This window comes from Neodiprion fabricii, chromosome 3 (genome assembly GCF_021155785.1).
Source record: "Neodiprion fabricii isolate iyNeoFabr1 chromosome 3, iyNeoFabr1.1, whole genome shotgun sequence".
Lineage (NCBI taxonomy): Eukaryota > Metazoa > Arthropoda > Insecta > Hymenoptera > Diprionidae > Neodiprion > Neodiprion fabricii.
This window is the reverse complement of record NC_060241.1, coordinates 32,580,002-32,639,550: the sequence shown is the minus strand read 5'-3', so window position 1 is coordinate 32,639,550 and position 59,549 is coordinate 32,580,002. Positions and strand designations below refer to the sequence as shown.

At 40.2% G+C, this 59,549-nt stretch overlaps 3 protein-coding genes and 2 long non-coding RNA genes across 13 annotated transcripts; 2 read left to right on the top strand and 3 right to left on the bottom strand.

The window, feature by feature from the left end:
- The first annotated feature begins 5,364 nt into the window (after nt 1-5,364).
- On the top strand, nt 5,365-45,097 carry LOC124178211 (aquaporin AQPAe.a). Of its 2 annotated transcripts, XM_046561446.1 has the most exons (5): nt 5,365-6,207; nt 7,936-8,062; nt 29,127-29,320; nt 40,754-40,897; nt 42,317-45,097. In XM_046561446.1, exons 1-5 carry the CDS (start codon nt 6,091-6,093, stop codon nt 42,716-42,718), a joined length of 984 nt encoding a protein of 327 aa, XP_046417402.1. In that variant the 5' UTR covers nt 5,365-6,090; the 3' UTR covers nt 42,719-45,097. The 2 variants fall into 2 exon arrangements, with proteins under 2 accessions (XP_046417402.1, XP_046417403.1); XM_046561447.1 differs by lacking the exons at nt 5,365-6,207; nt 7,936-8,062 and adding an exon at nt 25,941-26,072.
- LOC124178215 lies at nt 10,176-14,732 on the bottom strand. Of its 2 annotated transcripts, XR_006869766.1 has the most exons (4): nt 14,501-14,721; nt 13,934-14,050; nt 11,384-11,532; nt 10,176-11,196 (listed from the first exon to the last, which is right to left on the bottom strand). It is a non-coding gene; the product is annotated as an uncharacterized LOC124178215 (long non-coding RNA). The 2 variants fall into 2 exon arrangements; XR_006869765.1 differs by having other exon boundaries at nt 10,176-11,532; nt 14,501-14,732.
- Nucleotides 25,866-44,064, bottom strand: LOC124178216. 2 transcript variants are annotated; one of them, XR_006869768.1, is made up of 4 exons: nt 36,588-36,599; nt 35,349-35,354; nt 27,307-27,311; nt 25,866-25,954 (listed from the first exon to the last, which is right to left on the bottom strand). It is a non-coding gene; the product is annotated as an uncharacterized LOC124178216 (long non-coding RNA). The 2 variants fall into 2 exon arrangements; XR_006869767.1 differs by lacking the exons at nt 27,307-27,311; nt 35,349-35,354; nt 36,588-36,599 and adding exons at nt 30,156-30,161; nt 43,840-44,064.
- Nucleotides 45,098-45,238: 141 nt separating the features above from the next.
- LOC124178210 (SET and MYND domain-containing protein 4-like) lies at nt 45,239-51,012 on the top strand. The gene is made up of 8 exons (XM_046561445.1): nt 45,239-45,406; nt 45,811-46,134; nt 47,351-47,882; nt 48,267-48,565; nt 48,677-48,885; nt 49,020-49,144; nt 49,219-49,428; nt 49,572-51,012. The coding sequence occupies exons 2-8, from the start codon at nt 45,825-45,827 to the stop codon at nt 49,891-49,893; spliced, it is 2,007 nt and encodes a 668-aa protein (XP_046417401.1). The 5' UTR covers nt 45,239-45,406; nt 45,811-45,824; the 3' UTR covers nt 49,894-51,012.
- Nucleotides 50,456-57,292, bottom strand: LOC124178213 (RNA-binding protein 1). Of its 6 annotated transcripts, XR_006869763.1 has the most exons (8): nt 56,215-56,470; nt 55,497-55,714; nt 55,271-55,363; nt 54,315-54,362; nt 54,167-54,214; nt 52,199-52,755; nt 51,165-51,251; nt 50,456-50,558 (listed from the first exon to the last, which is right to left on the bottom strand). XR_006869763.1 is itself a non-coding variant. In XM_046561453.1 (7 exons), exons 2-7 carry the CDS (start codon nt 55,703-55,705, stop codon nt 50,555-50,557), a joined length of 489 nt encoding a protein of 162 aa, XP_046417409.1. In that variant the 5' UTR covers nt 55,706-55,714; nt 57,140-57,292; the 3' UTR covers nt 50,456-50,554. The 6 variants fall into 6 exon arrangements, 4 of the variants coding, with proteins under 4 accessions (XP_046417409.1, XP_046417406.1, XP_046417407.1 ...); XM_046561453.1 differs by lacking the exons at nt 52,199-52,755; nt 56,215-56,470 and adding an exon at nt 57,140-57,292; XM_046561450.1 differs by lacking the exon at nt 52,199-52,755 and having other exon boundaries at nt 56,215-56,399.
- Between the last annotated feature and the right edge of the window lie 2,257 nt (nt 57,293-59,549).

Sequence of the window (59,549 nt, the reverse complement as noted above, 5' to 3'; positions counted from 1 at the left end):
ATGATATTCTAGTTTTTCATCTTGTAATTATCTCTGCATTATCTACGTTTGTATACACATATGTTACAACGCATAAAGCGAGAAGCGGTGCGACCACCGAGTGTCCTTGCTGTTTGTAATTCTATTTCAATGTAACATCAAAAATTCGACGTACGTCTTCGCTGTGACTGATCGTCGTCGAGGAGGCCGGAAAAATTGCAGCCTAGACTTTCGCACCGCGTATCGACTGTAGAGTTGTAACGTAACGAGATGCGGTACGACAAGCAATAAAGTCCTTGAATTACCGGCTTCGCGTTTTATCCGTCCATGTCCACGTCATCAATATTATTTGCGAGAAATAGAGAGAAGAATGAAAAAAAAAAAAAAGAAATGAAATACACGCGCGCAGACAGCGACTTACGTAAGGCGACGCTGCAGATGATGTGACTCGACTGAAATTGATCTTATAACGAACAGTATTATGTAGCTGCGTGCAACTTGAGGACTGTAGATTTTTCCAACCGTTGTTCAAATTTCCCTACCAGCGTAATTAACGATGCGTATCGGATTTCTCCCATCCCGCCGATTAAATTCATTCTACGCTATTTAATTCTGAATATCTAACACACATTGTGTCACTCCGCTGTGCCACTTGTCAATTACAAATGACTTTCTCGATTGAAATATCGCTTCCGCGATTCCGTAATGATATACTTTATACTGATATATCGCCGCCTAACTGCCGAACAATATACAGGCATGTGTACGTGTAGCGAATGAATGAATCGATGATCGATTGAATTCTCGTAATCCTTCGTGGTGTAACATCGTCATCGAGTTTCGGATCGGTGGAGAGTTTTGGGTAACCGTTGGATGCTTTAGAAAGTGGTAATAATTCGGCGGAGGGAAATTTCGATGATTCGCCTAGTGCTGAGCACGTGCTCGGTTGTACGAGTAGTTTTAACGACGGAAAAGATTTCCGCAGATAAAATAAACAGACTTTATTTTGAAACCGATATTTATTTACTCATTGATAAACGCCCCTATCGGGACACGTCGACTAGGCAGCTACTTTCACGCATCATTGTGCACACGTAATTGATAACGGCCCGTTTCGATACTTGAGAATTTATTTTCTAGTCGATATATCCCGGTATGATTATAGTTTACTTGCTTAAGATTTTTATTGACTACATTTTATTCGTCAGATTGTTACAGACTCGTTCGAAGCGGTAGAATTATTGTATCACCGTTTTAAATAACGCTTTAAACTACGACAGAGTTTTTTTTTCCAATGGTTCATAGATTACTGCGTACGGCTACGAAAATAGAGAAAATTACGATGACTAAGGGGTGGAAATTGCCACTGTCGACGATTACCGCGAAGACCAAATGCATTTTCCAGCACGTTACTATCTCTGCTACAGTTCACATTCCAGCCAGAGATAACGCCGAATTGACATCCGGTCAAATTCCTAGACGTGATTCATCACCGACGGAAATTCAGCCACACTTAGCCCCACCATATCTTGGGTACCTACCTACTTGGAAAGCGATAGTGGCTTATTATCGTAGATATAACACGCGGTGTACTATTTGTCGCGAAAAACTCAACGTTCAAAAATAAACAATTTACACGCTTGACTATCTGACTTGTGCGTAACTGCTTACAGATCACTCGAGTGAACGGAAAATTTGAAAACTATGCGTAATAAAAGTATTAATCATGTTACCAGCGGATACTTGTATTGAATTTAAGATAATTTTCACACAAGAGTTCGGTTGTTTTTTAGAGCTTGCGAGTTTCGTGTAAATGTTTCGGTTTTGATTGTTACTCTTTTTTTTTCTTTTTTTTTTTTCAAATAGTTTTTGTGAACCGTCTGTGAAATCTCCTCGCGTGTTACAATGTCCTTGATAACGTTCGACGGATTCTCTCGAAATTGAATAAAGCTTGGTGCGAATTGCATGTAAATAAAATAATTTTCAGACGAATTAATTTAAACAGGTTACAGCTACGCGAATCAACGAAGCCCGTTCCTCGTATGGAAGATATAATTGTAAATATCTCGCAGTTCGGGAAAAAAAGTTTAAATGTACCGGTTCTTTCGAAGCGCCTGTAAAGAATGATACGAATGACGTCATATCGCGGCAGCCAATGATGCGAAACAACCGACAGCGATTCTCATTTCCGCGCACCTTGAAATAACGAAATAACGAAATAACGTTCTTTACATTTTCTTTTTTTCTTTCTTTATAAACTAGCCAACCCACCGTATATTCGTTTTAAAAATACACGCTTGAAAAGTTTGTAATTACGCTATTATCGGTTATTATACGCGATTCAAGTCCAACCTCTGCAGCCACGAGGTTTGAAAAAAGACACACGTTTGTTGATCGCCTGCGGAGCAAAAAAAAAGAAAAGACGGTAAGGTACAAAAGTTGAAGGCAAAAAAAAAAAAAAAAATTGCCTGACATTCACCGTATAAATGTGGTTCATGGAAAGACCTTGGCATTGCGAGTCCGGAACAAAAACGCGTGTCTCCTGTCGAGTAATAGCTCCGACAGCTTCGCAGCCCCGGGGGGGGGGGCAAATATCCGATCGGGCGTAAAAGACTTTTTGCAAAACCATGAAATCGCGAAAACAGCGCCACTCCTCCAAGTCCCTCTCACAAGTTTTGAATTTCCCGGGCGTCCAGCTGCGTCGTCGCTCTTGGAAATGGTCATTTTGAAGAACGATACTGTATTCCAGGCGTGCAAAACATTCTCTAAGTCTTCGGTGTCGTTCCACAGGTCGATTCACAGTCCTCGGCGATCCGGGGGAGGTGGGATCCGGTTTTTAGCGCGAAGGAGCGTAAAAGGAGCCATTTGTCAAGACGAATTGGACAGTGACGCATGTGCGATTTCAGAATGGCCACGCACCTCTCAGTTCTACCAGCGTGACCTCAATTTCGTTATTCGTTTGCCATGGGTAAATCGGTGTCCGCAGGATCGTCATGGAAATTCCCGCAGCATCCTAATTCATAGTTATAACGCGAATTGAACCTGGCGCTAAAAGCGGGAGCAAAAAATTCCCGATTTCGAAAAAATATCGACATAATTTTACCGCACTGTAAACGCGACGTGTTGTAAGCCGTTATTCTAAAGGCGCTTGTTACAGTACTTGGATAATCAAGGTTGATCGTCATAAATAAGGATGTTTGTTTTTATCCAACGGAATAATTGTTGCTACATCTACGTCGTATTGGCAAGTGCTGCACTCTCGCTTCAAAGCGTAATCCTCCGCTCCCCCACGCAAATCTCGCCATCAACGAATATAATTTTTTCAAATAGCTTATCCAGCTGGTGACGCGTTCCAGGACTGAAAGTTGGCCGGTGTTTGGTCATTCGTATAAATGGAACAAATTAGCGATCCTGCATAGTCCGATTGTAAGCGATCCTCGGTAAGAGTTACGAGCTTGCGTGGGCTTGACTGAAATTCAAAATTCTCCTTCTGCTGGTCCCCGAAATCGCTTGTGCTTGAAAAGAGAGAGAGAGACAGAAAAATGGTTTACTGAATTATAACGTGCTATAATCGAATGTCAATATTTATCCGCTAATCCTCGTTGTAATAGTTTTTTATTTTTAACATACATTACTCTCTTTGCGCTCCGTTAACATACCTGCTTTGATATGCTTTATATCCTGCGGATTATACACAAATCGTAAAGTGAAGAATCTTTATTACCTGCAGTTGTAGTTTATACGTACACGAAAATAATATACCTATGTATTATCGCACCGCGGATGGTTAATAATATATTGCTGCCTGCCGATGAACAGCAAATTATGTAACCTGGTCTCGAGTAACAAAAGGAAAACACTCGTCCACAGATTATGTCGAACCACAAACGGTGTTGGATGACGAGGCAATAATGTCGCACGGTAGCGACAGACAGGCCATCTTTATACGCCATTGTAAATATCGTAAGCTATATACCGAGTTACCCGAGATACGCCACCACCGCATTGTCCAAGCATAAGGAAAGTGAATTCCTCTTTATGTACTCCCATTTTCCCATTTACGGGCACGACGCTGTCTCTGAAAATTCAATGTAGCCGTACAACGAGCGAAGAGGAAAAAGCTCGCACGGCAATTAGGAATTCATTCAACTTCAAAGTGGATGGCACAATTCCGACGTGTATAATTGGAAATCGCGCAGATGGTCCGAGGCTGCAGAACGAACACGACTCAGACACTTGGACCGTGCGTGGAACATTTACACAGCTGCATGTAAACGCGATAATCAAGTGGCTTAAGTGACTTAACTGTGGCAAAGAGTAACCGCGATTCCGTATCAAAGCTGTAGTCATAGGTACGCGAACACGCGTACGCGGAGCGTTGCTTTGGTACGGTGTAATAACGGAAAGTAAACCAGATGTTGAGGCCCTTGAAGAGAGGAACAAGCCCGACTAATCACCGACAGAGAATAGAAAAACCCGTGCGTCTTGCAATTAGTTTCGAGTAGATTATTTTCGAGTTTCTTTGATTTACCGCGCTATCGCGCAAGTACTTGGGTGTTATCACAACGTCGTACGCTTCGCGTTCAATACGGTTGAATCCTGTCACAAAGTAACTGTGTCATGGAAAGAACCTTATCTCGGTTCGAGATCAAGAATGATATGCTTCACGTATAAGATCGGGAGTAGAAATGAAATGAAAAAAGAAACGTGAACATTCTGAAAAGTCATCTATTCTTTTGAAATCATGCCAATTGCGCGAATCGCTTAAAGAATATTCTAAGAACGTGCGACGACGGTTCATTTTTTCAATAAAAACTACGCTGCTGATGGTAGGTATCTTTTCTTCCAACATTGAGTTTGCTCTTTGCGTACGAATGAAATGCGAGAAGAAGAAGGTGGGACAAAGCGTGACGAAAACCCGTTGACCAATTTCCGGTTCCAAATTCTTCTTCGTTTCTCGAAGCTGCCCTGCGCTATCCAAAAGTAGTTCAGTAACCAACAACGACGGCAGAGAGCGGTCAACGCATCTGGTTTCACCTCTGGACGAAGGAGCCGTTAGAGTTCTATTAAAAAAATACCGTACACACGTAATACACTGGTACTGCAGGCATGCGCGTATTCATATTATACCGTGCAAACAGTAACGGAAGAAAGCAATTTGTCAGTTTAACAATGCGTGTCGGAAATCCCGCAGACGAATAAGTCGTTCGTTCGCAGTGGTGGAAATTATGTCCATTTATTCGCGGACGGAATCTCACCAGGAATTTCGAAAATCCATGAGGAGTAAACCACTCGCTGACTGGATTCGCGTCGATGACGGAAAAGAAAGAGGAAAAAAAAAAAAAAAATAGAAAAAAGAAAAAAAAACGTTGCGAATAACGACATACCCGCGAAAATCGATGGTCATGAAAAATGCAGGCCTGTCCCGATACAGGGATTCCTATACCGCACAACACCGAGCAGAGTCATCGGAGGAGTCTAGCGACTGACCTCACATATGCTAATTGTCCCATTGCTATCTGCACGCGACGCCACCATTGGCGTATTATCCCGTAATCACTACTCGACTGGCCCTGAATCGAAAGCAGCTCGGATGGTTTGATAAAATGAGCGAGGATCCGACGAGAAGCCTTACTTAAAAACATCGCAACCTGAAACTTTCCGAAGGCTTTCGGAAAGATCCGTCAATTTTTTCGACAATTCCTGACGGACTGGATAGCAACGATCGGATCTGTGCTGGAGGGAGGATTCCTCCCCCCCACCCCCTCCTTCCGTGCGATAACGACGAGCGTCGATGCATTTTTACGACACGCGAACGTGACGTCATCGGGCCAATATCAAGGACTCGGCAAAGCAGGGTTGACTCTTCACTCCCGATCACGTCTCGACGCAACGCGTCGACATTCGACGACCTTTGTCACGCCAGAGAACACCCGGAGCTTTAAGGAAAGAGGACATTTTCGAGGGCTTGACCGAGGGCTCTGATTAGAGGCTCGATAATATCCTGGTGAATTACAGCGGTTGGTGATGAAGTACCGTGCGAAGGGGAAAACTGTCGCGGAATCCGGTGTAGTTTCTCCACTCTCGCCGAGTTATTTTAACTGCCGGTGAATGATGCAGCGCAGAACCAACCCTCGTCGTCGTTATCTTCACCTTTGGCGAGAGTTCGCCGCCTTCCACGTTCGCGAACCATCCGCAACGCGGTTCTGGTTTGCGCGCACGTCCCAGGTAACAGTGCGAGTGAGCGAGGGTGAATGAGGGAGTGAGTGAGTGAGGGAGTCCGACGCTTGGAAGGGATCGCTCCTGATATCCGAGGACACCTTAAATCTTTATGCAAAACTGCCCCAGTGGCCGAGAACGTCGCAGTAACGGGGCCAAAGTTGACCGATCGAGACGCTCCTGCTACCCTCGCAGTTTGATAGAAATTTGCTCGTTTCACCCTTGGAAGCGCTTTTTTTTTCTTCAATTCGTTACCGTGGCGTTTCAGTGGTAAAAATTAATCTTCGTGTGATTTGTATCGATCGTTATTCAAGGATTATTGGGATCCACAGTCCGAATCAATAGTTGCGAGAGGAGAAAGACTTTGTTAGTCGCGCTAACGATAGTGAAGGCACATGAAACAACATCCCAACAGATTTTTGATGGAAAGAAAACCTTCCAAACACGCCAGTCTCAAATTTTTGTTATCTTAGCTTGGGTTGTTCGAATTTGCTTGGATTCGCTTCTATTACATGGTGTTTCATTCGTCTTCACTAACGGCGTGAATTACATTGCTCGAGAATTCTTCTATTTTGTTAACTTTTTAATCAAACTGTGGGTCTCATTAATCTTTAATCGTAACGATTTGAATTGTCTCTTATAATTTGATAACGTTTGATCAAAGTATGGCACAAAAATTGGAAAGCCAAAAATTATATCACACGTAAAACCTCGGTTGTAGAGTCGAAAAAGTATTGCAAATTTCCGCAAAATTACACACTGTAAAATTTTTCAATCGAGATAATAATACCTATATTAATATTTTGTGGGCTTAATCGCTTGCGAATTGTTTGAGTCGAGTCGATAAAATCTCGTATACTTTAAATACATGTATTTGCAATATATATACACATATCGTTTGTTTCGCGATGTTGATGCAATCGCAAATTGGCATCAAAATTCGGGTATAAACAACCAAATTGTCGTCGGAGACCCGAGTCGAGGTTCTCGACTCTGCGATCGTGAATCGAGAACCGGAATCTACTGCGCAACCCATTTTGCTTTGTTGCTCCGATTTTAATCGAGTTTCGAGAAGATATACGCGTTACACAGATCTTATTCCCAATAGGTATGCAACACTTACACATTTTCACGCATTGTCAGTTGATGAATATTAGTATTCCGCCCGACGAGTTGCTGCGTTTCGCGATACGTTCATGCCTACACGCGTTAAATTCCGACGCGTTTCAAAGGCAGAATATCTGTTTTGCATTGCAATGCGTTTAGAAGTGTAGCAAAGGAAGACGGAACAGAGAAATAAAAAGAAGTAGACTCGTAAATCAACGATGAAGTGGAAATCGACAGTGCAATTTGTTAATTACTAAACTGTTTTTTTTTTTTTTTTTTTTTTTTTTCATCTAAACAAATTGTAACAGTTGAAAATCTCTTTTTTCAAATCGTTCACCTGAAGTACCGATTGAGATTAAAATTGTACAACGTGCTCCAGGCGCCGTCAATTTTTCGAAGCCGGTATTATGGTAGTATCATAGATCATACACAGATCCAGATTTGATCTTGTGAAGTGTCGTTATCGAATGATTGCCTGCGATTCCCCGCGATAACAGGAACGTGCCGTTTGTTCCCGTTTTTAGTTTACGGCTTCTGCAACAGCGGGATTTCAATCGTCGTCGACGCGTAATAATTAGTGCCACGACCAACTTGGACAGCTCTGGGATTACAGTTTGTTCACTTTTCAAGCTGTGTCGAGAGGCCAGAGAGAAAGACTCGGACATGTACGACGCCACGGTTCATCCTGAGGAAAATCCAAGATCGTTTCGAGACCCGATTTCAGATATCGACAAAGGCAGCGAGCGCCGTTTGAGCGGTAAGTTAATTAACCCCAGATAAGGGTGTTCGGTTGTATTTTGTAATAGAAGAAGTCACGTGGTATTGGGACAAATTTTGACACGCTCTTGGGCCAAAAGTGGAGATCCGTGTTTCAGCGTTTCATTGAGTGGGCATTTGTTGGTCTGAAAAATGTATTGAAAATTTGTAAAAAAAAAAAAAAAAACCTGATAATTTTTATTCAGATATCGCGTATTTTCAAATATTTTATAGAGATTTGTTGGCCCAGAAGTGTGTCAATTTTATTTCATTCTTTTTTTTGTTGAGATCGATTTGTGATCCTGCATAACTGCGCAACTTCTCGTCGTTAAAATAGCCCACTGATCCTTGATCAGTCCTTTGGAGTTCACTTCACGCCAGTGTAACGTTGAAACACATAGATATTTATCAAGATTGCACGTTGAAGGATAAAAGTGCGGGAGTGACGTGTTGGGGAAGCAGGACAACCCGCGTTGTCTCGATTCTACATCTTTACAACTGTCTGTACAATTTCCTTTACACGCGTGTTATTTTTAATCGTTTAAAAAATGGACAAGTAAAACGCAGCACATCGTGACAGCGTGTATGCGTGTCGAAGAGGGAAGGTCATGGTTTGCACTCCGTAGTTGTAAAGTACAAAGTGGATCTGTTGAATATAATATTTCGTTACGGGCCGCTATAAAAGCTGAATGAAAATCATTTGGACACAGGCGACTGCATGGAATCCTGAAAAATATTTCTGCACTCTTTGTTTCGTAACGCTTGCAAACCTTCTTCGGAACCTTCGCGATGCATGTTACGATCATGGGGGCGGGGTTGAAGTTAGGAATTTGAAAAGTTCCGAAAGCGGTCAATTCCGAATTATTTGGTGGCGAAACTTGAAGTAAAGAAATCTAACTTTGAAGAAACAATAAAGTTTCAAATGGTCGGAAACACGACGGCTCAAAGTTCAGAAATGCAAGATTCCCAAAGTTCAAGTTACGTTGGAGCAAAGTTCCGAAAAGTAAAGTTTTGATAGAGCGAAATTCCGATAAATAAAGTTTCGATAGAATAAAAATCAGAAAAACCGAAAATCAGAGTGACCAGGATTACGAACGTAAAAGTATCGAAACTTCAAAACAAAGAAAGATCAAAGTGTCAAAATTTCGCCAAGCCGGAAATTCACAGAACTGAAGATCTTCGATCATTGGTGATTTCGATGTTTCAGATTTTAAAATTTTCTCATTTTCGCCATTTCGGAAATTTGAGCGGCGTGTTTTAGACCATTCGAAACTTTCATGGTTCGTGAAAGTTCGATTTCTTTACACTAAGTTTCATCGGGACAAAACTCGGAATTTGGCGCCTTTGAAACTTCTCAAATTTGGAATTTCAACCCCGCTCCTGGGCCATGAAAATAATATCGAGATTGTTCAGGCACCGACCACGTTACGTTCAACAAGCTCGCAGTCTTCGTTTCGCTACGGCAACTTTAAATTGATCCGTCCTCTCGGTACATGCATATGGTATAATAACACACGATTGACAGTGGTTAAGTACCACAGATTAGTCAGAAGTGATGCAGTCAGAGATTGAATGAAAGAGAGAAGGTATACGGTACAAGTAACGTGTGCAGGAACGGAGTTGTACGAAACGATTTTCAAATCCACCCACGTTGTCTAGTAAAGGTGCGAACAAAAAATTGCCACATGTACTTACAGTCCGATGAAAACAATCTTCTCAACGACTGATACGCGTCTCTTTCAAATGTTACTCTGACAACGGGCATTGTCTCTTTTTGAGTAATCATTACAGCTGCTGTTATTATACACTTACCAAAAACCACTAGAAAAGTATTTCGCAGTTTTACACACTGATCGATTTTTATCATCCGTACTCAAATACGATCTACCGTGTAATTTGAGCGTTTCTTATTCGCGCGTGCAGCGACTATTCCATACATTACTTACGGCTAATTACTAGGTGTTCCCACTGACTGTTGTATCCATTTACTGCACGTTACGACGAACGAAAATCACCTTCGTAATGATTGCATAAAACGTAATTACGCATGCACGAGTTCTCGGTAAAGGTACAGGATCGTGGGTTTTTGTTTTAGAAATTTTGAGGGTTTTTTTTTATAGCATTTTATTGGAAAATTTTCAATTCTTACTCTCTATTTGTATAATGCTTGATCAATAATTATATTATTCATCTTGAACGTGCTCCAATCAGAACCGCGGTTGTTGTTTGAAGTATGAAGAAAATGAAAACTACATATTATTGTGAACGTAGAGCGTGATTCCACGCAATGCATATTGTTGACTCAGAATCTAATTACACGGTCGCTGGAATCGCGACCGCATCGCAAGATAAAAAAAAGTAAAGTACGAACTAGATAAAAAAGAAAAAAAAAGAAAAATCACAAGCCGCAACAATATCGGTATCTCGTTGATCTTCTGGTACCTGGAATAAATACGAACAAGGTGTTACGTAAAGTATAATTATGGTTAAATTAACAGTTTTTACCGCAGGTTATATCTGTTCAACTTATTAACGCGGTCGTTGAATTAGTGACTGAACTAAAAATTAACGACCTGACGTCGAATGACTGAGATAAATTCAAGTTTGCCGTATACAAAAGAGGGGACCGTCTTTATAGATCGGTGGGTGGAACGTTTGCACTGTTGAAATTTGTAATTCAAATCTCCCACAAAACGTAAAATCACGAACGTTTTTTTAGCGAGTTGATTTAGCATCGTTGCTTTAGATTTCCACTCGGCTAAAATCAATGACAGTTATACACAGGTACATACGCCCTACATACCTACATATGTATTATATGCATAGATGAGATGCACAAGCGACGACTGGTTGTCCGACTTGTGGATGAGGCGAGAAAAAATGAGTCTAGAAAAACACCGGGTTACTGTTATAACTGACAATGAACTTGAAAAGAGACGTAATAGCATTGTTGCAACGAAACTATAATTATAATTACGTGGGAACGAAACGAGAGTTAATTTCGAAGGGAACGATACGTGCATGTGAGTTCTCGAGAAATTTTTACCTTTCCTTTTTTAACACATCTTTGCAATCCCGATACGTTCACCGATATTTTTTTCCTTCTCGTTCACTGTTTAGCGTAAGAAACATCGTCTGTGTGTGAAAATAGTACGTTACGTTTATTTTTTTTCCGAATTACATTTTTTTAAGCGAGATCAGAGGATGTGAGGTGAAGGATTTGAGACGGAAGTCAGGCTGATTCGTATCTGGCAAGGCGATAAGACTTGTTGTTTTATACGTGGAATTGTTAGAAATAAATTTGTTGCATGAGTTTACTCACCGTGAATGCGAATAGCGACTGGCCGCTCGGACATGCAGGTAACTGAACGGCGTGGCAAAAGGCTCGACAGGTGCTGCCTCGCGCCAAATAATCGCAAAGCATGCTGGACTATCGAATATTCCCCCCCTTAGATTGATTTCCATTTGCGCCTGAAAGTGGGAAGTTAATTAAATTATCCTGTAGAAAATGATCGGCGAATATGATATGCCGAAAAACATGTATCGATCTGATTTCGAAGACTGGTAACTGTAGTCGAATTCACTGTTTTTGTTTTTTTCGGAGGGGAATGAGCAGTCAATTTTTAGGCTTCGTCAGGTCGAGGAAAATTTTGAAAATGTTATCACGATCGACTACCAAAAGCAACAAACCGATTTAGAGAAGCCGTAAATAAGTGTTTGGATTATTTTTAGTTTTTTGAAAAAAATAAACACACGGCAAAGGAATTGACAGTCAAAATAATAAAATACAAAACACCAACGAATGGCGTAAGAATAAGCAAAAACCGTTCGGTACGTTTCCAATAAATTTTGGATCGGGAAGAACTTGCCGTGAGATTGGGCGATTAGCTTTCGTAACATCGCGTAAAAGGTTAGACTAAAACAGCGTGCCTACGTAAACTGACCGAAAGTGGCAATTAAAAATGTTTGATCGAAGCTGAATACTCGTATTTACCTGCCTGTATTTCAAGGTATCTCATCGCGAACTTCGGCTCTTAATTTTTTATTCAACTTGAATTGGAATGAATATTTTCACGCACATGCTACGTAACGAGCATCTCGTCTAATAAGAAACGTGACTGAACAAAGCAAACGGCCGGTAGATTTTCTCAAGAATTAATCCCGACCCACATACCGGAATTGCATGGTAATTATCATTATACATTAGATAGGGAAATGAAAGTGTAATAAAAATTCTACGCTAGAATTATTTCCATGCAAGCTTGTAAAATTACCGAAGGATACGAAGCTCGAGTCGACGTGCAGCAGCATCGCCTTTCGCACGGACGACGACTAATCGACAAATTTGCCGTGGTTATCAACGCGGTGAAATAACCACTAAAATTAACAGCAAACAAAACATTCTCGAGCTGTATAACACACAAGCGGATTATCGCGGGAGAATTTGTTTACAGGTTTGTTAATATACGAGAATGACACGTGTAGCTTTATAAGCCTGTGTAATTTGTATACGGTAATCATTGATTCAAATTAGACAAGTTGTACAGTAATTCATACGAGAGAAGAACATGTCTGACCTTTTCTCACTGCGTTGCATGATGACGGAAATTATGAAAATATTTATAGACGATCGGATGTTTACTCGTATGTAAATTTTCTATTCGTTAACAAAGTAGGTATAAATCCTGTTTTACAGTAACCTTCGGCAAATTATTCGGAAAGAGCTTCTTCACTTTCATTTCATTAAAATGTCACCGTTTTTCCGTTAAATGACGCGGTGGTGATTTGAGTTTTACACCCGACAACTATTCTCATGAGTTTTTCCGATTTGTACTTTCACCACTTGTCAAAGTCTATTCATAATGGCTCCCATCAGCAGTTTGGTTATACTCAACACGATTATCGGAATGTATAAAAATGATAATTTGCCTAACGCGTAGTCAAAAAAAATCATGATTCGATAGTATTTTATCATGCTGTATTACAAGGCGACCACCGGTATACGCAATATCAGTGATAAACATTTTGTTTATAGCCTGCTCGTTCCTTAAAGAGTTTTCAAGAATAATTGCTATTAGGAATAGTATCGAAAACAATAGACGCTCCATTTTCTTATCTTATAACAATTCGATACGCACAATTTTTCGGATTCAACTTATAATTAAGGATGTTGTTTGCTCAAATATCGATACTTCCCTTGTTAGTTTTACTACGAGACAATCGTACATTCAGGATTTATCAAATTGTTATCTTAGTAAAGTACGTGAATATAATCTAATAATCTAATCTTTGGAAATATAAACGTTGAAAATACTAGAATTCTAATTTAAATAAAAGCTTAAATATCGATGCTCTATTTTAAACCGCTTCAAAAAGATTGAAAACCATCTAGATTCGTTCCATTTCTCTCTACATTGGCTGATTTTATTCAGAAGACTATATTTTCTACAAAGTTACTGAACAAATTGTTCTTTTTTTCAGTTAAAGTCGATTCAGCATTGCCATCTGTTGATCATAATCAAAATCGCTTCATCATTGTAAAGTTAAATGCTTAACGATTCCAATATGATGAAAATAAGATTGCCAATGAATTAAATATTTGAAAATAGTTTTTTTAGTAAAATGATCCATTGCAGAGTGAGATTGAACAAATCAACCAGGTTTTCAACGATTCTGTAATCATTTGAAACTAAGTATCTACACCTAAACTTTTGTTTATAATTCCTTAGTGTTGTCTCGTTTCTTTTTCTCTTAAATCCATCGAGATTTTCGTAGCTCGCGAATAAGAATATAATTTGACAAATATAAGGGACGCACGACTACCTCGTAATAAAATTGAATGAATGGCATCGGTTTTTAGCCAACTAACTACCTTGAGAAGTTTCCAGGCTGCTGAAATTTTTTGTTCTCCTTAAATTGAAGAAAAAACGTGGATTTGGGCTGACCATGATCCAGCCTGTGAACTTTTCGTCTTCATACTCGTTACAACCTGTAATAGTAATAATATGCATAATAATAATACTAATTTCATCATTTCATTCGAACTTTGGAAGCTCAGTGTCAAATTCGTGATCAGCAACCGAAAAAATCTTCAAGTACCGATTTTCATCGAAATGCAAATGTCTTTAATTTTAAATTTAAATTCTGGAAATCTGAGCTTAGATTCGTGATCAGCAATCCAAAAAACCATATGGTACGAATTTTGATTCGAATCCGTTCATCCATTCGCACGACGTCGACATTTCTATTTTATTTCTTGTAATTCTGTTATTCAAATAATTCGGAAAGTACTAAACCGGTCAAAGGTAAGGTCTAAAAAAATCGCTTCCAAGTTTGTAAAAGACGCGTCGACTGGGAGAAAAATCATAAAAATCCGATGGCTCGATCTCGAGATATCGTTGAACAAAAGAATTAATCACACACGTACACGCATACATACACACACGGGCGTCCATCTGAAAATAATTGGCGGTGATTCTCTAATAGGCCTTGAAACGTCGAGATCTGGTGAAAATTCAACTTTTCACTCTCGGGGTGGTCACAATAAATTCCTATTTTCTCTGAAAACACGGGAAAGGGAAATTAAAAATGCGACGGACTTGAAAGAAGCGCGTATGGAAATCACGCTCGCGTCTCGCTCGCCTAACACTCTGGAAACCGTGTAGTTTACATGCAACTCCGAACTTAACCATTACCATTCCACAGGCTGCAGTGGACCTTGACTTTGATCGCATACGCCTTGCGTGATACACCTAATACACGCGTGTAACAAAGTAACGATTTTCTATGTATGCACGCACCTCAACACTTCCGCAGGATCCCACCTTCCGTTTACGTAATAATCCGCGTACCTACGCAAGGTGCGCTATATCACGGGCGTTTCTTGTCTCCATCCGATCGTCACGCTCGGCTGGCTTCGAACCTGTAATAATCTACATGCTATCCGCCACTGAATCGTGTCGACTCAACTACAGATCCATCGGAGACTAGTCGAGAACGTGCTCGATGCGTCGTCGCGTGAAATTTATCTATTCGAGCATGCGAAAGTAGGAAGTTAGAAATGCCTCGATCCGATTAGTTGCAGCTATTTTTATTCCAAAGCCAAGTTTGAAACCAACGGACAATCGAACCGGCATCGGATTTCTCAAATCAAATATCGTCGACTCGAGATTGGGGAGCTTTTTAAAAATATTATCTTGATCGCGAATGAATCTAATTGTCGACACGTTACCAAAAACAGACCTACTTTTAGAGCGAATTAAGCCTACGACATGGGTCACTTTCCGTATGACGCTATCAATTTCCTGCTTCCTGACAATCCTGATACCGAATACTGTTAAAACGTTATTAATGTTACCCTACAGGCTGATCGCAGAGCGATAATTTTCGCCGATGTGACTTGCGCGATTCGCTGCAATAATAGGGGTTGCAAAATGTAAAGGTCGACGTTCTATGTCAGGATATACGTGACATAATTACGATATCACGAGCAGGGCAAGCTAATTTTTCGTACTTTCCGAGGGGGAGATGACGGGTAAAAGAAGGTGTGTAATTTACGACCCCACCCCACGTGGCAACCTTGACCCAGAAAAAAAAAGAGGCCGCTCCACTCTTTCGGCCACGGGTGAAAAACAACACCGATCAAACCGACCAAAAATTTCTCATCATTTAGGTCAATATATACGAGAAGCGTGACCTCAAACTCGCTCGTTATTATCTGGCTTGGAATTTACACGATTCCTCTTCTGGCACGAGATCACGGTTAAGGGGTGCCGGCCAAACCCCGTCCCTGAGGGAGCCAAGGAAATAAAAAACCCTTGGCCCAACCCTGGCTCGCCTTATCCCTCACGGAAACGACGAGCATGATTAAAAGTGAGCTTGGTTGAAAATACTTTTCTAACGTCCGTACGAACAGACGATACAATTGTGTTGGAAAAAAACGAAAAATTCTTTCAAATTTAATATTCTCTTAATTCCGATACCGATGATCGCACGGTTTGCGAATTTTTGCGGAGATATTTGAGCAGTCTGTGTAGATCGGGATAAATGATCTCGTTACACGTTAATTCATAATCGATTGGAATGAAATTCAAACTCGAAAATGTAATGCACAAATACCGATCTGGCATTCCAGAAAATACGACCGAGCAATCAGTGCCAAACATTTCTCATGTATAAATGAATTTCGAAAAGGTGGTAATTTCGAGAAACGAGAAATTATCGACGGTTACGAAAATGATCGGCAACAGTGTTACAAGGATCCAAAAATATAATCCTGCTTAGAGAAGAGCGTGTCCGTCACGCCGTATTTTGTCGATGCTTTTTTCTTTCTTTGTTCATTTATTTATTTATTTATTTGTTCATTCTTCTTATACAATGACAATGCTAGTTCTACACGGTGACCGTAAGTGGAGACCACTCGGACTCTTCCTGTATGCTTGCAAAAACTCCGCAGATCGACGACGTAGACGCGAATATATCCGAATGCACACAGACACTAATATGCACTAGCTAAAAGTTGCGAAGCGACGTTATTGCTTGAATGTCTGATTTTGTGCCGTAAAAAAGCTTGTTTACGTAATTGCTTTGGGATGGTTGTAATTACATCCGATGTCTAGCCAAGAACGTTCTGGGGAATCACGGAGTTTAGGTACCGTGCCTGGCGCATGTATAATCGTCGTCTTTTCCCGAAGCATTATTCTACGCAGTGAGTCACGAATCGGTCGAATTAAATCGCGTGTAAATGAGTTTCGTATCGATGATTCCGCGGGCTCGGAAAAACTCCTTCCACCAGATATCACTGATTTTTTTATTCTGATCTTTGAGCCCTCGCGATACTAATTATTATGGAATTACAGGTATTCAGGTTCGAATAAGATTCGACCGTGATTAAAATCAACGATAAATATAGTAGATCGATGTGATTGATCGTTGATACGAAGTTCTCGTCGGTAGATTGACAGATCGAAGTTTTGTCGAGTGGTGGGAGGAGTGCAGGTACGTAATTAGTACTTGAAAAGTTCGGCATAGAAAATGCGGATAGAAAACTAAAGGATCCAGTGAAAGTTGGTAGAATACATTCGAGAACCAGATGTCTGGTTGCAAATTACCTCTGAAAGAGATTTTGCGACGCCGAGAGGATTAAACGATCGGGAAGCGACGAAGTCAGGAGTACAAAGAGTTAATCGGGAATTACGTGGCACGGTGAATTCAAGAACCGTGACTAATTATTGCCTGTCTCGGTTATCAGCGCCCGCATCATGCGAACATCATTTTCATACAACCGCCCTGCTGCTGGTGTATAAATATAGCCAATCGCATTATCCTGGACACTTCGATCAGCGGCCAAGGCCAAGTCAGCAGCCGTTGCTATCTGCGTTGAAAAATTTAGGAGTCAAACATCGAGTCGAGATGTTGTCAGGGGGATCAACTCGATTTAATTTGTTAGCGTGTGAGTCCGGTGACCGTTTCCTATTCGAGCAGGGAACTCGTAGGTATACATTTGCTCGCGGTAACTCGCAAACAATTACCGCCAGTTTCCTAGGCTTAAGTTTACCAATTTACGTTCGTTATGCGACACGTTAATACGGCAAACAGCTTGTTGACTGCGTATAGAGCCGAGAAGTTTACCACCGACAAACACGCGGCGTTTAACACGATCGTTCGGAAACGTCTGGATGTAGGTAAGTAACGTACCTACACGAGTACGCGATACAACCTACACGAAAATCGTCATCGGACCGGTGCGTTGCCATGCACAGTGGTAAAAACGATGAGCTGTAATCGAAGCAAGAAACTGTTTTCTTCGGATCTCAAATTATTGTCCATTATCCGCAATGAGCTAAAAATAATCGGACACGACTCGATTGAATCGGTAAAAATTAGTGGGCTGATCGACTGTTTCGCATTGTTTTTTTTTTTTTTTTTGGAACGGTGCATTTGAAACAGAAATTTCGTAAATTTCAGTACGTAGTCTTAGTAGCGGAAAAGTTTTTTAATAATTAACAGTTTCATTCAAAGTATTTTTCAACATCAGATGAAAATAATCACTTATCTTTCACTCGTTATATCAAATAGGTACTTACGATTGAATTGATACTTGATTCACAAAAATTGATATTGTATTGCGTCGTTCGTGGGAGTAGAAAACAAAAACCGATCGCGAGGAAAAATAATCGAGTTTGAAAATTCGTTCATTATACTCGGTTAATCGGGAAAAAATAATCGATCATTTTTGGTCATTCCTAATTCACAACTTCGCGTCATCACTTCGGTCGTTCGATTGGATCTAAGATTCTTCTGCGTCTATTTCGCTTCTCGCTTGCGAGTCGATCGGAAGGAAATTTTCCAGGGGAATCGATGATCAGGAATGGATTATTTCGTGGCAAGTATTCAAGAATGTGCAGATGTAATAAAAAAAAACCGTGACTCGTAAGCAAAACAATCGCGTTTGATCGCACCGAGAAGTCGAGCATCCGCATCGTAAATCGGAGATTGTTAAAACGCCACACTGCGATAATTTTTGCAAACTGTATTGAAGTAAACGCACTTGCCAGATTATCCATCCGCCGTGTATAATGGGTCGCTGCAGGAATCAAAGAGAGCGGTAAACGAACCTGGTGGAAAATTTTTTGACCCACCTTCAAGCGATGCGAAAAATGTTTGCGAGTTCTATTGTCGGACATTGTTACCTTCGTCTGAATCGTTTCTTGCAAAAGTTGGAATTACAACAAATCCGCGACGCAGTACCGAGTTATAATTCAATCGTCCCAGATATATATCGAAGAACAACAATATGGAAAAAGCACCGTAATTATAGACTCAACTGCGCAGCTCTTCAATAATTAATTTTCCAAGTAGTCAGGTATTCGAGTCGTTCTGCAGGCTTTATATTTATTATACTTATAACACACAACTGCACACACCGTGTCAGGCATATCTAATTGTGTAAGTCGATCACCGCGAGGCGAAGCTTGAATCATTCCCGTGATGGTTTTCCACTCAATTAACAAAATGGCAGCACGCATTAACGAGAGTATCGCGTTCATGTTATTTCTTGTACAAACTGAGAAGTTTTAAAAACCGCAATATATACATTTTTAACCATCCTTCGCGACGTCGGTTCGTTCGAAAGAAAATTTTTTTAGCATGCAGCAATTATGTCGAGCATAAAACAAGTCTTTGAACTCTCCCGTGACCCATTCGCACGGTATAATTCTAAAACGTGTAATTCAAGTTAGATTAGAATCCGCAAAAAACAATACATTAGCCGAAATTTTTCGAGATTCTAGTCCGCGGACGGACGTGATGCCAATCTACCGCTTTCACGCGTCTATTACATTATATATGTATGTATATATGTTCTGACCGTGACTCAATCGAGTAATTTAAACTTCATTCAAATGACTTTCTAAGATAGTGTAAAATACATTAATTAGAGCGACGAAACTGGATCTCTTTATACTTGTACCAGATTTCCCAATTTTTAGTACAAACTAAGTGAAATTAGACAACAACAAAAAAAAAAAAAAACAAAAGAATCGATCCAATTTACGACAACGGTCCCGCACACACGTATGATCGTGTATAATACCCGCGTAAATATTGCCACAAAACGCGCCGCCGCGCCTGTGCAAAGCGTCGGATAAAAATATCACGTAACTGATTAATTAATTAATTGATTAATTATTACCGAGCGAACAAGCGGCGGCTGTACTGACTCGCGATTATTCGATGCCTACCTGCGAACGCGGTGCGTGTGCTGAATTAATCTCGCATCTGCGGCACGTTTCGTTTCCTTTATTGGGAATTTTTCTAATCAACCAACATCTGAACGCCGAGGCTAGCAACATGTAAGCGCGATACGTCGCGCATTGTGCTCAGGCATAATATTAGTAATAATTTACCGAGCGTCGTGTCTGCGCGATGTGCCTTTTCACGTAATATTTGTTTACATAACACGCACACCTCCGCACCGGGGCAACCTTAACCTTATGCCTGAGTTATGCCTGCATCGACATCCTTCACTTACACATTTGCACAGCCGATGATGAGAGACGGCTGACACGGATAACGCGAGTTCGTCTCGTTGCTCGCCTTCTGCAAACGGGTAATACGAAAGGCAAGTGTTATTCTAATTGCTGATTAGCTACGCGACGCGAAGGAGACTCGCATCCTTACGCCTCTCGCAATTAGACGACCGACGGTAATTTCGATTAAGGCTTCTCGAGATCGCGGACGAGGTCCTGATCTCGGTTGATGCACGGAGATAATTGATTGGCCGAAAAACTATGCTTCCCGTTGATATTATTACGAGATAGCCGTGGATTGATATCTTTTTAATAGAAAAATAGAAAATACTGATGTTATCGGCGAAAGCCTTGTACGTCGATATTTCTTTTCAAATATGTTGAAAATTCGCTTACGATCTCACTCATGCTTGAAACTCCAATAGTGATTTTTGTAAATTTGAAATTCAAAGAAACCTGCATGCATTTTTCTGTCCCGACCTGCGGCTCTCGGCTTCTTGGGATAAGATAAACTACCCTCCTTTATCAAGGGTGCGGAAAGTTTTGCGAACAGCGGAATTGCGAACACCGCTTTTGACTTACCGAAAGTCTTTCGAGTCGAGAAGACTTATAGATTTTGGTTTGGAATTTTCCGTTTCTGGGATATCGGAGGAAATAGTGGAAAGAATTTAGCCCGGCATTTCCGGCAAGCGTATTATTGGGATGAATTGAGGATTAACCGACTCTTTCAAATTATTGACATCGTCGAATAAATCGTGTCGACTTCAAAGCGGTGTTTTTTTTTCAATCATTCCTTTGTCAATTTTAACACAAGATCGACAAATATTTTATTAGTACCAACGAAAGATCATTTTTTTTTTAAATTTATGTATAAAAAAATGGTTTTCGTCGGCGCAAGTTTTACTGGGATAGTCAGATATTTTGATAATTTTAAAAAACTCCGTCAACGCGCATGCGCTTCACGAGAAATAGTCACAATCAACGTGGATCATTCTACGTTCGTTACACAGGCAGTGAATTGAGAATAACAGTCTCGTTGCGGATTGAATTTATCACAGAAATTTTTATTCAATTAAAAATGGGAGATGCCAGTGTGGTAAAATTATTGCGTGAGCTGCAACTGCCGTCGCTGATTGGGTCTTTTGGAGGTGAGCAAAAAATATAATCGACTATTTATCGATTCTCGTGATACTTGACGTATAAGTACGTGATCAATGCCTTTATAGTTTCACCACTTGAATTAATCGAATTCTTAGCAAGTTGTTGAACAATTCAGTTTGTTTAAGTGTACTGTAACTCTCAATACAGAGAAACCTAAATTAATCGGAGGGGTGATTCTACTTTTTTCGTCGTCAAAAGAAAAAACAGAGTAATTCAATTGTTTCGCGAAATCCTTTCCTTCGGCTTCGAAAAATAGATTTCATGAAATCATTTCGATATATTTGTTGCTTGGACTCAATCAGTCGATACGAAATATTCGTTGACTGTATATCTAGAAAATTGTGTCGTTGATTGAATACAAATTTTCATTTTTGCTTAAACAATAATTTTGTCTCGGTTTTATAAAAGCGAGTTTTTTTTATACAGACAACATTCGATTGAATTACATCGAATGTCGGAGTCACGTATAATGATGTTACGAGTGTTTTATCGCCGGAAGTAGCCCAAATGACGTTTGTCAAACCTGAGAATTGACAGATGATAATGTACAACGTGTCAACGTGGCCTTGTCTGATTGTTCCGTCCATCACATAACTGATTACATCGTCAGTGAATAACCGAATCTTTAATCGCGAAAAAGAAGACGTACATGTACATTGTACATGTATGTATAAAAAAATATCGGTTGTATTTGGGAACCCCCCTCAAAACTTTAATTTTGGTAGAAAAAAACATTCCTGGAGCGTCCGATCCGGGCTTTGTAATTTAATGGGAAGTCGCCGCTCATTGGACATTTCGAATTATAGCAGCCAATAAACATCTATGAGCTACACGCTTCACTTCGCTTGCACGTGAATCTAATGAATTTCCTAGGATAAGGCACAGGTTGTTCGATCCAAATTTTCCTCGTCACAAACAACAAGTAAATATCGTCTCTTCCAAGAGACATTATTATTCGAGTCGAGTGGATTCATTGCGATCCCCAATGCCTTGATTACTCGAACAATTTTCGATGAAAAATAATAATAACAATAACGACAGTAACAATTTGCAACAAAAAACCAACGCACTTGTCCCAAAAAATTGATTGGATCCAAGCGCATCGTAAATTCGAAGCAAAGGAATTACTCGTCGATTTAACGAAAAAAAAGTGAAATCGGGATAAGAATGATCGCAACGATTCGAAGGGTAGGAATAACTCCGAATCTCGTACTTCTCCGAGAAACTTGTCCCGCAATGTTTTCTCCCCCCATAATAATCCAGCCCTTACGCCTCGGCCGTTATTAATCGGCGCGTATGTAAAACGACGCGAATAAATGATATTACGACGAAGGCCGAAAAGCAGCGTAGACGGAATTCGGTCCATGCCCAACTCGAGTGGCATAATCGCGAGTGACAGGGACGGATGGCGATATTCGCGTAATAAGACAGAACCGTGTACCATCAACGATTAATTTCGCGTATGCGTGTAATATGGCTGCCTGCAGGGCAAGGTCGTCGGTTTGATCAATTACCGGCGTGTGTGTGCGAGGGTGATATAACAAAGGTGTATCGTATTATCATCGTAAGCGTCGCGTGTCTATTTGCCGGGCCGATGCTTCTTCACGTGCCTCTGCTGCAGAGGTAAGCCACGTCGTGTACACAGCCGATGTTTGTATGGACCTTATACTCACATGCCTGGAACGTAAAACGGTGTTACAACGCGTAACGTGGCTCGATTTACAGTAGAGACGAAGGTATTCTAGGTTGTTTGCAGAAGCTGCCGCTGCTCCGTGTCCTAATTAAAATGGTTAATTACTGCCTCGAGACGCGCACACAAACGCACATATATATGTATATATATATATATATATATATATATATGCGTGTATACTCAGCGGTGCAACTGTAACGAGAATCTTGTGCACGACTCCGAGAGGTATTATACCTGTGTATATTATACGCTCTGCGGTATACGGGTTGTTGCGAAAATTTTTTAGGTACCGTTCAGTTTTCTGCACATCTGAATCAACGTTGTTACTCGCGCACCTATAACTAGTAATTTGAAACGACGGAGTCACATTTTGTGGAAAATTTTCAGTTCCTTGGTTTGTGCGTACACGTCTGAATGTTAAATCCATAATGGGATTTAGTGTTTTTGAAATATGTTGTTCATACATGTCATTCATAGGTTGTTTGTTTTTTGTTTTCTTATAGTTCTATTTCTTTTCTCACGTTTTTTGGTGGAGGGAAAAATTTCGTTTGTCTGCGAATTAAGAGAACTGACAACATGACAGCGAATCTTCGTATGTAATATGTAATGGGTATATTATTTGTGAAAAATTTGTGACGCGCCGAGTTTGCGGGTATCTCTTTTTTAATGCTCGGTGGAATAAATTTTGAGAGAAATTTGAACAAGATCGTAACGAGTCGTAAAGTATAAACGTCCGAGATGTACGATAATCACAAAAAGAATATTAACAATATTGCCGGGAACTGTGAACGTGTTGTACTTATTACGTAATGAAAAGTATGTGACGTGTATACATAGCCGCGTATACCTATTTGCAAAAAATTTGCCCATAAAATACCATAATAACCGATTACAAAGCTGTGTATGACGCATGGTTTATATATTATACATATAGAGCGTTATTCGAGGCGTGTTTTGCATTACGATACCGTGAGCGTTCAACTTGATAACGATTAATGCGCTCGAAAGTACGTTTCAGATACATATATACGACAATTTGTTAAGAACTATGCAAAATACGCGACGACACGCTTGTCGTAAGAATTCGAAACGCGAATCGTTGATCGTTGATGCGAAACGCTTCTCATTCCAGTGTCCGTACCTGTTGGTCATCATCCGCGGAATAATTACGAGCTCTGATATAATCTTTAAACAACAATTTCTTTCATCGTCTATAAACGTGAGACTCACCGCGTGCGATCGTGAATTATATGCAGGTAATATAAATATCTCGCGTAACGTACTTTGTTATACCGGACGTTTGCGAAGTATGTGTCGCTGATACGTTATAGATAGAAGAAAACAATATGGGATCATCAGTTTTTTTTAAATTCAATGCGTCACTCGGTCCTACGTCACGTACTGCACGGTGATTTTTTATTTTTTTATTTTTTTTTTCCCCCGCCTATTCTACAGGCATCCCATAGTAATTTTGGTGAAAAATATTCTTCAAAATTATATTTTAGGATAGTGAAAATAGCGTCACCTTTTACTGGAATTTCGAACAAGTTCTTTTCTTGATCTGACACGGTGCTATAGGTGAGATATTTTTCTCACTTTTAATATATATTATGATAATGACCAGCAGACAGAAAACACAATTTGGAAGAGTCGTAAAACATTCCTCTACAATTTGTGAAATGTTGTAGTAACAATCATCATCATCGAAACTTCCAGGCACCAGTTAGTTACACGAATGTTTTGCTTTCCTTTGAGAGAATAATATACCCGACCGAGTGATGGAAATCCTGAAAATTTTGCAAGGCATTCGATTCTGGAAAATTTCCGACTCGCATTTAGTCTCGTTGGAAAAAATCTTCGCGGAACAAAATTGACCGCATTGGCAATGTTGGGCCGGAGTCGAAATTCTGGATTTAAAAAGTTCTGAAAGCGCCAAATTCCGAAAGAATAAAATGCCGAAACGGCGTAACTCCGACGAGTCAAAGTTCCGAAAGTTCAAAAATGAGAAAATTTAAAAATCTGAAACATCGAAATTCCGAACGATCCAAGATTTTTAGTTCTGTGAATTTCTGGCTTTGTGAAATTTCACCACTTTAATTTTTATTTGTTTTGGATTTTCGATATTTTTACGTTCGGAATCCTGGTCGTTCTGATTTTCGGTTAGTCTGATTTTTTACACCCACTCGTCGAGTAAACTGCGCTGTGTGAGTATATTTTAACTTTCGGAACTTTGCTCTATCGTAACTTGAATTTTCGGAAACTCGCATTTCGGAACATCGATTCGTCTGGTTTCCGACCATTCGAAACTTTGCGGTTTCTTCGAAGTTTTTATACCTTTACTTCCAAGTCTCGCTCCCAAATAATCCGTAATCGACCGCCTTCGGAATTTTTCAAATTCGGAACTTCAACCCCGGCCGAAAATGTTCTCCGCGTCGCGGATCGTCCGTATCGCTTCGCAAATAATTCCAGCGCGGTATCCAGCTTGCAACGAATCGCGGTCCCCGAGACTCGAGGTGTGGCGAACGAGGCGATTCGCGGTCGATTCGCTCCTTCGCAGATCGTTTCGATCAGGGACAAAGAAAAGTCACTTTCCACGCCGGTAGATGCTCGAGGATGAATCGGCGAGTCCTCGTCGGGCGGCCGGCTCGGTTCGAGCCAGATCAAAATAGTAGTTAAATAGTTACAATTCCCAGTTGTCGATGTGGTGGGGAAGCCGGAGGGTTTCACGGTGGGGGGAACAACGTTGTATATCAAGGCGAAACCTTCGCCGGGCTCACTCCATACTCATATACCAGTAAAATCGAAACGCGGTGCAGTTTGCTCTCTCTCTCTCCCTCGCCTCATCTTCCTCTTCGTCCTCTCTCTTCGTCGGACAGCTTCTGCCCCGTACCACCACGGCTGAAAAAATTTTCCGAAAATTCAAATTCCATTAGCCGAACGGATTTGACTAATCGCAGTTCGCCTACGACGCTCGAAACCGCCGGACGGCATTTCAGACGCGCTCCTCCGACTAGTCGATTCTACCGAAAATCGGGATACTTGCATCTGGACGAAAATCTCCAAGGACAAGAATTTTACACGAATAGGACGTACCGTTGATATCTTCAAAATGAGCAAACCGGCCCAAGGTATGTTCGAATTTTATTTTCACCGTTATTTATCGCGTCGTTTTCAAACGGTTCAGTTCTCTTGGTTGTTAGACACTCTTCGCGATGTCCTCGCTCCTCGTTATCTAACTTTAAGTTAGCTTCGAGCTAAAACTGCAGCTGTTATTAAGCACGGATTTGTACAGAAGTCGGAAAATTGAAAGGTGATATTTCGACGTGTTTTTCCACACTAACAAGTACCAAATACACATTATCGAACACGTGCTGTCGGTTGCACTTAACACTTTTACCTGCGCGTTAAGAATTCTGTTATTATACCTGCGGTATACAGCCCAAGTTAATCTTGACTTCATTTTATCACTCGAGGTAAAATTTCAAAAATCGACCGCCTTGTTTTCTCATTCCATTCAATTTAACGAATGACTGATTTGTCAAGCACTTGACATCACCGGAATCAAACGGCGTCGAGTCAAATTTCATACATCGCTATCGGTGCGTGAAAGGGTTTAATGGAATGTTTTTTTTTTTTTTTTTTTTTTTTTCCTCTCGAATATTATAAACGCAATACAGCTAATTGCCAGTTTCACATACCGAAAATCGGTGGGGAAATGGAGATAATAAATTCCGATTAACAAAAATGCTTCGGGGACTGAGACAATAACGTTATTCGAGCGTGTTTTATATCTGCACGAACCATCGAAACAGAATTCAAAGCCATTTAACTCCTCGCGTATAAATTCCTGAGTGTATAGATCAAAACATGCATTGTTTTTAATATTTTCCCTGACAAACTTGTTTTCATTTTGCGTAAATTGGAAAATTAGTTAGTGAATCCCGTCGATTTCATCGACATTTTCCCTTCGACTGCTGACCTATGTTTTGTCAAATAATCCCAAAGCAATTGAAACAGGTTCTCAAAAATTGTCATTAAACACGAATTCACGACACTGTACCAAAATGTCCAATGGATTAATTTACCCCGCATAAATGTCAACTCGAAATCAGGTTTGACTCGACAAGTTTATCTGCATATATCCAGTGAATAACGCAAAAGTGTGCGGTGTTCGTCGTTGTTGATGTCAGCGATCTCATTCCAAAAAATAAGGTTCAAGTTTTTGCCGGGAAGCGACGTCGATGTACCTAAACTTAAATCGAAAAGGAAAGTGCGATTGAAAATACTCGTCTGCGTTTCGCGTGACGCGCCATTGCTGTAGTTGAAAATTGTTATTTACATCTTGCAAAAATTACCCTCGACCAGATCTCATTGTTGCCGAAATCTTTACAAAGTCACTTGCTATGCTCATTTCATAGAATTGTATATTTCTTTTCCTACGTTATTCGCTATTCTGATTCGATCCGAAAAGATTTTACAATTTTTGTTCAGACAATTTTTTTCAAATCCAAATTCAACAACGTGTAAAATGAAAACAAAACGTCGTAGTATTGCGAAAGAAAAAACCAAAAAAAAAAAACTCACTCAGGAATCTCAGGTCGTCTTGTTATTTTTTTATTTGCATGTAATCGTATCATCAACCAGAGTGAAAACAAAAACGATTAAAACAATGTTGAAAGCGGTGGAAGAAAAAACAAAACGCAATTTACAGTCGATGAATAACATGTTTATAATTTATATATTTATAGGGTGCGAGCATGTATTCCGATGTTTATTAAAATAGTTCATTTACCTCTTTCGGATCGTCATTCCCATTATAGTTACGGTTACTTTTTCCAATCACACTGCAATTGTCATTATTGCTATCATTATAATCATCATTACCTCGATCGGATCGTGACCAGTTGTTTTTTCCTTCGTTGCATTTCGTGCTAGAGAGACGCTGCGGAGGCTTTGCAGTTGAAATAACCGACAGGTACGTCAATGGTTCCGTCCATTAACTTGATTAAAAATATTCCTATGCAAAGGAACTTTGTACGCGACGCGCGAAACCGCAAGAAGTGTTTAAAAAGAAAGATAAAAAATAAAATAAAAAAACTTGGCCGAGCGCACAGGGAAATTATTGCAAAATCATAAGGCCGATAGCTCATTGTTAAACAAATTAACATTACAGGTACACCGTTGTATGTTGGCGATATTTTGGAATTGTAATTATCTTACATATCTTGAGATTAATTTCTCAAGTTAAATGGATGTCGGTGATATAATTAAATTAATCTTCTCAGCTGTGACGGCGTCAGATTCAAATCGTTGCGAAATCGAGGCTGCAACAGCAACAGTGGCGCGTACGTTGTGAAAAAGAAATATATATGTATATTTTTTTTTATTAGCGCAGGTCAGTCGCTTGCAAAAGGAATAAAGTCGTAGAGTTGAATGAATGTTAAAACGGCGAGGATATTGAGGTTGCGTAAAATCTGTCACAGCTCGACGGATCGTCAAAATCGAAATTAAACTGTTGTACGGTAACGGACCGTGTAATTCTATTATTTGCAGAAATCCATTTACCGTTAGAGGCAGATTGCACGGCTGGTCTTTGAGTAAAATTGTCCCAATTAACGTACAGCAGAGACGAGAATGCAGCCGCCTGTCAAAACGCGTGTGTAGGTACAAAAGTTGACAAGTTCGTACAGACGTCGAGATTAGAAATCGGCGCATTAGTGATAATAACGCAATTAGTCCCGATCAATACAATCAACAAATCCCGAGCCGCGAAGCATCGACGCTAGATTGTACCTGGAATCTCGCGTTGCGGGATATTCGTAACCTTGGGAATAGTTCACGATCATGTTCACGGTAAATCGTGTATCGCTGTATCGCTGCACGCAGCATTGGGATCCATAGATCGTCCGGAGGACGAATGATCGAGCCAGTCACGTGGAAGAAGTTAGAAACGTCACGGTAACGATGCATGGCTGGGAAAAATCCTTACTTCGTACCTTTAGCGATGTCGAAAATTTAGTAAACCATAATGATGAAAATATACTCTTCTTTTTGAAGAGCCAAGTCCGTCAAATCCATTCCAAAATTGTTTCGTTACGTTAACGTTACTAACTTCAGCCTCATTGCGAATCGATGGAGTTCGTTGAATTAATTTCTTTTCCTCTTCTCCTTCACGTTCACAGGCGCCAAGGCTTTTCTAGGCCTGCACGAGGTGACGAAAATCGGAATTTGGCGATCGCTGATCGCCGAACTTCTCGGTACGCTGCTCTTGGTTCTGATTGGCTGCGGATCTTGCATCGCATGGGACACGACGGGGAAACCAACGGTATTTCAAATCGCCTTCACGTTCGGTCTGACCGTTGCGACTCTAGCACAGGTGAGCCAGAAACACAAAAGTTATTCGCAGATTTATACCTATAATTACTAGGACATTTTGGTAAACCACGTATCGTTGTAATAACGGTTTAAACACTGTCGAATTTGTTTAGATCAACATTTTCTGATTATTCAAATGTTGAATCTGTTTGCTCAGCCGAATAAGTATCGTGCAGATGAACACAATCGGAAAGAACAGCGACTGAAACGAGACTTTCCAGTTTCAGCTTGTCGTACGAAATTCGCTACCGTTTTGAAGCCGGTAGAACATTTTTCGATTACAGTGAAAAGTAAAAACACTCAACGACTGTGTGCGATAACCATAAGTGGAAATTTTTGTCGGTACAAATTCGTCAAGTATAATTTCTAGAAAAAGAAACTAATCGTAAGTCGGGAAGCAACGCGACGTTTCATTTCAACTCGGTCATTCGTTACCGATTTATACAAATCTACGGTGTGAAAAAAGTGTTACAATTTTTTCCCACCTCATTCCGTTCGGACACGTGCTCGTGACGTGCGTTTGACTCGCGGAGTGGGAAAGGGTTCATTCATTCGACTCGTCCGGCCACCAGCCAGCAGATCTTTGATAGTTCTCACAGATTTAATCCACGACACGAAACTCCGGCCAGCCTCTTTATCAATAATCGATATAATTACCAAGTCATTCGTACGTGCAGCGGCTTGGCAACGATCGCTTACTAATTAACTCGGGAACCAGTTACACGCCGATGTCCGTAGCATGTATTTAGGGGGCCTCCGTCGCAGATTGAATGTCATTATTCAAACGTTTTCATAAGAGATTTCGTTTACCAAACTCGCTCGTGCTGCGGGCAAACTCTGATCTCGAGTCGTTTGATTAGTTCTCGAGACGAGAATGGAAAGCAGGTGTGTTTGAAACATTGATTCACATTTTCTGCGTCAAATTATAAGCAGCGACGGAGAGTTGGCATGAAATATCGATGATATTGGTCGTGGCCTGTATTAGAATCCGTACTTGACTTCATTTTTTTACGTTAAAAAGTAGATAAAATAATATGTATGTGTGTACGTATGTATATTTACGTCGAGTTCGTCGTAACTTTTGAACAATAATGGAAAGATTATTGTTTTCAATCACGCTTGCAGCAGCCTCGATTACCGCGAGGATTTTTTATTGTTATTTAACGACTAATTGTACAACGGATTATTACTCAGGCGGAGATTTCAATTTCGAAATTCATGTAACACGAGCGTACGTAGGTAATATCAATTGAGGGTAGGTATACGGCTAACAAGTAATAAAAGCACCGCGCCTGTTCGACTTCAATAGTGTATCGACTTATAATTATATGGCCACACTTAAAATACGCTTGCATATTAAAAGCCGTGAGATAATACACAGGATGAAAAAAACATCACGCGAAGGCGTGTACGTTATTATTACACGGGGAGGGAGAAAAAGAAAAAGTTTACCGTGCCCTTGGTTGCCAGAGTTGAATTGACTCGGGTTAACGAAGAGACTCGTACGAAATTTCGCGTGCAACGTAATGTCGGCCATATAATAATTATACAACGATTTATGCACGAGTATATAATATACCTGTATACATCGGACGATGCCTTAAATAGCGAATAATAAAGAACGTTTGATTGATGTCGCGAGGCGGGTATATAAGATATTTGACAAAAACGAAGAAAACAAAAAACAAATTCTGCCTCAACGGAATGCAGCGTGCAAGCACAATACGCGATGCAAAAGTTGGACTTCTTTCGTACGGTTATTTATTCAAGCCTCGGTGTGTGACACGTGGCCGAGTGAAAAAGAGATAAGTAAAAACGCAACCACTGCTTGGATAAGGCGTCGCGTATTAATTGAAGAAAGAGAAGGAGGAAAAAATCACAGGGAACGGAAGAAAGAAAAGATTGAAATGAAAAATAAAAAAAAAATAAAAAAAAAAAGAAACGAAAGCGAGAGTGTAAACAAAAAAATTGATCTGTAACCGAAGCTAATGGTCCCATACTATCGCTTACTACATCTCGGTCATATGTACGAATAAATTGCGACACTCGGTTTCTCCCTCAAAGAAGCTGTGTGCGCTATAATATTGTGTAGTGTGTTATACCAGCTTCTCGCCTCTGTTTAATCTTATTATGTGCCCCGCGTATATTATACGTACCTTGTACCTCTGCACACATCGTGCGTAAGTATTTTACCTCTACATATAGGTATACTACGTGCGCTTACAAATAGCGAACGTATGTGTGCCCGAATGCTCGTTGTATGCATCGTGGGTACACAGAAAGTCACGAGGATTCGCTAAGTTTACCGGATGATGATTGTACGTAGGTGTTTTTAGCCACTCATTATATATCTTCAAAGTGTTGAATGTTAAGAGGATTTCACCACAGATTTTGCTGCATGAAAAATCCTTTTTTTTCGCCTTCGTCTATTGACACGCCGCACGCAATTATTGAAGAAATGAATTATTGGCAAGGTCTGTTCGATGTGTACCTACTTAATCATCCTTGCATCGAAATCGAATGGTTCTTTTGCTCGAGATGCGACAGTCGTCTACAGAAATTAAAAATCCCAAAAGTTTTTAGCTTTACCCTTACTTCGGATCTCTGTAAAAATTTCGAATTCATTGACTGTATTTGTTTTTTTTTTCCCCATCAATTTTGGAAACGAAATCTTTAAATTCTGGAACAGCGATATCCTCATCCTTATCCGATGCCAACTTATATCTTTGAGCAAAACTTCTTGTCTCCTTAAACTGAGGCCTGCTGTATTCATCGAAAAAGGTTTATTCGCCTACATTGACAAGGACTATCATGATTCTCGACAATTTATCACACAAGTTATAAAACCTAATTTTGCAGTCGTTCTCGGATCGTAGTCTGCGGGAATGCAATTTCGTTTTCATCCTTTTGCAGAGTTCCTCTGTTAAAAATTTCCTTGTTAATAACACCAATTATTTAACAATCAAGAGTGATTTCGAGATCGCCGAAGACGCGTTATTCAAATAGGTAAATACGTTAGTAATCCTATTCACAATGCCAATTTATCCGAGATTTCATCCAACTGTGCGAATAAAATTGCAGATGCCTTGAGCTTAAAATCAGATAATTCACGTCTACATAGATGGAAGAAAAAAAAAAAAAGTAGAACATTGCACGTCCGAAGGAAGATCCCGATTTTAGAACGCATCCTTTCGCAATCCGACCTCGAAATTAAACTCAATTTATTATTAGCATCGCTATTATTACATGGACCGATGGACCTCGTTTACCGAGTACATGTACAATGTACATACATATCTATATCATTGTATTTTATATAGTATTAGGAGTTCGAGGTCCTCACGGAGATATATATCTATATATGTGTATGTGTGTGTATACATACATATAAGGCTACTTACTTTGCTTTTAACAACGGGCTAATTGCTCGAACATCGAACCGACGGACAATATTATTATACAGCAGTGTTTTTTAATACCTTCCATTTGTATAATACGTTTATTTTCAGCATAGGCAGGTTCGGTTCACATACACGTGGGTACGTAATATATTCATACGATTACTCGTATAATGCACCAATACTATTTTTGGTCTTCCGTGCCACGTTTCGTTTCACAACTTTGAACATTAACTCCTTGCAAGTTTCACAAGTATAATACAGCTACGGTTCGATTTTCGGTGGCTCAAATCCAGAGGGGTTAAGCCGATCGGTGTCGAGGATGCAACCGATCGTTCGATCAGTAGACCCCCGAGGTGAAGAAAAAAAAGAAGAAGAAAATTAATATTAACCGGAGGCGGCTATTTTTCTTCGCGATTGTTTCCTCCTTCCATATTCTTCGACATGCAAATCAATTACATCGCGTTCGATCATCGATTACGCAACTGACGATGAGCTGCCGGTGTCGGTCAATAATAATCATCCAGTTTCTCTTCGTCGTTACAAATGACGAGGTGCAAAGATCTTTCGCTGATGCAGGGGAAAAAACGCGACGTTCTCGACGAATTTCCGCGTTTTCCTCCTTTCTTTTTCCTTCTCCCTCTCCCCCGACTCTTACAGTTTTTTTTCCCTCCTTTTCCCTCCGCCTCTCTTCTTTCTTTGCACCCTCGTCGAAACTTTGACACGAGTCCGTGTCCGCCACGCAGTTTGTTGCCCTCTTCGACGACTCCCTAAGGGGGGCAACTGTGTATCTATATTATACACATACCCGTATATTACATACATGCGTAACGCTGAAGGCGAACACGAACTCGATAGGGTCTGTCTGTCTCTCTGCACTCGAAATCAACTCACTTTCAGCCGGAGTTACCGGTCGCCGAGTCGTTCGCACACACCTGATCCGAACGATTGCTTCGGAAATACGGTGCAGAGAGAAAGAGAGAGAAAGAGAGAGAAAGAGAGGGAGAGAGAGGCGGCGAGAGCAAACGGAATCGGAGAAACGGAGAGCGCCGGATCAAAAGCATTTCATCGCTGAAGGCGAACCGCGAAACCTCCCGGTTTAAATCCGGACCTCGAAGTCGCAAAGCACGGCTTCGGTCAACGGAGCTGCGTTCTTAAACGGCGAAACAGATTTAGGGAGCTTGCGAAGGTTGTGGGGGATTTCGAAAAAATAATAATAGCAGACAAAAAAAGAATTGAACAATTTTTATCAATTTTATCTCAACACCATCCGATAAACGCATTCGTTCGAATTCGTTCAATTTTATCGCATTTGAGAGGCGAATCAGTGTTTTTTTCCCCCGTTTTCGAATATGAATTATTTTACCAGGAACAATCTTACGTATGCCTTAGAGATGTTGAGTCATAGAACGGATGACTGGAATTTCGAAATAATTAATTGGAACGCATATAATTTTAACATCTTCATGAAATTTATCAAAAAACTATCTCGCACTGACATTGACAATAATTCTGTGATAAAATATGACGGTTAAAAAGAGTTTCCTTATAATTTTTAAGATGATCGGTTGTTGCCGTTAACTTTGCATTTGAACTTTCGGGAATTTATACGACTCAGGTGTCGGCTGCGGTCATAAAAATAATTACTGTAATAGGTGCAATAAATTTCTCATAACCATTAGGCGGACATCGCGAAACGCCAGACAATATTCGAGGTAAAAAAAAATTGACGTACTCCTTTTCGTTTACTTTGATCTCTTAGAATGAAAATAATTTTAAAAAATTCTTACGTCAATTAATAATCCAAGTTTTATACATTGAAGAGGGAAAGAAAGCTACCGACGTGGTTGAAAAAATATTCCTCCGTCCGGAGATGTAAAATTTTATAGTTATACATCGATATACAACGTATGGATATGCAAGAATAACGTGAAAAAGTATACCTATTACATAAATGCGATAATGTGAATCTTCTTCCAGACGCGTTACGTAAGAGATACTATCAGTCGTCGGTGTCGGCCAATTTATAATTGATTTTTTTTGTTCTTCATCGTCCAACCGATGAAAAAAGAAACATCATTGATCGCGCTAATTACAATCTCTGTGAATATTCTTATTATTATACATATTTACTCCTCTCCCACGGAGAAATATACACATTTATACACATCTTCGCATCGTCACGTGTCACGGTCGAGACTCTCGTTCACCTGCGATGAGTAACGCAGACCTCGGTGGTCCTCCAGGCATCGGGCCTTACCTACCTACCTTGCCTACCTACGCTCCGTTGGTCCGTCATTCGTTCGTATTAGTTGCGTTACGTTAACCTTACGTTGCGTTTCGTTGATCCAACGTTACGTCGCGCTGCGTTACGTTAAGTTGGGTTGGGCCTCATACGCACGCCGTAGCGCGAATTCGACGTTAGGTTGGGCTGATTTACGTTACGATGGGTTAGGCTAGGTGGGCTGGGTAGGGTAAATAAGGCCGACGGTTCGCCCAAGGGGTCTAACTGTCGAGATGGTGCAATTCTGCCCCGGAGGCTCTGACAACCTACTGACTCGTGCAATACCTTCCCCCTCCCACCAGCACCCCACTTCCTCCCTCCGCCCCTGCTTAACGCAACTTCCACACCGGCAGCTACCTCCTCGCTGGATTTTTACCACTAATTCAATCCTCGTAACCGCTATCCTGTCACAATGCATGACTATATCATCCGGTGCACCGGATCACACCGGTTAATTGACATTTGACTCTGTTAAATGACGCGCGATTGCGATATTCGCGGAGGACGTTACGTTGCCTATGGATACATATAATATAGAACGGGATCGGGAGATCCGCTTGTGTTTCTTTTTTTTTCCTGTTCCGCTGGCTTAACGAGCAATCTCGTAATAATTTTCTCAGTTCCATGATTGTTATTGGATAATTCATGCAGTCTTGTCTGTCCCGTACAGTCGTTGTATGCTCAATTGACCACGTCGTTGGTTAAATTCTATGCCAATTTTTCTATTATTGTCATATTTTGAAGTCGTCATTGCGCATGCCTTAGTTGGGGATTTAGTGTCTGGGTACACAATTGATTGTAATAATTATTGAACGAGCACGTGCATCTTTGACACTCTCAAATACTAGACCATGAATCGTTTCTGTGATATTCAAATTCGTGATAGTTTTTCTATTTTGGGTTAAGAAATTCGGAATTTTGAGTCACTCGTGTTTCTAATCCGTGATCAGATACATTTGTATTTGACCGGTGCTCCGCTATTGCCTATGAATTCGTATTTGATCTCAATAGTTTTTTCCACGAGGCTGCAGTTGCTAATCGTAAGAATGATATTACATCGCAAATTGAAATCATCGCGCATAATAAAAATTATCAATCATGGAAAAGTGACGTTATAAATGACCGGAGTGAGTGTCGAGAATTTATAAAAATCATTTGAATACGGTTTTCTTTCGCTCGATTTGCCGCAGAAATGAAATTATATTAGACTGTTACGTTAAGCATATAACGTTATACACAGTAGCCCAGACTTACATGATTGAAAGCAGGCGTGACAAAGAGGGCGCTTTTGATGTGTTTTCTAGACGAAAGGCAATCCTTGACAGATTATAATTTCTACATTATGACATATTGACAAAACGACTATACACCGTATTCATATTGATGACTAATCCTAATTTGTTTCACTCTCGATTGATATTCAACGTGGGCAGTCAATTATTATACTTGAAAAAAGAAAAGAAGAGAAATTACAAATGGTGTGTTGCAAAGAGAAAAAAAAAAAAAAAAAAAAACAAACATCGAAAACAAAAGAAATAACGCATTTGGAATGATTCATAGCCCCGTATGTAATAAACAGATATAACAGCGTTGTGTAGATATACATAGGTATACATATAATGCACATATTCATGCGTACAAGATCACACAATACCCGGGTTATTGTCATTTGACAATATATGCATTGCAGCAAGAGTTACAGGTACTGTTCTTACGTACATGTCGCATCGGGCCCGGTATTGCTACAGGTTTAAATTGGCTAATGCTTGTGTTACGAATTGCTTGGGCGTATGTACGCGTATTATTATTCAAATATTCAAATGAGTTCCCGCGTCAACGCGTCCGCGAAGAAGAATCGCGGGCTTGATTCGAAACGGCACGGATTACCCGTCTCGTCCTCGTCGCAATCTTACGCCACAAAACACACCCCTGCCCGCTTAAATTCGACGAGTCGCACCTCGGGTCGTTCAATTAAACATCCCCCTCCTGAATACCCACCCCTGTACCTAATAATTATCCGTTCTTCATCTTCTTCTTCTTCTCCTCCTTCTCCTCCTCCTCCGCAACGACTTGCACTTTTCAGCTCGACACCCACCCGACTTATGACGTCATCCTCGCATAGGTGTTGCGCGGCTATTTATAGAGGTAGGCAGATATCCCACAGCATATTATAATTCGGGATCTCGAAGAGATCGCGACTGCTGATGCTGAAGCTGACGCTGACGCTAAGAGAGCGGACACCGTGCAACAACGCGACCAAGAGATCCTTTCTAGCTACGACGTCTGCGCGCAGTTTTGTGCCCCGAGGGCCCGCCGACCGACCCACAGCCCCGAGTCATCCGAGTGCTCTGGCTGGTAGGGGCACGGACAGACAACCACTGCGCATGCGCGAAGGCGAAGCGTCGAGCGATTCGCGACGCCACGCGACACGGGACAATGATCTTTTGCCGTTGCACAATACCGCGCAAGGGATTCTGTTATAGTCCCTACTATGGTGCCTGCTGCCCACGGGGAGCAGTACACGTGCAGGTTCGTTCGACAATCGTGTCCGTTATACATTTGAACCGAATTTAATGAGTTTTCTTCGATGTGCCGTTTATGTCTACTTTTTTTTTTACAGTTACTCCGCGTATCATTTACAACGATGACCATAAACTACACCCGATGCGTGTAGATAAGCAACTGCGTGTGACGGAACTTGCATTTGACTAACATGAAAGCACGGTTCACCCAGTGTGAAAGACGTCCGACGTCGTATTGTCCTTATCCGGTTTTTTTTTAATATCGCCCGTCGAGATGAGCGCGAGACGAACAACGCCATTGAGGATCAGGTGTGACCTCGGGCTGCAGCTGCAACATATAAGCGTTAGGAAACAGACCCCAGATCTATGCTGCCCTCCGGGTATGGGGAAACGCTTTTTTCTTTTTTTCTTTTGCCTCGGGGGGGTTTCGGCCGCGGTTCGTGCGATGACGGAGATTGTCTTCGTAAAAACGTTCTTTACACTTTTATTATACCGTTGTGGACTGTACGATGCATCCTGTTTTTCATGCTCGAAACTTTGTTGCAATACTGCAGGTGCGCGCTAATTTCCGAGCTGTGCCAATTAACAGCCGTCAAGTTTTCTCGCTTATTCTGTTGTCCTTTTGCTTTTTTTTTTTATACTTTTTGATTCGATTCTTCTTTGATTCTTACAAGCGGTGAACCGAATCGACGACGACTAACTAGCCCCACTTATTAATCGTATGATCTCAATACCGGAGATTGGGTTGTTGTTTGGATTGTTGATTTGATCCCGTTATACCGTAACCACACTTTCGGTGTACCTTTACCTTCGTAATTTAGAAATCGTTCGTACGCTGCAATCACCGTTGCGTTAGAATCAGATTACACTTTTGGCAATCCATGCATGACCCTCCGGTAGACGTATGGACCCATAAAACTCTTTCACATTCGACGAGACCATCTCTCAACCTATACAATAGACGACACAAAAACATCATAATTATAAATATATTTTCGGAATACACACTCATTAGGCTGTTCCACTCTCCCATATTTCGGGTGTTGACAAAATTTTTCAAGCATACCCCACAAATCAATTTCACATAATTCAAAAATAATTGCCTCATTTTTTCAGATTTTTATCTCAATTCTACCTCGTGTCGACAACATGGTGGATTTCCCCGTTTAAAATACAGCATTTCGGACACGTTCTCAATATATATATATTTTATTTGTCAACACCCGAAATATGGGACACCCTAACACTCATATATAATGCAAAAATTAATTGCGATTTACGAAGCTAAATCAACCATTTTGAGATCGTTGTGAACCTAGGACAATCCCCGTCATTCCAATGACTCCGATCAATTAAACTCTCGTTAAATCTTGCATGTATCGTATCTGGAGTGATAGAGACAAAGACGTCGTGCAATCTGTGAAGACAAAGATGATGAACGAATCATCGATTATACATCAACACTGTAAAGTACGCGAAAGAGCTGACGATCTCTTACTCCTCGATTCTTTCAAGCATCTCAAATTTCAAGTCGCCTCGAAATGTAACGGCCACACCAAGGCGTTAAATCTTCGAAGCAACGACTGCAGCATAACGGGAAAGTTTGATGTAGAAAAAAAACCTGCTATTTTATCCACAAGTGCATAAAGCAGAGTATTTGAAACAAATTTTTCGATATTTTTTGCTTTCCATAACGAACGATACACGATCTGCCGTTAATTTGCTTCAATTTTGTTACTTAGATACAAAATTGAGAAAAAAAGAAAGGAAAAGAAATCCATGAAACTTTCCTGTCGTTAGGAGTCAGATTTTAACAACTCCAGTCAAGAACTCAACGTCTTGATCTCCGTTCCTGCAACTGCAATCGTCACCGAACGAAAAAGTGACAGTGCGAAAAATGTTGCATACAACGCGAAACCGTAATCATCAGCGACTATGTTTTGGTTTTTAATTAAAAACCATCCCCATCCTGCGCTATCCAGCTGTGTTACAGTCGGAGTCGGTCGACGGCGGTGCGGTTGAGTGAATGAGCGAGACGAGTACGGAGCATACGGAGCGTAGGTAATAAGGTAATATACCCTGCACAGTGAAAAGAGAGGTTGTGTAATCGGGCGGCCGACGCATGTACGGGCCCCGAGGGCAGCGAAGACCTTGTCGCCGCGCATGAGAACTGGGCCGCCATGCCCCGGGGCCCGATCCGCGGCTGGACCCCATTCAGCCATTCGGATGTCGTGCCTAAATTCGTAGACTTTACGGAGTAGTCCGGACTATTTTTTACCCCCCTACTCCGGGTAGCTGCGGCAGGTACGTTATAATTGAGAGTGACGGCATGTTGTTACGCGGCCCTCCGTTATACCGATCAATGAAGTAACACGTCGGTTATTTATTACGGAATCACGCGTGCAGACGCCAATGCAACGCCCGGTAGATCCTCACTCCGGTTTCGCACCAGCCGGGCCAAACTTGATCGGTATTTTTCAATTTCCGACTCGTGTTCTACATAGAACTCACCCGACCGGGGTGCGCTGTGTTATAATTTCACGCTGTCAGCGTGATGCGAATAGACACGGAAAGCCGGATCCATTCTGCGAACTAGATCAATCGTTTGTTCTTATTGCCTTTCACGATATTTGCTATCTTTCAACTTCGGACTTTCGTTGAGGAGCAGAAAATTTTATTCGAGGAATAGAGTATTGGTCGGGTTTTAGCACTCCTGCTTTCAAATTTTTTTCTCAAGTGGAAAAACTGTATCGATACATTTATTGTCGCTGCTTCGTGGCTGGTGGATCGTTGAATATGTTCAGTCTCAGATGGGATTGAAAGTATAAGTTTCAGAGGTCGCGCAGAGATCAGAAGAATTACACTGTGATTTATTTTTTTAACACCTCAATACGGATGCTTCGTTCGCGTATAATGGGTGGACTATTTTTACCAACAGTATATGATTGAATAGATTCAAAATCTACACTCAAACGAGAATAACACAAGTACTTCAATTTCGTCAGTCAATGCCGATCATTCAAATAGAACTAGCGCCTCGGTGAGAAAAGTCATTCATTGGCGATTGAAATAAATGGAAGTTTTGCGGTAATACAGCAATTTACAAATCTAGCGCGAAGAGTCTGCTGCAGTTTTGTCGCGTGTCAAATTTAAAATTTACCTACACTCAAGTGCAAAAATAGGAAATTAACCACGTCGTATGATGTGCATATAATTGTTGTTCGTTTCAGGCAATTGGACATGTGTCGGGATGTCACGTCAACCCCGCTGTCACCGCTGGTCTTGTCGTCAGTGGAAACTGCAGTCTGCTTAAAGGATTCTTCTACATCGCTTTCCAATGTATCGGAGCTATTGCTGGGGCAGCCATTCTAAAGGTCAGTGGATATTATCACTCGAGGCAAGATGCATCGACTGCGAGCTATGCAGCTATTGCACTTCTCCTTATTGTGGATACCAAAGCCGATGACGAGTTCATTAACGTCGCTCTCCATAGTCCTGATTCAAGTTGTCATAAGTATGTCGCGTGATCCGGTAAAAGCTCTTGGCACGCATGTAATCGTAGCTTATTCGTTAGACGCACGAGTTGCCGTAACAGGTCGGTCGCATTTCGTATAAGAATCAGGCTGGGCCATGGCCGTAGAATCGTCAGGATCTGAAATGCGCGGACTGTAGATCCAATAAATTCTATAAAAATCGAACGAATCGTAAGACTAGTATTCTTGACCCAGAAATGATCGTAAGACGAATGAAATTGCCGTAGCGGTGAAAGATAATTACCTAATATCGCAAATAATATATGCATCGCGTATGTTGACCGCCTCCTTCCGACCGCGATGCGAATATCCTGTTCAACTTTCCGAGGCAAACGTTCGCCTCGTTAAAATATCGCTGTTCCAAGGTCAAGGTCCGATCAGCGCTCAAGCCGCTCTGTTACATCAGAACTGGACACTGGTATCATCCTCCAATAAAAGCAATCAGCTCCGAATTCGCGACCAATTGACCCAGTTACTGCGGGAAGCGAACCTCCAGCTCGTATAATTCAAATTCAGACGGAATCTGCCTTGTATGAATTATCTATTCGCCATTTTCAAGTCGATCAACGTTATTCTAATATATATACTGTAGGTTTCAGTATAATATTATTGCACAAATCTCTTTCGCTCGTCTTAACTATTGAAATCACTATAAATTATATTACTGCATTCGTAACAAGTTTCAAGCGCGATGAATACTGATTCTCATATTACACGTGCCGCGAGTTCGATCAAGTTTTTATACTTCTACCGAACAGCGGTCTAGTACATGAATTTCAAAGTGATGTGGAGCGAACCATTCTCGGAATGATTAGTATTTTTTTTTTTACCCCATCAGCAAAGTAACGGGTTTCTCGCATATAATTGTTCTACTATTTTTCTCACATCAACCGATCTCCTAGAACATTATATGTAGGAACTTGCGGAGGTGCGTTTGTGTTGCTACTTTGCGACAGGCACACTACCTCGTGCCGAAAGATTTAGCGACAAAAAATTGACAACGGTACACTGCATTGACCAGCGGGCAAACCGTGTGCAGGTACAATAACCGGTAACACCTTCTTTCCGATGCCGATAATCCGATACGTAGATTAACGACGACTACAGCCAGGGGCCACGGTGCCGGTACCTTTTATTTTCGAATCACCGTTGGTTTCTTTGGATCAACGTTCCCGAAAGGCTTTCAACGTTCGACTTCGCGTCGCGGTGAAAACCATATAACTCGGAAATAATAATCCCATCGAATCCGTTCGATTGCAGGTAATGCTGCCGAATTCAGTCGCTGGAACTCTCGGGAGCACCGAGGTTAATGCAGCGGTGAACATTGGCCAAGCTGTATTGATCGAAGCCCTCATCACCTTCATGCTCGTCCTGGTCGTCCACGGAGCGACTGACTCGAAACGGAACGACATCAAGGGGTCAGTGCCGCTGGCCATTGGTCTTGCCATTACAGCTGCTCATCTCGCAGCGATACCGCCAACCGGAAGCAGCATGAACCCGGCTCGTAGTTTGGGCCCCGCCGCAGTTATGGGGCTGTGGGACAACCAATGGGTCTACTGGGTCGGACCGATCGTTGGAGGAGTCGCTGCCGGCGCCATTTACAAGCTATGTTTTCACATGGGATTAACGAGGGACGAGGATCAAGGATCATACGACTTTTAGCGTGTCTTAAGATTAGTTATTTTAACCTGTGTAAATTATTCAAGGTGCGACCCTCGCGAGTTAAGGGTCACTTGCAATCAGACAAGTGCGAGTGGTTAATTATATCTCTACGTTGACGAGTAACGGACCGAACTCGGTGCGCCGTTTTAGGGAAGGCACCAGGAGGTGAATATACCGAATGCTCGTCCCGGACGAAAGATTCTCTGTATTGTTACATGTATAGAAGTGACAAGACCGATCGTTTCGTTGCAGGAAGAATGAGATGGTGAGATCTTTTCAAAAAATATGTAGGTATATATATTTTTTTTTTTTTTTCTTGCGCATAACTTCTTCGATCGAAGATAATTGTATATTACCACCCGTACGTTGACACTTTGGTACGTTCAATGGAAAGAAAAAAAGGGAATATACATTATATATTTCCAAAATTATTTCACAACTTCATTAATCCTCGATTAGTGATGGAATCTCATTTTCAGTATGTTATAATGACATATACACGTTATCGGGAACCAACAAACGAAAAAATACAGAAGAGACCACTCGAATTACCAATATTATGGATCTTTGGTGCGTTATAACTTGCTCTTATGTATACGTAGGTACATCATCGTTAGTGGATTAAGTTCTCATCATTACATCTATCATCATACATATTGCGTAATACTCGCTGTAAAATTTTTTGAGAATCATATCGGAAGATCGTTGAATATCTGTCTACTCGTCTCGCAACACCTAGAATATAAAGTGTTTTGATGCGAGGTTTCATTCTACTATAACAGAGGTTAAAAACGTTGAGTATTGATTCGCGCAGCTACTTCCCCATCAGGGTGGCCACCCGTCTGGAAAACCGGGAAAACCGGGAAATGTCAGGGAATTTTGTATGTCAGGGAAAAGTCAGGGAAATGTCAGGGAATTTTTTGGTTGGTCAGGGACTTTTTATAGAACTCACGGATTTCAAAAGCTTTGTCCATAAAATTGAGATGCTATCACCGCATCGTCACAATTTTTCTTCTCTTCTTATCGACGATTATAAGCTTAGTTGTTGATTGTCACATGAATTCAGTAGTACCAACAGACATCGGTTTGATTTATCTATGACCGTCGCTGCGTGTGGAGACGCAAGTTCACCGACGCCTAATAGTCTAGAAAAATCGAAGCCTCAGGTTTTTGGCAGTAACTCAAAAAGTAAAAGCGCTAGCGGAAATTTTAAAATGATTCTTAAAGAGGAGGAAATTTCCAATAAAAAAGTACCAGCACCCGGAATTCTATCTTCAGTATTAGTAATTTTAATTTAACGCTGAACACAGGGCTCTGCGCAACTGTTACGGCATAGACGCGCCGCGTCTAGACAATACACCGCATAAAATAATTGTTTCGCTGTATTAAATATCAATTTAAAAATTTGGATAAATTGTGGTGCATTCTTAACGCTTAAAAGAAAAATTTTCCGTTGGAAAAAAATTTTTAAGTTTATTTTTCAAAAAGTTACACATTCGTTAATTAGTCATAATTCTTCGAACCTCGATTTTCATTGCAAACAGCATAAATGTTCAAATAATAGCTTTAAAAATATTTCGCTTCTTGGAGCCCATTCTTAAATATATACTTAACAAGACCAAGCAAATGGAAATGTTCATTTTTTGTCAACTTTCAAAAATCACAATGAACGGAATGAACAACTTTTAAAAACTTTTATAACTTTAATATATTTGGCCATACTTTACCTAGGTTACTATAGTTGTTAGTGATTTCTGCACAAATTGTGCATCAAAATATTAGGGAAAAATAATGATTTTAGTCAGGGAAAACCAGGAAATGTCAGGGAATTCCGTGAGCGGAATTGAGTGGCCACCCTGCCCATCTAAATCCCAGCTTTCTTCGAATTATGATTAGTTTTTAAAAAGTCCTTCATTCTTTTTTACTACTGGAGTTTTCTTTGTATAACAAACATTCGAAACCCTGCTTTTGTGATACACATAATGTTCTCACGAAAGAGAGTGTAAGTATTAATTGAAAATTGTAAGCTAGAGAATGAAGGAAAATGCCAAGCGATTCGTATATTATTATAAATCTCTAAAGATCAATGTCACTCGATCTAAAATATATGGCACAATATTATAAATCTGTAGTATTTATAATCAAATTTTTGCATGCTTTTCATCGAACAAATGCATTTTAATTCATTTTTTTTGCACCGTGATTCCTCTTCTACATTTATCTGCATCATCTGTATCGGTATTGCTCTGATTTACCCAGCATTTTATTTAAGTTTTGTATATATTGTACTTAATATTTAGAATTAATGTTTCTCTACGTGTTTATAGTACACCTGCATCGGTAACTTTTTACAACGCAATAAAGCCGATAATTATGTAAGGTGTTTTCTTACGTTATCCTGTACAATTATTGCTGTCGCCATTTGTAATTTTTTTTTGTCTCGCCATTCGAAATTACACATTTATACCCTATCGAATGTCACACTGGATGGGTATGTGCCATAGTTCCCCACTGTTGAAGTGACGAGTTAAAATAGACGTACCGAAATAATCCAGCGTTCGACTGCAGTGTTCGTACGAACGCCGGCAAGCATGCCGTGAAATAACATCGCGAGTATAGGCACACAAAAATCCTTTATAGAGAGGTAATTTTAAATAAATGGTTATACACCCAAGAAAAATACCAAAGGTGAGATAATACGTTTCACGGAATGTGCACAGTGCCGCATGTTGAAAATTTTATTATATTAGATACGAATCTACTGTGAAGTAATAAAAATGATTAACTACGATACTTACACGTGACGCATTGTCGGTGTTTAAGCGTGTCTGGATTTCACACGTGATTTGAATTACAAAGAGTTTCAAACGTTTCCTTCTTAGATACACTTTTCCGGAAGTAACACTTGTATAAATTTATTTTGATCAACGTTCCAAAAACATTGAATCTAGCATATGCATATCTGTTGTAGTCAAACTTTCCGTTTAAATACGATACGAATATAAAACTTTCGAACTCGAATCTTTACCGAGATTTGAAAACCCAATTCTTAGACTTGTTGGACTGTAACCGTATACAACTGTTTCGAACAGGAAAAATAAGTAAAATGTTGGAACGTGACACCGAGGCTGACATTGGCGAGTACTTTCGCGAAAATCTTTTGGAGGTACGTAGGGCGGTGGATGTTTGCGAATTCCGAAAATTTGCGGCCGTAAATACGAACGGAGAACGGGTTGCGTACGTATTGAAATATCCAGAAGCACGTCGCCTACCGCTGGAGTTTCCAGGAGTTGGAGAAAAGAACCACGACAGAGCACTCAAGCTGAAAGAAACCGGAAACAGCCTCTTCGGTCGCGGGAATTTTCTAAAAGCTTTGAGCAACTACTCAGACGCTGCCATAGTAGCACCGGATAGCGGTACGTAATATTATAGCAAAATTTACATTTTCGTCGCTAAACGGAAACATATAATGCCGAATAGCTACCATCGACTTCTACGTCACGTCTGTACGATTGCCGAACGTATATTCAGTGATAAATCAATGGACAACTATAATGGCATTATTTCTGCCGTATACTTGTGCCGCTATTCAGGCTCAAAAGTAAAGTAAAGAGGAAACGAAGCACAATTAGTTGATAATAATAGCGCAATATGGAATGCCAATTTTTATCGGCAAAATGGTATTTTCAAAGTCTTAGAATTAAATTTGCCAAATTTTTCACCGAGTGCAATGAAAGAGCAGAAAAATACCATTCATTAACGCTTTTGAACGACGCTAGATGTATAAGGATGCCATTAAGATTGTGACTAGTGTTGTCTGTTGAAGTATGAGAGAGGAGTACGAAGTCGATTCTAACTCTGTTGTACCGGGTGATTCGTAATGACAATTTCGAATCTACTTGCTAGCATACTCGAATTGGCGTTTTGTGTCGATTCATTGCAGGTATTCGTAACAGGTGAATTATAGGAAGGTAAACTAAGCGAAAAACGTCACTGAAAGTGATGTAAACATCTAGAGATACCTCGTTATAAACATCTTATAGCTCACTATAAGTACGGTTTGATCAGCTATTCACCGATCAGCGAACAGGCACGCCGATTAATTTCCGTTTACTCGGCAATCGTGAAATCCAATTAACGTGGCACTCGAGTTGCATACAATCAGGAGTTCCAATCCCCGGGATTAACTTTTGCAGAAAATTGCATAGCCTTGAAGGTGGTGAAGCACTGTATTAGTGAGATCATCGCGTTACGTATTAGAGTGATGAGTCGAGTGAATAAACGCTTGTCGACATTTTCATGTTCGTTATTGTTAGCTCTTTATCTATTACGGCTTAAGTAATAGGATGACCGAGTGAATGTATCCGTGAGTGTGCAGATTAATAACTCGCACTACAAGCATATCTCATCATTGCGAGCTCAAGTACGCTTCTTGCACTTCAAAAACAACCGCTCCGAGGTTCTGCTTCGAACCTGAAAAATTGAACATTTCTTGAAAAAAATCAAATTTAAGAATCAAAGAATGAGAGATCATAGATGCAAGTATGATCTAATCCTGTATTTGTATTGGGGTGTCATAAATTAATCCATCTTCAATACCAGTACCACTAATGAGTCGAACATTCTGATCAGATTTATCAGTGATTTTGGCAAATCGTTCGGCGGTTTTGTACCACCTGGAGCGTTTCGACCTGGCGGTATCGGATGCCGAAGAAGCAGTCCGCATTGGATACCCGCAGGAGCTCATGTACAAGCTGGAAGAACGTCGCGCAAGGTGTCTCCTAGCCCTAAAAAAGCACAATGCGGCCATGGACGCCTTCAAAAGTACACTAAGGGCGCTTGATTACGCAAAGATTTCCGCTGAGAAGAAGCAGAAAATTGAGTACGACGCGAGGGTAATGCTGGCCGTCATGGAGAAGGGAAACCAGTTGAACAGCACCGCCAACTCCCAGAATTCAACGGCTCCGTCACCTTCTCCGAAAAAATCCTTACCCAAGCTATCCGGCAACCAAAATCCGGATTATCCGGCATTCAGCGACGCCGTTGATTTCAAGGATTCCGGCAGCTCGGTTGGAAGATACGCAGTTGCAAAACGTGAAATATTACCCGGCGACGTGCTGGCAGCAGAAAAACCACACTCCGCGGTTCTTCTTCCGGAATTCAGGTACGCACTAGCATCAAGTAGATTCTCAACGAGACCGTGATGTTATGAAGTAATTTCATGCTATCATACGCGTGAACTTTCCGACCCTTGGTAGATTTTGATGATTTTTTTTTCCGTAATCCATCCCACTATATGCAAAAATTGAAAGGCGTATTATTAAAAATTCTCGGAACGCATATATAGCCTCGCTGAACTCTCGCTTCATTGCGTAATTTTCTAGCAGGAATATTGCAAGACTGTGAGACATTAAATGTTGAGTAGTGATGCAGTGCTCAGAATTTTCACCGAAATCCGCGACGCACGTTTACAAGGGCTGGGAGAGTTCACGTTTAATAACTCTTTCACTTTTCTGACGCACTTAATCATCCATTCATTGCATTTCAGACTGTCTCATTGTCACCTTTGCTTCGCGAGAGTAGTTGCTCCAGTACCAGCTTCGTGCAACACCTGCACCATCATCATCTACTGTTCGCCAAAATGTCGGAATCGCGATGTCAAAGCACACGCGTTGGAGTGTCCTCTACTGTTGGCGTTGTACGTGTCTTCTGCCTCCGTCACGTGTTTTTTGGCTCTGAAATCGGTTGTTCAAATACCATTAAACGAACTTCTGAAGATGAAAGATTCTTTGAACGCCGAGATCAAGCCATATAAAGGAGATGATTACAGGTGTCTGCACGGCCTAGGTAAATCAAGTTTAAAACCTGAAATACTGCACGTAAATGTGTAGATTAACGTGTTTTCCGTCCATATTTTGATCACAGATTCTTTAACTCACACTTACTTTAATTTTTAAGTAACACACGGGGACGAAAGAACGGCTGATGATCTCTTTCACCGGGCGTACATGGCCGGCTGGCTTCTTAGACTTTTAAAACGTAGTTCGTACTTCCCCAAAGAGGTCAATACTCCGGATTCTGCTGATTCACAACTTTCTCCCGAAGAAATCTTTGTGGGGGGCTTGATCCTTCACAATATTCAATTACTGCAGTTCAACGCTCACGAGGTACGTATAATAAGGATTACGGACTTATTGTTGCTCAGATCACCTAACTTGATACCATGTTGTACTAAATAATGCAAACCTCGAAAGATTCTTATGACCTGCACTAACCGATTGCGTTCTCATGAGTATATCAGATTTCAGAATTGGTAAGACCCAAGGGCGCGATAACTTTGGACAAGGCGAAGAGTATTTTCATCGGTGGAGGTGTCTATCCGACAGTAGCTCTTTTAAATCACTCCTGCAATCCTAGTGTCATCAGGTATAGTACGCTTGAGGCTATCGTTTGTAATAAAAATTAGGTAATTAAACGTTGACTGACGTTTTCCATCAAAGATACTTCGTTGGAACGACGATGGTGGTTCGAGCGCTGCGAACTATACGACCGGGCGAAGAAGTTAGCGAAAATTACGGTCCAATTTTCACTACCATGCCGTTGAGTGAACGGAAGCGGAAGTTGAGATTACAGTATTGGTTTGACTGTAGCTGCGAGGCTTGCGCGAATCAGTGGCCCCTTCTAGAAGGAATAGATCCACGAATACTCAGGTACTTGGATTTCTATTTAGCACTATTCGGATGACGATGTTTATCAAATTTTTAGCATCGTAAATAAAATTCACACCAGCAAAGCTAATTACATTCAGAACATTTTTGGAGCACCGATGATAGATGCCTGTTATTGATTACAGATTCAGATGCGACTCCGGCGAAGCCTGCGGTAACATTTTACCGGTGTCGACGGAATCGAATGAATTCATGGTTACCTGCTCGAAGTGTAAAAAATCGATGAATATATTGAAGGGATTAAAAGCTATCCAAGATACGGACTCGATATTCAAGACTGCCTCTAGGCAACTCGAAAGTGGTGAACACGAGAAGGCGCTGAAGGCATACTTTGAAATTTTAAAATTACTTGATGAAAACTTAGCGCCTCCTCTCAGAGATTATCACTTGTGTCAACAGGGGGTCAGATTGTGTCTTCTCGCTATTGGAAATACGAGTTTCTATTAAAAAAATGTGATATTTGAAAAAATTGTTTCCAAAAAACCTGTGCATTATAAACTTTACAACATCGAAAAGCCGAATTTAACTTTCCGACGGCAGAACTGTTCAGTAGATCACTGTGTGCTGAGAAATAAAATCAAATATTGAGAATAATATAAATTGAAATTTTTTATCAAAAACACACATATGATGACTGGATAAGGTTGCGCCTTAATACGATTAATGAATGAGGTCGGAACAAATAATACCGTATAGATTACAGCTTTATTTTAAATCCTTAAATTTGTAAGAGTACAAAATAATTAATACAACATAAAACAACTGTGGGTTCGTTCACATTATATTCGTGTTATTTGAAACACGTCATTCAATCAACCACTCCGTTGATTGAATGTTATTTTATAGTCAGTAATTGCAATAAAATAGTTAGATTCTCAATATATTTGAAACACAGCGCAGATGTATGTGAGTTTAGAACTGTTCGTTTGTGTTTTGCATAAGTCTTAGCCCTAACTTAAAGTTATGTCATAATATTTGTATGATGTGTTTTCCCTTCTTTCTTTTTTTAGTTTCTTTTTGAACATGTGATTCAATTAATGTACAAAGAATGCTTTGCTCTTCTTCTTCTTGGGATTTTTAAGTCCGTCCTTTCTCGAACATTTAGGACCTAACTGTAAGTAAATAGAACAATACTGTAGAATAGAACGAAGAGAAATCCAATCGCGTTTAAAGAAGCTCAGAATTGACTACAGATGGGTTCGTTGCACGGACGTTACAACAAATCGCTGTAGATAATAAGAATAGGTATTCAAGTAATTAAAAAGACGTCCATCACGATTACAATGTCAGGCCCAAATACGCGTCACAATGTGTTCACATTATTTACAATCATGAATCATCGTATGCAAGTATTTACAATATCTATAACTTATGACCTTTATCTTATAGTCACCGTCGCAGTTATCAGAATTCTACCTATTATTTCGCGCTGTTTTCATTTAACTAATCTTAACGTATCAACGGTGCTCTACGAGGTTCTACTAGTTGGAATAATTGAGCGAGAAGGGGAGAAAAAAAAAAAACTTACAAATGCTGTAAGAACGCGATAATAAATGAAGCGAGTAAAGAAGAGATACAGATTAAAATATTTATTTCGAAACCGATGGAAACGAATCTTCAGTGCGCGTTTGATACCAGAGGTTCGAAAGAGTGGAACTGAAATGTAGATGGCGGTCGGGCAAAATAGAGTAAACGTGAAGGGGTATATATATCAGTACCGTCTGTCGCGAGAGTCGGAACGTGAGCGACGATCGCGGCTTCTACTTCTGGTAAGTGACCTCCTTCTTGGGCTGCGTGACCTTGACCTAAAAATCACATGGCATGTCTTAGAATTCAATTATTTTAAACAATATTTATCTTAATGTCGAACCCTGGTTTAATTCAATACCAATAAATAATTATTAATTCAGCATGTTAACAATATTTCGTTGCCAGTTTATACTTCAGATTCAGCGCACGAACTTCAAATGGATCTGACAGATTTTTGACATGCTATATCTAATATGATATTAACGTGAAATCTGTAATAAATATGGGGAAATGCCACATAAATCCACTTTGTTTACAATGGGATCGTCTGATCGCAAAACAATTACCAAGAATACTTTTAGAAACAGTATTCGATTGATGTGACGGAAACGAATCGCGATTGTCAATTATTCGTTGGTATAAAACTACATCAGAGTTCACGCAAAGTAAACATATATAGGTATTAAAATCATCGCAAGACAATCTAATTGAATTGGGATGGACTAATCCTAATGCCTAGAAGGGAGATAAACAAGTTAGACACAGTAATTAATAGTTAATTGATATAAATGACATCTCACCAACAATGGTAAACAAACCAAAAACAAAAAGTATGATTAATTTAGTAATTAAATTAATTTTTTTTTCATACATATGTATATATGTATATATAATATATATCAAATTAAGAAAAATATTGTATGTTACGACACCAGTCCTCTCCAGGCTAATGACAACAGTTACAATATTTAAATTTTCAATGGTGCACATTTAAACCTTTTGTAATGAAATTTGATTATATAAGCACGATATTTCATGACTACAAATTTTGAATAGATAAATCAAAAACTAATATCTGTATCAAAACTCGTGGTGAGTTTCTTGAATGTACTTTTTAAACTACCAGCAATAGAGTACTACTTATGTAACGTGTCATTAGCCCCAAAGAACATGGCCTAATAGTGAAAAGATAATAAAAAATCTTTGAAAATCGGTGAAATACCAGACAACTGTGAACATGTGGTGGTGGTGGTGGTGGTGGTTGGTGGTGGTAGTTGGTTGGGTGGTGGTGGGATGGTGTGTAGGTGGTGATCATATTGCTTTGCTCGGTCGAAGAGAACTGGCGGACGCATTGTCAGCTAAGTTAATTCGTGACGGTGGACGAGTAGTAGTAGCAGTAGTAGTAGTAGAAGTTGGGACTGACGAACGGACGCGCCGATATTTTGATAGAAGTATTCGTATCGCGTTGGCTGATCGGTGGGTCACGATGCTTCCTAGCTCCTAGAGGCGAAGGTAGCCCAAAGAAGTCTTTTTGTAGGGGAACTGACGGACAGCTACGGACTGTCGGACGACTTGACTCCTAGCCGTGGTGACTGGTGGTGACTGATGGTGACTGGTTGGGAGGTTAGTGGGCAGGCAGGCAATTTTTTTCAATTTGATTGCTAGATTTTGTTTTTGTTTTTTTTTTGTTTTTTTTTTCACGGTGGCTGTAGTAGTAGAAGTAGCAGAAGTAGTAGTGGCGGGGAGACGAGCAGAGCTAGGAGCTGACTCTGGTAGAATCTGCAAACGTCAGTTTTACTAATATAACCACCATACTCCGGACCACTATTTGTATATTTAATTAATTTATACTTTTTCAATTCATGAAATTTTCATCATACAGAGATCCTGCAAATGCCCATCTTTAATTACCAACAGTTTTCATAGAGTATGATAAATTTTATGAATTTTTGTAAAATTAAAATAACATTTGAACAGTCCAACTCCTAAATGGAATAACGTTATCTCATTATATAAAAATTTCTATTAGGAATAAGATCATTTTTATGCAATCTTCATCTTTCTACGTTTGTTATTCAAAACAACTTAAATTTCACAAGAGATCATCATGGTACCTCAAATATGCGGATCGAATGTCTACAACAAATCATTTAAACATCTTATGTACGTCCAATTGCGATCATTCGATACGATCTTCATATGAAAGTTCATTAAAGTATTTGTTGATTGGATTATAAACTGACAAAGTTGACGTTTGTCAGTTTATGAACCAATATACCAATGTAATTTGCGCGAGCTTATAAAGATCAATGCCACTGTACTTGTTAGAAACTGTTATTCCATTTAGAAGTTCAATTATACTTTTGACTATGATTCAGTTCTTTGCATGATGTATACACGTATAAATATATAATTTGTTCTTCGTTAAGTACTATGGACTGATATCAAACTTAAAATAAAAAAAAGCGAATGGTTCATTATTCTACTTGGTCAGCATAACTTGTACTGAAAATCACAATTGTACAAATAAGAACTGTAATGGATTGATAATTTTGATAACTTCATATCAATTTGTGATGCCTGCATATAAATATGTATTTGAAAGGTTCAGTATGATTGTGAAATATTCTGATACAGACTGATCAGTAGTAATAGAAATAATCTAACTAATTATATCTCAAATGAAAATATTTACATATTTTGCTGATAGATACGTACACTCGGTATTTTCGATCACAAGATGATCACCAGACACCAGTATGATTATTTCTTACTAGCGGTACACATTTTAGACATGAAGAAACTCGAAGTAAAGAGTATAGTCGCCGCAAATTTCAACATCTACGTATTTTAAAACCACTCTTTGCATGCTTTGTAACCTGTATCGTAACGAGTGCTTGAAACTTTCCAACACCATCCCTCTAGATTATAAACAACAACTCTGCCTTATTTCATCTCGTCGAATCGTTTTACTGAAATTTTACTGCTTTCTAATGTTGAATGATTTGTGGGACCATGATCTGTTGTTCGAGCTTCAACTCGATAAAATAATGTGCAAATGTTGTGATACTGCGACATTTAAAACTCAAGCGAAGTGCAAATACATACTCTGTGTCCGGACACGTAACAATTTGTTATTCGGCTTCTAGTGTACCTGAAAACTCGTGTGGTATGATCGTAAATATCTCACCTAGAGAAGCGGTCAATTGACGTCCCCCGTGGACTGCGCGACAATGACCTAGAATAATTGAGAAAAATATTTCTAATCACTCCGTATTGATGCCAAGCTGCGTCTAATGCACCTGAAAACTCTATTTAATGATGGCACATAGTCTTACCTGGGATAACGCCCTGTGGACTTCCTTCGTGGAGATGGGGATCTGGATCTAAAAATGTTTTAAAACAACGATATACCCTCCATCATCTATTTTACTACAACAAACGATGCAACCCGCAACTCTAAATGCACTTGATATGCTCCACATACTTTTGTTATCATAATTTCATCAGAGTAAATGATCCAGTTGCAATATCGATTTATTTACAACTTTTTCTTTTTGCAGGAAAAAATTAAAACCTTGATTAGTTTTCCTAGAAATCAAGAAGACTTTGTTATATAAGCTTCAAAATTCTTACATCTCACGATCAACAAAGATTGCAGAAGGTATAGCATATTTTGTCTTGGATCATTTACAAAAAATGTCGAATATTTCATTGCTTAATACTCGACGTTTTTGCCTGCGTGCAGCATGTGAGTTGTTTATTGAAGGTTTGTCATCACCAGTGAGTGGTACTCTGTTGTAATCAACTAGTAATAAATTTACGACACATCTACCAGACAAAACTCTCGAGAAAGTTCATATCCAAGTAACAAGCACTGCTCGATAGTGAAAATTAAATAAGAAAAGGACAATGCAATTGAGGGTATCAGTGATTAAAAACGAAAGTACCGTTTGTTGATCTATCTTCAAATACAAAACATATCTGTGGCCCATTTTTTGAAGTTAAATTAAGTATCGATTGCAAAGTTTTAGTTACGAAAACAAGCGTCCTCATATATAAGTTACATACCCAACCAATTTACACCCATTAAAAAACGATGAGAACAAAATAAAATTCGCAAACAATTCAATCTGTATTCAATTGAGACTTGTGTGGCTGAGACGATAAATTTTGGATTACTCTTAAGATTCCTCGGTACCTCACCCAATACCTACTTGGGAAGTCACTTTGCAAGCTTCTCCACTTCTAATGCATCTGTAAATGTTTTTAAAATTGTATCAAAAAGTTTTACCTCGAGTATCGCGGGCCTGGTCTACGTCCTCCACCACCGCGACGACTTCTTCCTGAAGACATTTCTACTCTTACTCTTGTCCCACAACAGCGTCTGTAGAGCAAAAACACATCAATCAATAGAAGTGATATTTCTAAGATAAGGAAAATTTTCAGATTAAAAATTGAAACTTGATCGAACTGTACATTATACAAAGGATATCTTTAGGATAATTCAGAAGACTTACGTTCCATCTAACCCTCTGACTGCATCTTCGGCATCTCTAGGATCTTCAAATTCAACAAATGCAAACCCTGGTGGATTTCTTGCAACCCAAACATTTCTTAGAGGTCCATACTTGCTGAATGCACTTTCGATCTCGTGTTTACTGGCACTGCTACCCAGATTACCGACATATACTTTGCAGGATAAATCCCATTCACGGTAGCGTGACATAACTGGTAACTGCAAAGAAATGTGCGCACATATTACAGATAGATGAGGATTTATAATTTTGCGAAAATAAGTAATTGCTTAGCATTGAGAATTTATAATCTAGAGTAAACAACTTAGAATCGACCTACTGATCTAAAGGGAACGGAATCAGACTGAATGGCTCAAATTAATCTAAATGAAGACACATAGTATATCAGATGGTACTTTTGAATTACAAACTAAGCGGACCAATGTCGACGTTATGTTGGAATTGCAAAGTTACGATTCAAACATGTTGAGCTAAAGTGTCTCTCCGTTCATCCCAACATTATCTTGGTAAAATTTTGCTAATCAGTAAATAGCATAGAGATAAACAAGTGAAACCATTTTGTCCAGACAAGGTGAGTGCTTGCAGACGAAAGTGCATAATCAGTATGTGAATCAGAGTACGAAAATTTCGCATAAAAAGCTACCCCTTCGTCGGCCATTTTTGCACCAATGTTGCGCCATCATAAATCCTACAAAATTACCATCAATGAAAAATCAGAAGCCTTGGTAATCTCTTTTGAATCATCGGTTTGTAGTATCTGTATCAATTCCCATTCGCTCGAGCGACTCACGCCCATTACTTACTTCACGGCTGACTGGACTTGCGGGGCTCGCGCGCCTTAAATACATTATTGCTTATCTGTTAAATAATTACACGCGACTGTCAGGCAGTCGGGGAAACCTGAGGAGGCAAGTCTATTGATCCAAAATGGCGGTAACTGGCGTTTTGATGGTGTCGCGAATTAACAGTTAAAATAATGGATTTCCTAATATGAACTGAGAAAATCGGAGAAACCAAAATTCTTGAAAATGTGAATATGTAGGATACGAAGTTTAGGCAAAAGAAAAAAACAGCTGAAGGGCACAGCACCGCGTTTCAGACAGGAACTGACGTAACAAAACAATCACAAAGTAAACTAAAAACAGCTTTAAAGTGCGAATCTGACGACGAACCATTGACCGCCGAAGGCTCGTTGAATCAAATCAATCAGGTACAACTCGACATAAAATTTGAATCAGACGCGCGGTTTACAAGTAAAAGTCTAACTTCGTCGGCCATTTTGCGGTAGCCAGAAACAAATCTAGGCAGAGCTGACTGGAAGCGAGGTTATCACTGACACAGTGTTTAAGATCTCGGTTTAGGTCATTTATATCGTTATCTCCGCGCAATCGGATGGTACTTAAAATCTCACTCGGGGTTAGAGCACCGAAGAAAAACACGTATTTGGAATGATCGAAAAGGCGTTGCTGTAATTTGCGAACCGTGGACTGACGCCATGGAAATTCACCAGTGGCAAAAGCACTAGTGTGTTACATATATGATAGGTACTTTAACGTATAAGCTAGAGAGGATCGGTTCTCGTTGAATATTGTGGAGATTCCGTTTTACCGTAAACATGTACTTACGTTTGTTATAAAATACAGGCAAAAGGTACTTCGGACTCGCAACGAAGACACAACCTTACGCAGATCCGCCTCAAAACGCTACACACGTAGAAATGCGCCAACCAAGAAAATGGCGGGGTCCCAGCAAACGGAATACGGCAAAGAACCACGATGCGTGCGCACCCTACAGCGTTGACTGAAAAATTTAAAGACAGTTGCCCTAATGGACTTTCGTGTGACAACCGAAAATCGCCGTGCGCTTGCGCCCCCTAAGATGTTCCAACGGTAGAGTTGAGAACTTATTGCAGAACGTAAAAGAGTTACCGATTTCGACATGATGCTGGCTGCATTCACCTTCCGACTAACACAGTCTTCGCAATGGTAAGCCCAAGCCAGTACTTATCCTGTGTGTACTTACCGACTTGTCGACGATTCAAGAAATTAATAATGAGAATAAGTTTATTCCAAAACTCGTAGCAAAGCAGTGATTTAATAAAAGTATAGGATAAAAAAATAGATCTGATATAATAATGATGCAGAGGCCAAAAAGTATACATTTATATGTGGTCCACGTGCGATATTAATATACATGATCCATTTACGATTAATACGTGATGCATATTATAAATTTTATAATTTTCCAGGAGACTAACTAGATTGACGACAATACTACGGCTTTAATATGAAGATGGAAGACTTATTTATTTCGAAATGGGATTCTAATCGACACGCGCTCGATGTATTCCATAACATTAGTATTCATAATTATTCCAACAACTTTTCATTTGCTCTCTCGACCTTGAATTTTCATAGGCATAGAATCAAAACGTTGTTTTAGCTGGTCGCAAGTGAAGTATCTGCTTTGGGTGGAGGAGCAGAATTGTTTTTCGAAAAGTATTCGGATGGAAAAAAATTCAGAGTAACTGTAACACATCACGGATGCGCTAATTTTGAACGAGATGAAATGGATGCTTCGTATATGGGACAGTATTTAACGCTGCGTAGTGATTTAAAGACCTAGAAAGGTGATAGGGAGAGAAAGAACGACGCTTCTTAACACTTCGAGTGTATTTTAACACACATTTGAAAGATACAAGCAAAATTTTTCGTCATCCAACTGTCGCAGAACGGCAGCGTTATTAGCCGACCCGTTCACTGAAGAATATATCTTCAGTCAACGGCTGACCATCGAAGGGCCTGGCCCCTTGAGTCTGGAATCGGCAGGAGAGATAAAGTGTGTATTTCTTGTATGAAATGTGAAACCTAAAATCATTGTACATCATATCATATCATCATACATCATACATCATACATCATACATCATACATCGTACATCATACATCGTACATCATACATCATCATACATAGTATCAAAGTTCGAAACCAAAGTTTGGATGTCGGATGTTCAGAAAGTGACGTCACCAATTCAAAATCAGCTAGCCGAATTCCTCAGTCGGGAAACAACCGCGCAGTAGAGCGGACGGATGAGAGTCGCGCTCCGCAAATTTCGAGTACCGGGTTCTCAACCTCCCGGATCTCGCGCTTCGGGTCCGCTACGTATTTCGAGTACCGGGTTCTCAACCTCCCGGATCCCGCGCTTCGGGTCCGCTACGCGGTGAAACTCGACTTCCAGGATAAGCGCTCCGTGGTTCCCGGTTCATGTTTACAATAAATTATTTCGATTCGTATTTCGCGCAACCCCAAATCCGGTAGCTGTCAGTCCGCTAATAAAATTTCTCGACTTCCAGGATAAGCGCTCCGTGGTTCCCGGTTCATGTTTACAATAAATTATTTCGATTCGTTTTTCGCGCAAGCCCATATTCGGTAGCTGTCAGTACGCTAATAAGATCTCTCGACTTCCAGGATAAGCGCTCCGTGGTTCCTGGTTCATGTTTACAATAAATTATTTCAATTCGTTTTTCGCGCAAGCCCATATTCGGTAGCCGTCAGTACGCTAATAAAATTTCTCGACTTCCAGGATAAGCGTTCCGTGGTTCCCGGTTCATGTTTACAATAAATTATTTCGATTCGTTTTTCGCGCAACCCTAAATTCGGTAGCTGTCAGTCCGCTAATAAAATTTCTCGACTTCCAGGATAAGCACTCCGTGGTTCCTGGTTCATGTTTACAATAAATTATTTCAATTCGTTTTTCGCGCAAGCCCATATTCGGTAGCCGTCAGTACGCTAATGAAATTTCTCGACTTCCAGGATAAGCGCTCCGTGGTTCCTGGTTCATGTTTACAATAAATTATTTCAATTCGTTTTTCGCGCAAGCCCATATTCGGTAGCCGTCAGTACGCTAATAAAATTTCTCGACTTCCAGGATAAGCGTTCCGTGGTTCCCGGTTCATGTTTACAATAAATTATTTCGATTCGTTTTTCGCGCAACCCTAAATTCGGTAGCTGTCAGTCCGCTAATAAAATTTCTCGA

Bases quoted from the DNA above. Each gene is read 5' to 3' on its own strand.
- LOC124178211 (XM_046561446.1), top strand. From the start codon at position 6,091: ATGATGCAGCGCAGAACCAACCCTCGTCGTCGTTATCTTCACCTTTGG. The intron at 8,063-29,126 runs GTAAGTTAATTA...TCACGTTCACAG, and splicing joins CAGCGAGCGCCGTTTGAGCG to GCGCCAAGGCTTTTCTAGGC. The intron at 40,898-42,316 runs GTCAGTGGATAT...GTTCGATTGCAG, and splicing joins CTGGGGCAGCCATTCTAAAG to GTAATGCTGCCGAATTCAGT.
- LOC124178210 (XM_046561445.1), top strand. From the start codon at position 45,825: ATGTTGGAACGTGACACCGAGGCTGACATTGGCGAGTACTTTCGCGAA. The intron at 46,135-47,350 runs GTACGTAATATT...CATTCTGATCAG, and splicing joins CATAGTAGCACCGGATAGCG to ATTTATCAGTGATTTTGGCA. The intron at 47,883-48,266 runs GTACGCACTAGC...ATTGCATTTCAG, and splicing joins GTTCTTCTTCCGGAATTCAG to ACTGTCTCATTGTCACCTTT.
- LOC124178213 (XM_046561450.1), bottom strand. From the start codon at position 56,310: ATGGGCGTGAGTCGCTCGAGCGAATGGGAATTGATACAGATACTACAA. The intron at 54,363-55,270 runs GTAAAACTTTTT...AAACATTTTTAG, and splicing joins CCAGGCCCGCGATACTCGAG to ATCCAGATCCCCATCTCCAC. The intron at 51,252-54,166 runs GTGAGATATTTA...TGTGATTTTTAG, and splicing joins TCAATTGACCGCTTCTCTAG to GTCAAGGTCACGCAGCCCAA.